The sequence below is a fragment of the Ursus arctos genome, unplaced genomic scaffold (assembly GCF_023065955.2).
Source record: "Ursus arctos isolate Adak ecotype North America unplaced genomic scaffold, UrsArc2.0 scaffold_19, whole genome shotgun sequence".
NCBI classification, from domain to species: domain Eukaryota; kingdom Metazoa; phylum Chordata; class Mammalia; order Carnivora; family Ursidae; genus Ursus; species Ursus arctos.
Window position 1 is genome coordinate 51,957,038 of NW_026622863.1, and position 57,546 is coordinate 52,014,583.

A 57,546-nucleotide genomic window follows, 5' to 3' on the forward strand; every position below is an offset into this window, starting at 1 on the left:
AGCAGTTTTCAGTTCATGGCCAAATAGAGCAGAAATTACAGGGAGTTCCTGTATACTGCTTGCCTGACCCCAGATGCACAGCCTCCCCCACTATGAACATCCTATATTAGGGTGGTTCATTTGTTATAATGAATAAACCTAAATTGACACATCGTTATCACCCAAAGTTCATAGTTTATTTTTATTTTTTAAAGATTTTATTTATCTGAGAGAGCACAAGCAGGGGGAGCAACAGAGGGAGAGGGAGAAGCAGGCTCTCCACTGAGCAGGGAGCCCAATGTGAGGCTCGATCCCAGGACCCTGGAATCATGACCTGAGCTGAAGACAGGTGCTTAACCAACTGAGCCACCCAGGCGCCCCCAAAGTTCAAAATTCATAGTTTAAATTAGAGTCACTTTTGGTGTTGGACCTTCAACATTTTGGAGTTCTGAGGTAGAAGGATCTATTGGGTAACCATAAAATATCCTGCTAACCCAGAAAACTTCTGCACACAAGTAGAAAACAGTTTTATTATTAGTAAGCATTGAAACAGATGCGATGTGCATCACAGGCAATCCAGTGAAGAGATTAAATCTCACCTTTTTGTACAATCAGGCAGATACAACCTATTACATACATGTTCTTAAGAGAAAAGTGAACTAGTCCATAAGTAAGAGGACTTGATACACCATTTGCCAAATAGTTCATCATAAATTCACTGGGGTGGCCATTTGCATTTGCTAAGTGCTTTTGTCTACGTACAGTAACATACACCTGCCGTAAGTGACTATAAAAATGGCAAAATACACAGAATTCCTGCTTTCAGGTGTGGGACAGCACATAGCATGGGGCTGTGATCCTTGAGGGGAGGACAGGGCAACAGATGAGGTGTGCTCCCATCTTCCTCCCAAGGCAATTTCTAAACCTGTTACAGGGAAGTGGAGCCCAGACAACAGGTGGGGTAACAGAGATGAGGACCCAGGGCTCCAGAGGGAGCTGGAATCCTGTGTTTGTGTTTTCTCAGGGGAGTCCTACCCAGATAGGGGTGTTCTGAAACCTCAAGGCTGGCCTCCCTCAAACCTCAGCCCCAAAGGTGTAACCCTCACGCTAGCATCAGAAGTCAGCACCAGCCACTGTATCCCAGCGTCCTCCTACAGAGGCAGTGTCCTCACCTCAGGCTTAGAAGCTGAGGTCCCATTTTCTCCTACTTGAGAGGTCGATGTCCCACCTGTGGCAACTGAGCAGTACTGGCTCCTCTCTTGCACATGTGTCCATGCAATTTTGCGGACCTGCCCTCAGGTCAGTATGCGACGTCATGGACTCTGCATTAGGAATCTCGGCTGAGGGACGCCTGGGTGGCTCAGTCGTTAAGCATCTGCCTTCGGGTCAGGGTGTAATCCCAGGGTTCTGGGATCAAGCCCCGAATCGGGCTCCCTGCTCAGCGGGAAGCCTGCTGCTCCCTCTCCTACTCCCCCTGCTTGTGTTCCCTCTCTCGCTGGCTGTCTCTGTCTGCCAAATAAATAAAATCTTAAAAGAAAAAAAAAACACTTTCTTTAAATTAAAAAAAAAAAATCTCGGCTGAACCTGGGCCCTGGGACATGGTTGCCAGCCTCCAGGCCTTCATAGTGTCATTACTTAGTCTGGTTTTCCTGCCCATGGGGAGCTATAGAGGGGCTTGACCAGCCCACTTGGAGGACTCTAGGCGCCCCTGAGGAGTTTTCTTTGGCCTTGGAGAAAAGGTCTTATAGGGACTGAGAGGTGATGAATAGCCATGCGCCCTGCTCCCTCCCAGCAGCTGGCCAGCTGTGCACAGAATGCAGTCTTTATTTATTTATTTATTTATTTATTTATTTAAAAAATATTTTATTTATTTGACAGAGAGAGAGTCAGCGAGAGAGGGAACACAAGGAGGGGGAGTGGGAAAGGAAGAAGCAGGCTCCCAGAGGAAGAGCCTGACATGGGGCTCAATTCCAGAACTCTGGGATCACTCCCTGAGCCGAAGGCAGACGCTTAACGACTGAGCCACCCAGGCGCCCCCAAAGCAGTCTTTAAAAGAAGGCAGCTTTAGGTCTATAAGACTTCAAGAGAAGGAAGTATCAGTAAGTATTGGCTGTAAAGTGAGAAAGTAGGTTTAGGTTGTCCCAGGTGTATTCAGTGAGAAAAACCAAAATGTGGATTGGTGTACAAAGTCTGACTTAATTTTTACTGAGACAACAATTTCTAAAGGAATGCATTTGAACACATGGTGTTCACTATGTGATGAACACATGTGCAGACACAATTCTGAAAAGATAATGCTGTACTGTCAATGTTTTTCTCCAGAAGGAAGAACTATCATAGACTTTCCACATTCTATTTTATATATATACTTTTAAAGATTTTGTTTATTTCATTTAGAGGGAGAGGGAGAGAGAATCTTGAGCAGACTCCTCGCTGAGCACGGAACCTGACAGGTGGCTTGATTTCACGACCCTGAGATCATGACCTGAGCCGAAACCAAGAGTCGGATACTTAACTGACTGAGCCACCGAGGCACCTTTCATATTCTATTTTACAATTGTATATAATATTTTGCATTAGGGAAAATAACCTGTACTGATCCCTTCTTTTTAAATATCAATTCAAAAATCCTGCACATTTAGAGGTGACTCCTGTTATTGTGAGAAACACTGTGACCTGGTCTATGGAAACCACAATAGTACAATGAAATGTTATATCACAATCACTTGGAAAATTGTTAAAACACAGATTCTAGGTCTTGATCCACAGAATCTCTGTTTCACTAGGCTGGTTTCTGAAATGAGAATGAGCATTTCTAACAAATCACCAGGTGACATGAATGGTAAAGGTCTAGGAATCAAACTTGAAAACCAGGATTTGATGAAAAATGAGGCTGCCTAGTTCCAGGCCTTGTAGTCTACCACAGTGAAAAATTGCAGACTCCCAGACGCAGAGCCAAAGTTTCTCACATATATCCCGAGTGTCTCTGCAGTGAGCAAGTTAGGCTAATGGCCAACCTGGCTGGAGTCTTCAACCGCTGTGAGGGCTCCACCTACCAAAGCTATCTAGCCACCTGCATATTTTGCCTAGAACTTATTCCAAGAACACCCACATAGTTATCCGTCATACCCTTTTTTTTTCAATGACCCTATTATCAAAGAGGCCTACCTTACTGCACTATGTAATACACATACCATACTTGCACATTCACCTTATGCTCCTCCATTGTGCCTACCACATTCCAAGATGCTATATGATTTAGGATTTCTTTTTTTTTTTTTTTTTTTAAGATTTTATTTATTTATGTGACAGAGAGACAGCCAGTGAGAGAGGGAACACAGCAGGGGGAGTGGGAGAGGAAGTAGCAGCCTCCCAGCGGAGGAGCCCGATGTGGGACTCGATCCTGGTACGCTGGCATCACGCCCTGAGCCGAAGGCAGACGCTTTAACGACTGCGCTACCCAGGCGCCCCTGATTTAGGATTTCTTGAGTTCTGTGACCTCCTTGTATATCATATAACCCCCAGGAGGGCAGGAGTCTTTTGTCCCTTTGTGTCCAAATGTCTCCTATACAATAGGTTCTTGAAGCCAAATACTCATTATTTGTTAGAACAGTGAGTAAACAAAACATCTTAGCTTCCCTTAATATTTTTACAATTCTGCCTATTCCTAACATCCCCGTTAGCTTTCCCTGAATGCTGGTATCACTTAATTTCAAGAATGAGGAAGAATCAAATTTGGGAGACAAAATCTTCAGAATGATTGTTTTAGTCACATGCTCAGCTGAACTGTAACTTAGACATCTCTGATACAATTTTTCTAAGATCTTCACATTTTTACCATCCACTGGTATTTCCACTAAGACATTTCTGACACAATCTCTGAATCATTATATAGCCATTATTAATAGCTTTTTGTGATTTGCATTTTACAGCTGTTTTTCTCAGATAATGTCAATTCCTCATGCAGAATACTGCCTGTAATCACAGGGGAAATGATAACCACTTTCAAGTAATGAGATGAGATCATAGGTATAAGTTACCCTCTGCATTTTGGAAATAAGCGCACCCTTTTCATACATGCTAACACTTGTAAACACTGAAGCCACTGTCCAGTGTCAAAATAGCACGTCTTTCACGGTTCTATTGTAGAGATTGATCTCAGATTTCCAAAAGGAAGTATCAGGCTATCCAAAAAGAGATATTAGATAAACGTGTTGCTAAGTTGAACACGGTAATTCACCATCCAGTCAAGGGAGATACTTTCTGTGGTAATTACAGAGATCACCTTTGTTTTCCTGCTTCAGGGTAGTCCAGCATCCCTCTACAATATTTCCTGGCATGACCCAATCTGTTTTTTTCTCTCGTCCGTGATCAAACACAGAGCGACTGATAAAACCAACTCTTAACGCTTCATAGTGTATGGATTTGAATTGCAACGTGACGTGTTAGCTTCTGCTACCAGTGAACACATTTTGAGCCTGCATGACTACGGATGACAAGTGTATTTGGATCTGTAGCCTTTGGGAGTATCTGAAATATGTTTAGCCTCTGGGAGCAAGCTGAACTTCACGGAGTCCGAAATAACACGTCCCCACAGGCTTGAGTGAACAGCTACGGGCAACACACAACACGCCCTCCAAAACTTGAGTTCTGCTTCTTTAAGGAGGGACAAAACCCCTTCTAATCTCTTGGACTCGTAGACACCACCTCCCAGCGCACCTCGCGGGTCTAAAAGTGTCTGCAGGTGGGCTGCGGAGCGCCCTTACCCTCGGCGTCTGTATGTGTGGGAACTACATTACCCTGTATGCTCCGCGCCTAACGGCCGCCTCGCTCAACCAATGAAGGCTCAGAACAGGGGCCTTCCGTATGTGACACCGAACGCGGGGCGGGACTTCCGGCGTCCTCCTCCGGGCGGTCATTTTGGCTTCTCCCCTGTGTTCATCCGGGCAGAAGTTCCGGAGAGCTGGGTGTGCGCGAGGTGACTTGCAGGAGAAGGACTCAGAGGAGTCGTTGACCCAGCCATACAGAGGCGGGTCTGAGGCTTGGCGACGCCGCCCGGGGTGCCCCGCACCAGGGCCGGTATAAGAACCGCCTGCCCGCTCCCGGCCCCGCTCCGCCCACAGGCCCGGATGGCGGCAGCCACGCTGAGGGACCCGGCTCAGGTAAATGCTGCGTTTTCCGCCCCTCGCCGCCACCCAGATCCTAAAGCTCCGGTTGAGGAGCGCCTCCTCACGTCCTCACATCCCAGGTCTTACTGTTTAGGATAACGAGGCACTAGTAGGTGGAGTCCCATTTCTGACAATGGCTCTGAATAAACAAGACGTCTCAGCTTCCCTGTTTAATTTTTACTGTTGTGATTAGGTGTGGGGGAGTGTTGCCCGCAGAGGAACCGACCTGTGCAAAGGCGTGGAGGTGCCACTGAGCTGGGAGTATTCGGGAAAGCTGGGGGCTCTTGTGCCTGCGGGGAACAGTGTTTGAGGCGGAGTCACACCTGGAATAGTAGGCTGAGGGTTCTGCCTGCATTCTCAGGACTCTGGAGGCTGTGGATAGTTTTAAACAAAGGAGCGACACGAATTACATTAGGGTTTTAAAAGCTTCACAGAGGTTGTTGATTGGAAAAACAGACTGAAGGAGGGTGATTGGAGACATTGAGGTATTAGGAGGTTGACTTTTCTTCGCGGTCACAGAGCTAGTAAGATGAAACACTGAGGCATAAAAGGTAGACATTCAGTTATAAATTCACCTGGCTTACCGGCCAGGCATGGATACACAGGAGTCTGAGCCCCTTGAAACCCGACATTGTTGTATTCATCTATAACCTGCCCGTTAAAACATGACTACGGACGCACTTGAACCTACGCAGTACACAGGTATGTGTAGGGTGTCCTAGTCCCTCACTAGCTCCTACTCCTGCACATATATTCTCCATTGTGGTGTCTGGGGACTCTACATGCCATTCCTCCAGACCTTGGGTGTAGGGACCCTGGAGAAACCCCACGCCTCCGCCCAGCGTCCATAGGAGGAATTAAATGGAGATATTTCCATTTTTGGCACCTGATGTAAACAGTTGTGGAAAGGTTATCTCAATACAGGGATGTAAACATGTTTGGAGGTAGAGGTAAGCTGGGAGCATTAAGGAAACCATAGATTCCCTTTCCTTCAGGTGGGAGCAGTAAGACGGGATTCAGGACTGGAATGGCTGCCTGAGAAGTTGTTTATCTTTACCGGAGGTGATGGTAATTTAGGATTAGAGGTGGGAGATGATCTTAGCCAGGTCTTAACAGACTTCATCTGGCTGTATGGTAGAGAACAGATTGTGAGGATGAGGGAAGAGGAAGGAAAACTAAGGTGTAGTCCACTGTAGTGGTCCAGTTGAGGGTTCATGGGACAGAGTGGTGGCTTAGAGGCTGGATTCTGGATCTATTTTTATTTAGAGTCAACTATATTTCCTAATGTTCAAGGGAAGTCACACGATTGGTCTGCTTGTATTGCTGTGTAACAAAATACCATAAACTCGGTGATTTATAAACCATAGAAATTTATTTCTCACGGTTCCAGAGGTGAGAAGTCCAAGATCAGGATGCCTACATGGTCAGGTTCTGTGTCTAGTGAGGGCCTCCTTCCTAATTTCCACCCAAAGGCCCCAGTTCCTAATACCATCAGTTTGTGGGGGGTAGAGTGTCAAAATATGAATTTTGGGGGGACACAAACATTTTTTCTAGAACAGTGAGGAAGTGAAGCACAGGATTCAGAGATGACCCTAAGGTTTTGATCTAAACAACAGGAAGGATGAAAATTCCAACTGATATGGGGAAGTTCGTCATAGAGTAATTTTAACTGGGGATATCAGGAACTTTCTTTTGGCTATTTTAAGATCTGAGTTGTTTCAGAGACCACTGAGTGAAGGCATCAAGTAGGCAGCTGGACACCCACATCTGGAATTCTGGGGAGGGGTTCAGGATGGAGACATCCAATATACTGTGGCTACTGTATATGTCCAGGCAGGTGAGTTATTTTTGGGAGGGGCAGTCTCTAGGTGATGATAAAACCATTTTCAGACTAGGAAAGGAAAGGTGGTGGCTGAGAACTGAGCCTCTTGCTTGGATATTTGGTTGATGGCATTGAGTTTCACATACTCAAGTTAGAGAAGTGGCATGAAGAGAGAAAATGTCAAGGACAGGGCAGACTCAGAGCTGATGAAGGGAACCAACAGAACAGTGGACATGAGGTGGATACAGAGGCATAGGACTTGGCACGTTAATGCTCAGTCTTTGGAGCTAGTGTTTATTCCACTCAGAGGACTTTATGGATTTCGTGGCAACTTTGGTGGGTCCTGGGATATTTCATTCAGTCTGGAGGATGACGTTAGGGGCAAATCTGTGAGAACCACTAGGACTCAGGTGGGTAACTAGTGGGGCTGGGCTTTGAAAGAGGGTTAAGTCAAAAGAGGAAAGTCCTGACTGCAAAAGACACAGCAGGTGCAGCACAGATATGGAATGAGGCCATGAGTATCTGAAATCTGCAGGTCATTCTGGGCTGTGGAGTTTGTAGCAAGAAACAGACTTAAGTGGGGGGGGGGGGGGACTACATAGCAGGCTTCAGAGCTGCCTCTGACAGTGAGGATCATCAGAGGATCAATTGGGTCTTGACTGGATTTACAAAAACCTCTCTGGATACCATGCAGTAGGTAACATGGGGAGGCCAGAGAGATGCCTGTGCCTTCCTGTGGGGCAGGAAGTGGCTGTGGCCTTTAAAAAGAAGCAAGGGAGGGGCGCCTGGGTGGCACAGCGGTTAAGCCTCTGCCTTAGGCTCAGGGCATGATCCCAGCGTTATGGGATCGAGCCCCACATCAGGCTCCTCCGCTGTGAGCCTGCTTCTTCCTCTCCCACTCCCCCTGCTTGTGTTCCCTCTCTCGCTGGCTGTCTTGATCTCTGTCGAATAAATAAATAAATAAATAAAATCTTAAAAAAAAAAAAAAAAAAGAAGCAAGGGAGAGCCTCTCCAGAAAACAGATATTTAAAGGCAATCATATATGCTGTCGTTAACACACACAAGCACAGGGAATATTCATTCCCAGAAGAGATTTGAGTGACCCTAGAACCTCTAAGCTGGGGAGATTAGGGAAGGTCTTCCCCTGCATAGGCGCAGTTCTTAATGACTGAAAGTGTTGGTTGTTTTTTCAAATGCCCAAATCTTGACAAAAGATTGCAGAGCATACAAAGAAATAAGGAAACAAGGCCCAATCAAAAGAACAAAACAAATTGTCTGGAAACTGGCCCTATAAAAATGTAGGCCTCTGAATTACTTGACAAAAATTTAAAACAACTGTGCTAAAGATGCTCAGTGACTTAAGAGAACACAGACAACAATATCAGAAAACAATTCATAGACAGTGTGAGAATATTAACAGAGATGGAAACTTTAAAAGAGAACCAACCAGAAATTCCAGAGCTGAACAATACAACAGTTAAACTTGAAAATTTACTAGAGGGGTTCAGTAGCAGACTTGATCAGGTAGAATAAAGAATCTATAAACTTGAAGACAGGTCATTTGAAATTGTCAAGTCAGAGGAGTCACTCTTAAGGGACTATGGGATACCAGCAGGCCAACCAATAATATGCATTATCCAACAGAGGACAAGTATCTAAAATACATAAAGAACATTTATAATTCAATAGTTATGAACAATTTTTAAAAAGAAACAGACAAAAAAATGTGAACAGATATTTCCAAAGGAAATTATGGCAAAAAATTACATAAGATGCCAGGAAGAGTCATTAGAAAAATGAAAAATTAAACTCTTAATGACTTAACCACTGTGCACTTTTTAAATTATTAAAATAGAAAACTCTGACCATAGCATAAAATAAAAAACTCTACATGTTGTCAAGCATGGAGAGCAGATGGAACTCTCATGCACTGATGGTAGGAATGGAAATTGTACAAGCACTTTGGAAAGCAATGTGGCAGGTTCTTTAAAATTAAATATGCAGCTTTTATCCAACCCAGCCATCCCATTCCTAGGTATTTATGCAACGGAAATAAAAGCATATGTTTATGCAAAGACTCGCGAACAAATGTTTAAAGCAGTTTTATTTTTAATGGTAAAAGGGGGGAAAACCCAAAGTCCATCAAAAATAGTTGAATGAATAAACAAATCATAGTACCTCCACATAATGAAATACCACTCAGGAATAAATAGGAATTGTCCTTGCTGTAAAAAGCAAACAAACAAACAAACAAAAAACCATAGACTGAGTGACTTGAAGAATAGAAATTTATTGTTCATGGTTCTAAGGCTGGCAAGAAAGTCCAGATCAGGGTGCTTACCGCTTTGGTTCCTGGTGAGGACTCTTCTTGGTTTGCAGGTGGCTTTCTTGTGTCTTCACATAGTGGAAAGATGTAGTTTCAGGTGCACAATGTAATGATTTGACTATTATATACATTACAAAAGGGGCACCTGGGTGGCTTAGTCGGTTAAGTGTCTGCCTCCGCTCAGGTCATGATGTCAAGGTCCTGGGGTTGAGCAGTGTGTCGGGCTCCCTGCTCTGCAGGGGGTCTGCTTCTCCCTCTGCCCTTCCCGCTGCTCATGCTTTCTCTCTTTCTCTCAAATAAATAAAATATTTATATATATATATATATATATATATATAAACACACACACATTACAAAATGCTTATCATAAGTGTACTTTTCTGTCTGTCACTAAACAAAGTTATTACAATATTATCAGTGATTCTCTGTGTTGTGCTTCTCAACCTTGTGACTTGTTTTAGAGCTGGAATTTTGTACCTCTTAATCTCCCTCACCTATTTTGCCCATCTCCCCTCACTCCTTCCATTTGGCAACCACCAGTTTGTTCTCTGTATTTATAAGTCTGCTTTTGTTATTGCTGTTGTTTGATTGTTTTGTTTTCTAGATTGCACACAAAGCTGAAATCATATGGTATTTGTCTTTTTCTGACTTATCTTACGTAGCCCTTAGGTCCATCCATGTTATTGTGAATGGCAAGATGTCTTGCCCCCCCCCCTTTTTTTTTAAATAATCTCCATGCCCAATGTGGGACTTGAACTCACGATCTGGAGAGTGAGTTGCATGCTCTACCAGCTGAGCCAGCCAGGCACCCCATGGTTTCATTTTTTTTTTAATGGCGAGTTAATATTCCTTTGCATGCATACACACACACACACACACACACACACACCCCACATCTTTATTCATTTATCTGTCAATGGACACTTAGGTTGTGTCCATATTTTACCTATTGCAAATAATGCTGCTGTAAACAGGGATGCGTCTATCTTTTTGAATTAGTGTTTTCATTTTCTTCAGGCAGATACCCAGAATTGAAATCACTGGAGCGTATATATTTCTATTTTTAGTTTTCTGAGGATCCTCCATACTGTTTTCCAGGGTGGCTGTGCCACTTTACATCCCCTCTCCCCAAACACACACAAAATGCACAAGAGTTGTTTTTGATACTAGCCATTTTGACTGGTGTGAGGTGATAACTCATTGTGGATTTGATTTGCATTTCCCTGATTAGTGATGTTGAGCATCTTTTTATATCTGTTGGCCATCGGTATGTTTCTTTGGAAAAATGTGCGTTCAGGTCTTCTGCCAGTTTTAATTGGATTGTTTGGGGTTTTTTGGTGTTGAGGTGTGTGAGTTCTTTATATATTTTGGATATTAACCCCTTATTGGATATATCGTTAGCAAATATCTTTTCTAATTCAGTAGGTTGTCTCTTCATTTTGTTGATGGTTTGCTTTGCTATGTACAAGTTTTTCAGTTTGATATAGTCCCAATTGTTCATTTTTGTTATTTCCCTTTTCTGAGGAGATAAATCTAGAAAAATGTTGCGAAGTCTGATGTCAAAGAAATTACTGCATATGTCTTCTTTTAGTTATATGGTTTCAGGACTTAAATCTAGGTCGTTAATCCATTTTGAGCTTATTTTTGTGTATGGTGTAAGAAAGTGGTCCAGTTTCATTCTTTTGTATATAGATGTCCAGTTTCCCCAACACCATTTATTGAAGAGACAGGCTTTCCCCATTGTATATTCTTGCCTCCTTTGTCATAGATTAATTGACCATATAAGCATGGGTTTATTTCTGGGCTTTGTTCTGTTCCATTGAGCTGTGTGTCTATTTTTGTGCCAGTACCATACTGTTTTGACTACTATGGCTTTGTAGTATAGTTTGAAATCTGGTTGTGATACTTCCAGTGTTCTTTCTCAAGCTTGCTTTGGCTATTTGTGGTCTTTTGTGGTTCCATGAAAGTTTTAGGATTCTTTGCTCTACTTCTGTGAAGAATACTATTGATATTTTGACAGGGGTTGTATTGAATCTGTAGATTGCTTTGGGTAGTATGGACAGCTTAACAATATTAATTCTTCCATTCCATGAACATGGTGTATGGTGTATCTTTCCATTTATTTGTATTGTCTTCAGATTCTTTCATCAGTGTCTTATAGTTTTCAGAATACGAATCTTTCACCTCCTTGCCTAAATTTATTACTAGGTACTTTATTCCTTTTGATACAGTCATAAATGGAATTGTTTTCCCAATTTCTCATTTATTTGTATGATTTTTTTTAACCTATTTCCTCTTTCTGCTGGGTTGTTATTGGTGTATAGAAACATGACAAATCTCTCTCCTTTTTAAGATTCATCTATTTTAGAGAGAGAGAGAGAGAGAGCATGAGCTGGAGGGGCAGAGGGAGGGGAAACAACAGATTTCTGTATAGTAATTTTGTATCCTGCAACTTTACTGAATTCGTTTATCGGGATCTGTAGGGTTTTCTATATAGTATCATGTCATCTACAAATAGTGTCAGTTTTACTTTTTTTATTCCAACTTGGATGCCTTTTAGTTCTTTTTCTTGTCTGAATGCTGTGGCTAGGATTTGCAGTACTATGTTGAATTAAGGTGGTGAGAGTGGGCATCCTTGTCTTGATCTTAGAGGAAAAGCTTTCAGCTTTTTACCCATGAGTACGATGTTAGCTGTGATTTTTTCGTATATGGCCTTTATTATGTTGAGGTATTTTTTCCCTCTGAACCCACTGTGTTGAGAGTTTGTATTACGATCAGATGTTAAATTTTGTCAGATGCTGTTTTTGCATCTACTGAGATGTTTGTATGATTTTTATCATTCGTTTTGTTAATATGTTGTTATGTTGATTGATTTGCAGGTACTGAACCATCCTTACATACCTGAAATAAATCCCACTTGATTGTGGTGAATGATCTTTTTTAATATATGTTGAATTTAGTTTGGTAATTTGTTGAAGACTTTTTATCTGTGTTCATTAGGGATATTGGTCTTTAATTTTCTTTTTTTGCCATGTCCTCATCTGGTTTTGGTCAGTCTTTTTTTTTTTTTTTTTTTTTAAGACCTTATTTATTTGAGAGAGAGAGAGAGCAAGAGCACAAGCGGGGAGGAGAGAGAGAAGCATGGTCCCTGCTGAGTAGGGAGCCCCATGTGGGGCTTGATCCCAGGACCCTGGGATCATGACCTGAGCCGAAGGCAGACGCTTAACCCACTGAGCCACCCAGGCGCCCCTTCATCTGGTTTTGGTATCAGGGTAATGCTAACTTTGAGGAATGAATTTGGACACATTCGTTTTCTATTTTTTTGTAGTAGTTTGAGAAGGATAGGTGCTAACACTTCTTTAAATATGTGGTAAGATTCACCTGTGAAGTCATGGGATCCTGGACTTTTGTTTGTTGGGAGTTGTGGGTTGTTTGGAGGAGGGGAGTGGAGGACAGAGGGACAGAGGGAGAGCAGGCTCCAGGCCCAGCTCAGAGCCCAGTGTGAGGCTCAATCTCATGACCTTAAGATCGTGACCTGACCCAAAATCAAGAGTTGGACACTTAACTGACTGAGCAACCCAGGCGCCCCTGTTGGGAGTTTTTTGATTACTGATTTAATTTTGTGACTAGTGAAAGGTCTGTACAAATTTTCTATTTCTTTGTGATCCAGTCTTAGAAGGTTGTATTTTTCTAAGAATTTATCTGTTTCTTCTAGGTTGTCCAATTAGTTGGCATATAATTAATCCTTTATATTTTTGTGGTGTCAGTTGTAATTTCTCTTTCATTTCTGATTTTACTTGAGTCCTCTTTTTGCCTTGGTGAGTCTGTCTAAAGTTATCTATTTTATCTTTTCGAAGAACCAGCTCTTAGTTTCCTTGATCTTTTTATTGTTTTTTAGTCTCTTTTTCATTAATTTTCACTCTCATCTTTATTATTTTTTTCATTCTACTAACTTTGGATCTTGTTTGTTCTTTTTCTAGCTACTTTAGGTATAAGGTTAGATTGAGATTTTTCTTGTTTCTTGAGGTAGGTGTGTATTGGTCTAAACTTCCTTCTGAGAACTGCTTTTGCTTCATCTCAAAGATTTTGAAGTCTTACATTTGTTCATTTGTCTCCAGCTGTTTTTCAGTTTCCTCTTTGATTTCTTTGACTTACTGTTTAGTAGCATGTTTTGCCTCCATGTGTTTGTGTTTTTCCATTTTTTCCCTTTTCTAGTTTCATACTGTTGTGATTGGAAAAGATACTTGATATGATTTCAGTCTTTAAATTTATTGAGGTTTGTTTTGTGGCCTAATATGTGATCTGTCTTGGGAGAATGTTCCATGTGCATTTGAAAGAATGCGTATTCTTGTTTGGGGATGGACTGTTCTGTATATGTCTTGTTAAGTCTGTGTGGTCTGTTGTATTGATTAAAGCCACTGTTTCTTACTGATTTTCTGTGTAGATGATCTATCCGTTGATGTAAGTGGAGTGTTGAAGCCCCCTCCTATTATTGTATTCTGTTAGTTTCTCCCTTTATGTCTGCTCAGGTTTGCTTTATATTCTTAGGTGTTCCTGTGTTGGTTGTATAGATATTTACAATTGTTAAATCCTCTTGTTGGATTGATTTCTTTATAATTATGCAGTGCTTTTCTTTGTCTTTATTACAATCCATGTTTTAAACTCCACTTTACTATAAGTATTCCTACCCTAGCTTGTTTTTCATTTCCATTTGCATGGACTATGTTTTCCCATTCCTTCACTTTCAGTCTGTATGTGTCTTTGGGTCTAGAAGTGAGTCTTTTGTAGGCAGCATATAGATGGGTCGTGTGTTTGTTTTTGTTTTATAATCCATTCAGTCACCCTGTATCTTTTGATTGGAGCACTTAGTCTTTTACATTTAAAGTAATTATTGGTAGGTATGTACTTATTGCATTTTGTTGTTTTTTTTTCTGTCCCCCCCCCCCTCTCTTTCTCTCTCTGGTAGTTTTTCTCTGTTCCTTTCTTTTGTGCTCTTGTGATTCAATGACTTTCTTTAGTACTACAGGTTTCTGGTTTGTGGTTACCATGAGGTTCATATATCACATCCCAAGTATTTAGTAGCCTATTTTAAGTTGATGGTCATTTAAATTCACACACATTCTAAAAGTACTACATTTATTACTTCCCCCATCATGTTTTATGTATAGGATGTCATATTTTATATCTTCTTTGTGTGTGTTGCTTAATTAATTTTTGTAGGTAAAATCGATTTTACTACTTTTGCTATTTAGCTTCTGTACTAGCTTTATAAGTCATTGATCCACTACCTTTATTATATATTTATATTTACTAGTGGAACTTTTTTCCTCTCATAACTTTCTTCTAGTTATGGTTTTGTCTTTTCTGCTGAAAGAAATCCCTTTAACATGACTTGTAAAGCCAGTTTAGTGGTGATGAACTTTAACTTGTGTTTGTCTGGGAAATGTATATTTCTCCTTCAATTCTGAATAATAATCTTGCTGGGCGAAGGATTCTTGGTTGTAGGATTTTTTCCTTTCAGTACTTTGAATATATCATGACACTCCCTTCTGGCCAGAAATATTTCTGCTGAAAATTCTGCTAATAGCCTTATGGAGTCTCCCTTGTGTGAAACTATTAGCTTTTCTTTTTCTGCTTTTAAGATCATCTCTTGATTTGGGTTTTTGTCTATTTTCATTATTTTGTGTCTTGGTGTGGACCTACTTGGGTTCGTCTTGTTTGGGGCTCTCTGTGCTTTCTGGGGTTGGATGTTAGCTTCCTGTTCCCAGGTTAAGAAAATTTTCAGCACTGTTCCTTCTCTCTTCTCCTTCCGAGACTCCTGTAATGTGAATGTTGTCCTAGAGGCCCCTTAACTTACCCCAGTTTAAAAAATTACTTCTTTCTTTTTGTTGTTTGACTTGGGTGCTTTCCACTGCCATATCTTCCAGATCACGGATCCATTCTGCTGCATCCTCTAATCTATTGATTCCCTCCAGTGTAGTTTTCATTTCAGTTATTGTGTTCATCTCTGGTTCTTTTTAAATATTTTGTATCTCTTTTTTTCTCTCTTATTTTTTTCTTTTAAGATTTTATTTATTCGTTTGTCAGAGACAGAGAGAGTACAGGCAGAGGGAGAAGCAGGCTCCCTGCTGAGCAAGGAGCCCAGTGTGGGACTCAATCCCAGGACCCTGGGATCATGACCTGAGATGAAGGCAGACACTTAACTGACTGAGCCACCCAGGCGCCCCTGTATTTTGTATTTCGTTATTGAAGTTCTCACTGAACTCATCCACTTTTCTGTCAAGACCAGTGAGCATCTTTAGGACCATTACTTTGAACTTTTTTTTTTTTTTAATTTTTATTTATTTATTTATTTATTTGACAGAGAGAGAGAGACAGCCAGCGAGAGAGGGAACACAAGCAGGGGGACTGGGAGAGGAAGAAGCAGGCTCATAGCAGAGGAGCCCGATGTGGGGCTCGATCCCATAACGCTGGGATCACGCCCTGAGCCGAAGGCAGACGCTTAGCCGCTGTGCCACCCAGGTGCCCCTACTTTGAACTTTTTTATCAGGTAGATTGTTTCATTTAGTTCTTTTTTTCTGAGGGTTTGTCTTGTTTCATTTGAAACATACTCCTCTCTCCACATTTTGTCTGACTCCTTGTTTGTTGGTATGTATTCGGTCAGCTGCAGGTCCTGGTCTTGAAAGTAGTGACCTTTTATGTAGAAGGCAGCCTGTGGGTCCCAGTAGTCCAGTCCCCCCAGTCACCAGAACCAGTCACTGTAGGGTGTGTCCCCTGTGCTTTTTGAGCTCTTTTGTAACTGGTCAGGGACTACGGTGGGCATGCTGGTGGGTGGGCCGGCCCTCAGCCCATCTGTCTGCAGTGACTGGCGGTGACTACTGCAAGCACACTAGTGGACCGGGCTGGTCCCTGCTGTGGCTGGCTGAGAGACCAAGCTGTAGCCGCTGCTGGTAGGCTGGTGGGTGGGGCTGTTCCCTCCTCCCAGGGGCAGGAGTCTTTTTGGAGAGGTGCCTGTCCCAGCTGGGGCTGCCCATGCACTGCTTTGGAGGGGTATCTTCCGGGGATGGGTAGCTTAGGTGGGGCGGGTTTGCAAGGGAGTGCTAGGGTGGGGGGAGGAGTGCTAGGAAGGGAGAGGGAGAGGGTCAGAACTGGCTCCCAGCCATCTGGGCTGAAGGAGAGCGAGAATGGTCTCTGCCAGCACTTGCTTTCCTTGAGAAGGCTTCCACAGATCCTTGCTCCTCTGGCACATGCTCTAAAATTTGTTAATAAGTCTTCACCTGTGACCTAGATGGTTTTCAAACTGCTGCCTTTTGTGCCAAGTTTCTGACGGAGTGTTATAGTATGCTGGCCCTTTAAGAACAGAATCTCAGTTTCCTATAGCCTTCTGGCTCTCCCATTACCATAGTTAAGCCCTGCTGATTTTCAGATCTCTGAGTTAAGCTCTGCTCATTTTCAAAGTCAGACTTTATTGGGCTCATCTGCCTGCAGGTCCCCAGGGCCAGGGGTGCAGTGTGGGGATTGGGCCCCTTTCTCCTTAGGGAGGACTTCTGTGCCTGTGATCTCCCTCCTACTTGTGGCTTGCTATGTTAGGTGTTTGGTTCTGCATCACATCTCTAACCCTTCCCACCCTACTCCATTTGGCTTTTTGTCTTCAGCTGTGGAATAAGTATTCTAGTCTTAAGGTCATTGTCAGAATGAATTGTGTTATTTGTAGTTGTTGCCCTGGTGCATCTGTGGGTGGTGAGCTAGCCTCTTCCTACTCTGCCATCTTCCCCTGCTTTGTCTCGTATTTCTTATAAAGGCACTAACTTCATCATGAGAGTCCCAGCCAGATGACCTTATCTAACATAATTACCTCCCCATACCCTACCTTCTAAATCCATTACATTGGGGTTAGGGGTTCAACATATGAATTTGGGGGGCACATATCGACTGCGTAATAGAAATGGAATATGGATATTTGCAACAACATGGATGAGTCTCTAAATATGCTGAGTGGAAGAATTTAGATGAACTGAACATACAGATCGTTCCATTTATTTAAGATTCTTGAAAATGCAAACTAATCCATTATCCTAGAAGCAGATCAGTGGTTTCCTGAGAATCGTGGCTGAGTGAGTGAGGGATGTAATAGGAAGGGTTATGAGAAAATTTTGGATGGCGATGAATATGTTTCCTATCTTGATTGTGGTGATGGTTTCAGTGGTATATATCTGTGTTAAAACTCACCACATTGTACACTTTAAATGTGTTCAGTTATTATAGTTTAATAAAACTATGAAGATACAGATAAAAAATATATTTACTTCCAGCAAGATAAAGTATCTGAGGAGAACGGTTGGAATGAAAGCAGCAAGGGGGAGAAATTGAAGCTACCAGCACAGAATGCTGAAGAAGAGGGGAAACGGTTTCTTTTTTCTCTTGCTCTGCCCAATGGTATCAATGTGCAGTTAAGGATAATGCAGAAACCCCCTAAAAAGATGGAGTTGTTGGAGTCACTGTCATACTATGAGGGCCTAAGGAGGATCCAGCAATAGATATTCCTAAGTCCATATGACCCAGTGTTGTTTCTAATGAGAGGGAAAGTGTCTGCTGGCCTTTGGGAGTTGCAGTAGTTTCTAAACCAATGGGAAAGGTAGAATAATGTCCCATTTACATGTCCTTGCCTCAATGATCGGGTTATACAGCAAAGGAGAGTTAAAGTAGTAGTAGGTAATCAACTGACCTAGAAGTGGAGAGATGATGTTGGATTGCCTGAGTCTGCCCAGTGTAATCATACGGGTTCTTGGATGGGGAAATGATTGGCAGAAAATGGAAAGTGTCCTAGTGATGCAGGGTGAGAACAACTCAGCTGGCCATTGCTGGCTTTGAGACGGAAAGGGGCCATGAGCCCAGGTCTGTGGGTGGCCTCTAAAGAATGAGGCAAAAGAATGAATTCTTTCCTAGAGCCTCCGGAAAGGAAGTCAGCTCTGCTGACACCAGGGAGACCCATTTTGGACTTCTGACTTCCAGAACTGTAGTAGGATAAATTTGTATTGTTTAAACAGTAATAAGAAACTATAAAGGCCAGTTTCACATGTTAGAATTATATCCAGTTGAAATAGTGCATTACCAGAATACTTACAGTTGCCAGATTTAGAAAATAAAAATACAGGGCACTCAGTTAAATGTGAATTTCAGATAAAATACACACACACACACATATATATAAATTACTGTCTGTCCCATGCAGTATACCTTATGAAATTATTCATTATTCATCTGAAACTCACATTAAACTGGGTATCCTATGCTCCATCAGGGAGCTCTAGGTATACTAGAAAGCACCATGAGCATGTTTTGCTACTTTTAGAACCCTGGTTATTCTCTATAATAAAGAAGGATAAAAAGAAACAGGAATTTATCAGTTAGCTGACTGCTGGTAGGATAAAGTAGGATAAGATCTGAACGTGCACACAATACTGGTATACAGGTAAGTGTCCAGTTAGCTTCAGGCTATTAAGAGAACCTTGTGAATGACTGGAAAACATTCTGGGGCCTTGATGCGGTTATGCAGATGTGCTGCTTTGAGTCAGAATAACCAAATCTTTTATGATACTCAGTTTCATCACTTTTAGGAATACCCACCAATACCCTCCCTGTCCCTTTCCCTTCCCACCCACAAATACACAAACACATGCATACATACAGCTGCTTGCATTAGCAAACACACTTGCTACATGCACGTGTGAACATACATGAGGAATCACATTAGCATTGTGTAGGGATAGCTTTCTGTGATCTAAAATTGGAAGTGGAGGTGGAGGAATTGGAATTCTCAGATATTTGCTGTTGGCAATGCAAAGTGGTACATCTGCTTTGAAGAACGATTTTTTGCAGTGTTTTTTTTTTTTTTATTAATTAGACATATGTTTACACATACAACTCAGAAACCTAAGTTTACAACAAAAAGTTGTAGGCAAATGTTATTGTGGCTATATTCATAATATCTGGAAATGGAAATGATTCAAATGTCCCTCAGTTGGGGAATCGATAAACAAACCATGGTACGTCCACACAATGGAATCCTACTTGGCATTATAGAGAATGAGCTACCGATACCCACAAAAACAAGGGTGAATCAGAAATGCATTGTTCTGTGGGGCGCCTGGTGGCTCAGTCGTTTAAGCATCTGACTTGATTTTTGGCTCAGTCCTGATCTCGGGGTTGTGGAATCGAACTCCACGTTGGGCTCTGTGCTCAATGCAGAGTCTGCTTGTCCCTCTCCCTCTGCTCCTCCCCAGCTCAAGTGCACTCTCTCTCAAATAAATAAATGAAATCTTAAAAAAAAAAAAACACAACCAAACCCAGAACAAATGCACTGTTTTCTGTGGAAGGGCTGTATGCTATTTGATTCCCCTTATCAGACACACTGGAGAAGTTATGTGCCTAAAACTCGAGGTTCAGACATCACATTGTAGGGTTTCATAAGGCTGAGATAGGGAGAACAACTTTCTACAAAGGGGTAGGAGGACTTAATGGAGAGATGGGACTGTTCTGTGTATTATTTTAGTGATGAATTTGTGATTATGCTGTCAAAACATGTAGAACTGATACATTCGAGTGCATTTTGAAGCATATGGTATTCTGGAAAGTTAAAACATAAACACCAAAAAGAGTGGCTATCGTTGTTTTAAGTAGGGCTGTCATGAAAGGACTTGGCGGCAAGCATTTCATGTGGCTGAGAACAAAGAAACTCAGGCAGAGAAATCTGAACTTTGCTTAGGCAGCGTCAGAGTAGTCCTGTTTGGTTTTAAGGAGAATACATTTGTGAAACAGAAGTAATTTCCCCAAATATATAATCTCTGATCTGACCTCTACAATGCTAAAAGCTTTTGGAAATCTTTCCTTTTTCTTTGTGCATAAACCACACCAGTTTTAGACAGGCACAGTGTCATCTCCATGGCGTGTTGTGATCTGTTTGCGGCTTGCAGCAGGCATCATAATTCCCACTTCTGTTTCTTTTTTTTTTTTTTAATTGTTTAAGACTTTATTTGACAGAGAGGCACCGAGAGAGGGAACACCAGCAGGGGGGAGTGGGAGAGGGAGAAGCAGGCCTCCCGCCGAGCAGGGAGCCCAACACAGGGGCTCGATCCCAGGACCCTGTGATCATGACCTGAGCCAAAGTCAGATACATAAGTGAGCGACCCAGGGGTCCCAGTTGGTTTAAGTCTTATTATGGACCTGCTCGTATCAAAATAGAACCGACTCCTTCCCTCTGATTTAGGGTCATTTACTAATGCCATATAAGGACCATGTGCCCCATGTCTTAACTTCTCTGGGGACTGGTTCTTTATCAGATCTCATGACAGTAACCTGTTACTGTGCTTTTTCAGTCTCTTTTTAAAGTAACAGTATAAACACTATTATCCTTTTAAAAATACTTTTCCCTCCTTAGTGATCCAGTATATTTCCTATTCTGCCATTTGTCTCTCTCACTTTTACAACTGAACTTTTAAGATAAATTCTCGAGGAGCATTTGTTTCCCCTCTCACTCAATTCCTCAACTCCTGTGTGGCTCTCCACTCATTTATGTTTGGATTATTAGCCAACTTCTAAATCCAGTGGTGACTTCTAAGATTTTGTTTAAAGTTCCTCTCAGAAGCTTCTCCTGAATCTTTCCCATCCCTTTACTGTAAGAATGCCCATTAGTCATTTCTGAATTCTCAAACTGCACACTCATTTATGATCTCATGCGGTGTCATGACTATTTATGGCACACACCATAAATACTACAAAACTTCCAAAATCTGTATCTCTATCACAGACCCCCGCATGTTCAGAAATTTCTTGTGTGCTTCTTTCCAGTCCTTCCCTGGCCCCGGCCTTCCCAATTTCAGTTGATGCCAGCTCCATCTTTCCACTTGCTGAGGCAGTCTAAAAACCTAAATGTCGTATTTCATGCATGCATTCCTAATTAACATACAGTGGTGTATTAGTACAATGTTATATTTCTGCTGATTCAACAATTCTATACATTATGCAGTGCTCACCGTTATAATAAGTGCAGCTACCACCTGTCACCGTACATTACTGCAGTACTGTTGACTGTTTCTTTTTTTTTAAAGATTTGTTTTAGGGAGGATGGGGCGGGGGGAAGAATCTCACGCAAACTCCCCGATGAGTGCAGAGCCCTGTGGGCTCGATCTCAGTACCTTAAGATCATGACTTGAGCCAAAATCAAGAGTCAGGCACTTAACTGAGTAAGCCACCCAGGCACCCCAACATTGACTGTTCCCCTGTGCTGTACCTTTCATCCCTCCATGACTTATTCATTCTATAACTGGAAGCCTGTACCTCCCCCTCCCCTTCACCCATTCCTCCAGAACCCCTATTTTCTTTAGGTTAAAAATGATATTTGGGGACAATAGCTGTATAAAGGTATGCTGATAAAGGAATGCACAGCTCTAAGTTGATGTATACATTAGGAAAACTGGGTTTTTTTGTTTTTGTTTAGTGAGAATCTTAAGCCCAATCTCTTGCACCCCCCCCCCCCCCCCCGCCGACATCAAGAGTTGGGGACACTCAGCTGACCCACCCAGTTGTTTTTCACAACATTGTTAGTGAAAGGTTTTCTATCATTCGGTGGTTAATATGAGTTATATTATTGAATTTAAAATTAACTTCTCTTGGGGCGCCTGGGTGACCCAGATGGTTAAGTGTCTACCTTCAGCTTAGGTCATGATCTTCAGGTCCTGGGATCGAGCCCCACATTGGGCTCCCTGTGCTGTAGGGAGTTTGCTTCTTCCTCTTGCTCTGCCCTTCCCCCCTGACTCGTGCCCTCTTTCGCTCAAATGAAATTAAAAATCTTCAACTTCTCCTAATTTGGTTAAGGCCTGAGCTTTGATACACAGTTACGTAGTTTTTATTTTTATCTTTTTAAAGTAAGTATAGATTCACAGGAAGTTGTATAAATAAAAAGTCCCATGTTCCCTTCACCCAGCCTCCCCAAATGATGACATCTTAGGTAGCTATAGATTTTATTCAGTTTTCACCATTTGTATCTTGCACATGTATATACTGTTATAAAATCTTCCCCCTACATAGAGATACACATCACCACCAGTGCAGTCAAGATACAGAACTGGTTTGTGACTGCAAAAACTTCCTCATGCTGTTGGTATTCACACCAACTTACACCCCACCCCCTCCCTGTCCTCTGAAAAGCACTAATCCATTCTCCATCTCTGTAGTTTTATGAATTTTTTTTCCTACTAAACCTACCATGCTTGAGGTCTATCCATTGTATGGATGTTGAAGAATTTATTCAGTTATTCATCTGTTGAAGTTTATTTCTAGTATTGTGCTATATAATGAGTAAAGGTGCTGTGACCATTCATTTGTGAATATAATGTGGGGTTTTTTTTTTTTTGGAATTTTGTTTCAAAATATCTCATCAGAAATATACAAAAGGAATCTTTCGTCCTCTTTACCCCACTTTCCCCCCTCCCCTGTCAATTAGATACCATTCTTGCGAGTTTTAAAAAATCTAGTATATAATCACACAGACTGATTTTCCATATAATTTTCCTTCCTTCCAGTGTTGGGGAAAAAGCAAATTACAGATGGCATTCTGATACTCATTACATTAGATTATGACCTGAAGGCTCAGTAGTAGGGAAAATGTATTGATCAATATCCACTGCATCCTAATGCTCCATGAGGATTTATTCAGTTCCCAATTGACAGATACTAGTTTGATTCTGTGATGCTACTCTTTGTTATTAGAAGGCAAGTTACGTGAAATAGCTTTGTAATTATGAAAGACTTGCATGCAGCAATGATTATTATTAAATTGAAACAGTTTGTTATGTGAAGAAATTTTCTGGTATAAGGATAGTGACCCAGTGTATGGACACCAGTATTCTTTCTTTGCCAAATCATGCTGTCTAAAATTGGTAAGGTAGTTTCAAGTAACTTAAATCTCAGTATTGTGTTTCTCACTCAGACTAGAGCTGGGATCCTTGGAAATTCCTCACCCTTTTCTTTAGACATTCCTATGAGAGTGCCAGTTTTGTTGAGGAGGAACATAAGTATTGGGGGAAACGTATACATTTTCCCTGGGCTCTTGCAGACAGATTGAGAAGCTTAGGAGGCAGGCACAGAAAATTGACAGCAGCTGTGCTGTTCTGTGTTATTCATGTAATGCCCTTGAGCCTCATGGTCTGGGTTTGACTTCCCATTATCTTTGTTCTTTACAGATACAAGCAGAGGGTTCAATGCCTTCTCAGCAGTAACTCTCTTCCTGTGAAGCCAGAGCCATAGGCACCATCCTGATCCTGGTGAGTACGTTTGACTCTTCTTACTCCTTCACTAATACTTTGTCCTTTTGGTTAACCCTGATTGTGAATCCAAGCTCTCGGCTTATGACCACATCCCTTCATTAGCAGTGACAAAGATGCTCTGGTTCCAAATAGAGTTGGGCTCGAAGTTCCCACCAGAACATGGAAGAGTGTATTGAGTAACACTGTAAAAAAATACATATAGTCTCAAACTATGCCAGTTCCTGGGACTTTTGCATTCAGAGTTGAATAACACTTGTAGGAAGGCTGATAATACCCAAAATATTTGTGAAAAATGTTGCATGTGAAGGGACAATGCATGTGGACTGTGGTGAATATGAATGTCTACATTGTCTAAATAGCATTTTTAATCTAACACTATGCTATGATAGAGAAAAGATGACATGACATTTCTTGGGTAGGGACCTCTTTCCCTTCACACACTCAGGACGAGAGAGTAAAAATGGGAGGAAGCTCAAGGTTGGTCTACAAAGTTTCTGGTTTTGTCAGATAATGGATGCTCCAGGAAGGCTCCTTTCTGCCTAATGTGGCTTCGGCCAGGGTGGCGTATTTTGGTCCCATCACCAGCAACACTATAGGCATAGATGTGGTTCCTGGCTCCCAGTTATCCACTATCATTTCAACACTCTTCCAGCATCTTCACTGAGAGTAGACCCCAAGCAACCCCTTTCTCTGGTCATCCATTCAGTCACATTCTCTCTACTTTTAATTCTCTGGCAGCTTCCCCCACATCTGCTATTAGTTGTTCCACAGAAGTCTTAAATCCCCACAAAGTCATCCATGAGGGTTGAAATCACAAACTCCCATACTTTGACTCTGCCACCAGAATGGAATTCCAGAGGGTTTTTACTTCTCGGGCTGTACATCTGTATTTTTCATGAACAGGAAGACTGGAACGTCAGGCTCTTGGGTGACCCGGTACCATTTCCGTGAGCACTCGGTCTCAAAATGTTCAGTAAACCATATTATGAACAGATGTGCTGTCAATCCAGGCTTTGTTGTTCCATTTATACCTCAGGCACAGTGGACTTAGTGTCATTAAGGGTCCTAGGATTTTCAGAATGATAAATGAGCTTGACGTCCTCTTCTATTAGAAGATTGTTGGGTCTACCTTGAGAATTTGTGGTCCAGTATAGCCACCTTCATGAATGTTCTTACTAATCTTCCAGATTCAGCACTAGGTGCTTCACCTTGTACTTACCTGTAAGTTCAGAAACCAACCTCTGCTAACTTCCAGCTCGTCTTCTGCCCATTCCTCACCTCTCTCAGCCTTCCTGGAATTGGAGACCGTTAGGACCTTTGCTCTCATTTAGGTTTTGGCTAAGGGATCTTTGGGGCCACTTTGATCTTTGTGCAGAACATTAAAACTTTGTCTGTAACCGTAGTGAGGGCGGTTTTGCTTTCTTATCATTTGTGTGTTCACGGGAGTAGCACTTTAATTTCCTTCACAGACTTTTTGTGGTTTTTTGCGTTCACAACTTGGCTACACTTGGCCAGCTGTTGGGCTGTCCCGGCTTTCAACATACCTTTCTCGCTAAGTGTAATCATTTCATTACCTGGAACTATCAAACCTGTTAATTGTTCCACCAGAGTTAGGAGCTTTAGAGTATTTTCTAATTTCAGAGCCAAAAAAATTCTGGATGCATTTATTTCCCCGCCCACACCCGCCATATCATTCATACACATGCAGATTAGCAAATCACTATGACCAAGAGAGTAGGTAGCTCAAACTGTCATTAATGGATCTAGAGTTTCATCTATTTAAACACCCTAAATATAGAACATATACAGTAAGTCAGACTACCTCCACATTATTCTCAGTCCTGACATGGAATTTGGTTTGAAGCTTTACATTTTATAACTCCTGATCTCTTAACAACCCTGGCATTTGTGAAGTCTGGAGAGAGCTCTGCCTTGAGAATGTGGGTTTGAAAGCTTTAGGATCACTTTAATTTTTCTCGGATGTGTTGTCTGTTCTGGCTGTGAGGCTATTGCAGTCACCCTCCTACTCCTGTAAGGGACTATAAAACTGGCCCGACGAAATACCAGAATCTCAAGGGCTTTCCGATGTTGGACAAGAGCACGGAATTTGGATTTGTGATATTTGGGGACATCTGAAATAACCTTTAGCCTCTCGCAGTGTGCTGTCGTAAAGTCTGAAACCGCGTCAGTCAACACTCATGCGATCTGATGTGTGGCACCCTTTTTGCAGAGGTCTGCACCGCTCAGTGACGCCAGCGTGGAGCCAATGAAGGTCCAGGAGACGGGCGTTTCCGTGTGTGCCATCACATCAGGGTGGGGCTTCCAGGGTCCTCGTGGCAGTCGTTTCGGCAGCTCTCGGGTCTGTTTCCTGTTCCGAGGTTCCAGAGTGCAGGGTCAGGCCGAGGCGACGACCAGGGAGGCACGAGAAGTGTCCCCGCAGCACTGGGCTGCTCCTGTTCTTCCTACCGTGTCCGATGGCGGCAGCTGTGCCCAGGGACCCAGCTCAGGTAAATGCTTATCCCCTGGGCCCTCCAGTGCCTGCTTGCACCCCCTGCGGCCCAGGCCCCTGTCTCAGCACTGGCATGCTGGCTGTAGGCTGAGGAACGGTCAGAGCAGATGGGAGCTCATTGAGCCACACATGTCCTAATGAAGCACTTTTGGAACCTACCTGTAACGGGGGAGGGTTGTCTAGGACCCTGGAATGAACTCAAACTAGAGGTCTCAAACTAGAGGTTCTGTGGGTGGAGGCCTTTGATGGTCATGGGGCACAGTACTGAGTAGTCAGGGAAATGCAGGTGTTCTTTCCTTCTCCTGGTCTGGATCTTACCGTACCCAGTGCTCTGTAGCTAGAGAAAAAAGAGTGGGAAGGTTAGAGTTGGCCACGAAAGGTAGAGAACAGGAGGAAACACTCAATGCGGCCAGCAGACCTAACAGGATGAGGCAACAATGGGGGCTGCTGTGTATTTGTGCCCACCTTACGTGGAGCCTGGTAGATGAGCTTAATGTAAGGGCAGAGGTGATCAGCTACTAATTACTAGGCCTGGTGTTACTAATTTTCCAGTATTTGGATACAGGGATATTAAATATTGAAGGGTTTTTCATGTAGGCTCTAATCCAATATGATGGGTGTCCTGCAACACAGAAGACTAAAGGCAGGCCTGGGAAATGGGGTCTGATTTGCCCAGCACTCACGATGCCATACAGATGTATTATGGACTGAGGGAACAGTGCTTGAGGCTATGTTTGGTTGTACGTGGTGGATACACTGGAGGATTTCAGGGACAGTGCCTGGTAGGCGTGGTCCTGAACTCAAGGTTCTATCTACCTACCTGCCTGTTGGACCTAGTGATACTGGCACCAGGGCTTGGGAGGTGGAGGAGTAGGGGACAGATTGGGGGGGGATTTCATTGGAGGAGGGCTGTTTGTGGTTTCATCTCTCCCCCTCATGGCAGGGTAGTGTGACCTTTGAAGACGTGGTTGTATACTTTTCCTGGGAGGAGTGGGGTCTCCTTGATGAGACTCAGCGATGCCTCTACCATGATGTGATGCTGGAGAACTTTGCACTTGTGATCTCACTGGGTAAGACTGCCACCCACCACGCCACCACCCCACTCTTGACTCTGCTCTTTTCCTCACGCTTGGATTGGGGCTCAACCACTGCCCTCTTAACTGGCAAACCCGCATCCAGTTGATGGATCAGCATTGGCCACTCTTGTCCAGACCCAGGAACCCTTCCCTCCTCCTAGCTTCTTTTCTGGGGCCGGTAGTTGCCTGGAGTACCAGGGGCTGTTCTTACAAGATATGTTCCTGTGGGGGCTGCTTCTAGTATTTATACTTTTGCTTACGGGTAGAATTGCTAGTCCTAGTTCATTCACGTGGGGTTTTCAAAGGAGTCCAGGGCCCTTCACAGGATGGCCCATCAGGGTGTTGATGCCCACACCTGCTTTTCATTTTTCAACCCTACCGGTTTCCACCTTTCATACCTCAAACCTTTCCCCAACATTAGGTCATGCATCTGTAGTCTGTGAATAGCATCTGCTCACTTGCAAGCAGCCGTTCCTGGGCCTTGAACTTCCATACAGCACTCCTAGCCCTGCTACAGGGGAGTGAATTAGGGGACCCTGCTTTTCCTGTGCTGCACGCACCCCCCCCCGCCGCCCCCGAGTTGACAACAGATCCAGTAGACTTATGCTTTAGTATGCCCCTCTGATGAGGACATGCACTTCACACCAGCATTTCTGTGCTTTCAGGTTGTTGGTACGGAATGGAAGATGAGGAGGCCGTTTCTGTGCAGCAGATGTCCCTGGGAAGGACTCCAAGCCCAGAACCATCCCTGTGGAAAGTTCAGCCCTGTGAGAAATGCGTCTTGCTTGGGAGAGACATTTTGTACCTGGCAGAGGACCAAGGATCACATCCTGGGCACAAATCCTACACCTGTGAGACATGTGGGAAACAATGGTGGTTCGGTGCCAATTTTCACCAGCACCAGAAGCACGACGATGAGAAGCCATTCAGATGGGACATGGAGTTTGTGACAAGCTACAAATTGCATGTGTCACGGAAGCCTTTCCCCTGTGGGGAAATTGGGAAGGACTTCCTGGCTATATTGAGTCTGCTCCAGCATCAGGCCACTCTCAAGGGGGCCAAACCACACAGGAGCTTTGAACAGGGGGAGTCCTTTCAGGGTAGAAAAAGTCCTCACAAGTGCAGCAACTATGAGAAATCATTCAGCTATGAATATAAACTTTTCCAGGATCAGCAACTTGACCCCAGAGAAGGTTATCACGACTGGGATAACTGTGAGAAACCTTTCAACCAAAGCTCCGTCCTCAGTAATTGCCCGAGAGCTTACCCAGGAACAAGGTCTTACGAGTGCAACGAGTGTGGGAAATCCTTTGGCCAAAGCTACAACCTCATTCAACACCACCGAATTCACACTGGCGCGAGGCCTTACAAATGTGGCGAATGTGGCAAAGCCTTCAGCTTCAAATTCAGACTCGTGCAGCACCTGCAGATTCACACTAGAGTGAGGCCTTACGCATGTGGCGAGTGCGGGAAAGCCTTTAGCTACAGCTCTACCCTCATTAAACACCAGAGAGTTCACACGAGAGAGAAGCCTTACAAGTGTGGGGAGTGTGGGAATTCCTTCAGCCAAAGCTCCAACCTCATTCAACACCAGAAAATCCACAGTGGAGCAAGGCCTTATAAATGTAACGAATGTGCAAAATCCTTCAGCTACAAATGCAAACTTGTGCAGCACCTGCGCATTCACACCGGAGAAAGGCCTTACAAGTGCGGCGACTGTGGGAAATCTTTCAGCCACAGGTCCACCCTCAATCAACACCAGAGAATTCACACCGGAGCCAGACCGTATAAGTGCAATGAGTGTGAGAAATCCTTTAGCCAAAAGTCCAACCTCATCCAGCACCGCAGAGTCCACACAGGAGAAAAGCCTTACGAGTGCGGGGAGTGTGGGAAATCCTTCAGCCAAAGCTCCCACATCATTCAACACCGAAAACTTCATACCAGATAACCTCAGGACTGCAACAATTGTGGGAAAAGGTTTCTTTCTAGGTCTATAGTACCAACAGCACAGCCCAGCAGAGGCAAAGGAAGCTTCATCTACAGGTCTAACCTGCTCGAGCACTTCCTGACTAGACTCACTGGGATGGAACCAGCTCTTCGGTATGGAACATCACACCTCTGAACGTCCCGACACTGGGGGGAGAGTCCCCAAGACTGGGAGCTTCGTGGGAAGGCTTGCAGCATCCCTGCATCTCACTTGCTGTGCGTTGATCCATTAAGAATGACTGGGGGTGGGCATTACACCGCCGTTCCCTTCATTAGGATTCTGACAATGGAAGGGAGACCGCCAAGCACAGCATGTTTTACTGGTCCACCTGGAAGGGCTCCAGGAGAGTGCACTTTCTGCAGGGCGGTCAGTCACATATGAACATGCACTATTGTGGGGGAAGCCGTCCTCTGACTCGCAGAGGAATCATGTGCCTTCAAGTGTAGCTTCACTTTTCTGGTGTCAGAAGCAGGACTGAATTGGGCAGAACACAACCGTGTTCATCCTCCCGTTGAGGGAACTTGAGGGCTGTTGTCAATCTTCCTTTTTCAAGGACATACATATAGCTGCTTAAGACAAAACGGCAATAGGATAACAGAATCCTGTTGCTGGGACGCTCAGCTCACTGTAGCTTTCAGACCAGTTGCTGACCCAGAATGATGTTGAAATTCTCCTTAATATGCAGGGCTTCCCCGCCCCCTGCATGGGGAGGGGTGGTGGACTCGTGTACAAAGAAAGTGTGGGGAGGGACCCAGACTTCCACTTGATCTTTTAATAAAGCTTTAATGGAGGTTTAACAAATACGCTGGAAAACTGCTGCACACTAAGATGGTACACAAAAACCACAGACGGTAATAAATCTATACGTAGAACTCCTTTTCCTTGTGCCCTTTTTAAGCCTCCCTCACCTACAGTAAGTTAGAACCTGGCATCTTGTCTTCTGGTAAGCATCTGCCTTTCTGCTCAACGTCCTCATACACACCACCATGGCTTCCAAGCGAGCCCCTGGACTCGCTCATGTAAACAGGCCTTGCTCTACATTCCAACATGGGCCTGCCATAGAGCCACCCCTGGGCCGCGTCTGTAAATCCCAGGGACCCAAGCACCCAGGACACCCTCTAGGGGACCAGCAAGCACCACGGCAGGGCACACATGGGGCCTCCACCCGCCAAAAGCCCGCCAAAAGCCCACCAAAAGCCCTAGACGAGCTCGCCCTTACTCCTGCAGCACTTCGTCTCAAACACCCTTCCACGTGCTTTCCGACTTCCGCACAACTCGTTTTCCCCCATCACCATTAAAGCCTCACCCCGTACACCACCAGATGCTTGGGGCTGCATAGCAGCAGCCCCGGATCTGGACCTCCCGACACCACACTCACTGCCCCCCCAACCCACGGGCAGCCAGTCATTGGCAGGCCCCTCCTGTTCATGCATCGGTACAGAAGGGAAATGGCATCCTGCTGAACTCACTGCAGGTTACCCCATCTGACTGGAGGCCAGCAACAGTGCTCACCCGCCAAGAGTGCAAGGAGAGACGGAGAGCGAGTTTGGCTGGAGGCCACCATTCACATCCACCTTTATCCACCATACACAGGGTGGGAGGGGAGAGGGACACATGGAAGGGGCCAAGGGGCAGCTGGACAGTGGGGCACTGCCAGGGAACGACACTACCACCCACACCTGGAGACAGCCTGCTGGCCGCCTGTCCATACATCCAGCCCCATGCATCCGGGAGGGCCGAACCGGGGGCGTCACTAACGCGGGCCCAGAGACCACCACGTACAACTTCGCTTCTGAGCAAGTCACCTCTTCCAAAGGAGAAGGGGTGCCACATGAGCCACTCCAAAGGAAGCCCAGGTACACACACCCCGCAGAGGGAACACTCTGGGGCCGGGTGTAGGTTCAAAGTCTCGTAGGTCAATGTCCTGCAACTCCCTGCCCCCCACCGCTACATCCTTCAGGTTCACCTGCAGAAACCTTTGTACACCGACTGTCCCTCTCAAGTCCGACCGTGTTAGCGCTCCGCCGTGACCGCGGGCCACACGAGGGCCTCGCTAATACGCACAGGCGGGCATACAAAGCGGCAGACTCCCGACCTGTACTCACCGGCATTTTGGCTTTTGTGGCGAGCAGTGGCACTTTGCCACTGGAGTGCGTGAAGCCTGCCAGAGAGCACCACACACCTGTTGCCCAGGGCAGTGGGTGGGCTGCCGACCACTTGTCCCGCTAAGAAATTTCCGAACAGCTGGCTCCAGGGCCACACAAAGCTCATTTCAGCTTCCAGTATCCGCATTAACCGGCCAAACCGCTCCCGCCCACCCGGCGGTCCTCGCAGCAACAAGAGCACAACTGACCAATCCCTGTCCGGGTCCAGATTGGGTGCAGCAGCCTTGTGACGTCAAGACCCTGGGCTCCACTCCCGATGGGGATTCTTGCCTCCTGCCCAAGGCTTCACAGCCATGCACGCCCCAACACCCAAGACTTCGTTTTCCCAGCAAATGCCCCAATGGGTCATGGGAGGCTACCAGCACCTTTGTCACAGCATCCTGGAGCATACAGCTGTAACAGGACCCTTCTTCCCCACCCCACCTTCCATTCTCGCTCCAGCGCGCCCTCAAGCACGATTAAGACCACCATCCTCCGTCAACCAGGGCCTCACGGTCCAGAACACCACGGTCCCACAGCCCACGGGTATGCGGCTGCGGGATCCAGGGCCGGCCTGGGACCAGTTTCTCTGCAACTGCACCTCGGGACCATCAAAGGACACAGGCTGGGGGACGCCTCGAGGCAAGGGCGGTGGGGACAGCAGCGGCCTCCTACCGGACCGATTAAAACCCGCTCCTCTTCGGCTCCTCCTCGATAGCACCCGCGACCAGAGCATCGCCAGAGTTGCTGGCTCCACACTCACCCGCCAGGGGGCCCTCGGGTGAAGGATCTAAAGCGCGCTCCTTCCGAGGACGGGGACCTCGTCTCACCCTGCTCTGCGGCCGGGAGTGAGGTAGTTGAGCCCCCAATGTGTTCCTCGGATCCGAATTCCCCGTCACTCGTGACCACCGCTCGAGTCACAAGAACTACCACTAAAACACACAATAGGGACAGGCATTCAAGTACCCGATCGCCGCCTCGCGGTCGTGTGGCCGCTCTGAGGTCCCGTCACCAAAGCCGGAGGCGCACGCCCAAGGGCCTTAAGGGGCTGACCGTGCCGGTGCTTGGTTTAGACGGTGTGCGCCCCCTCGTGGGAGTCTGCCTACCGGGGCACGTTTCGGCGCTGAAAGCTGCTATGCCCGAGACCGAAGCAAACAACCAAAGGAACCACGTTGATTGCTCACTTGTACCGAGCCAGCGTGCCGGGGCGCGGGCGCCCCTCCCACAAAGCTGCCCCGAAGCCAGGCACAGAGCGCCGGGCAATCCCGTTGAGGCCAGCGTCTTGCAAGGACTAAAATCAGCACAAGGCCCTGCCCCTATAAGTAGCGTGCCTGGGGGGGGTCAGAATGAGTAGACGCGACCCGACCCGCATTCCGGCATCAGAAGGCGCAGTGGGGGGGCGCGTCCTTGCCCGCACACATGGCCGCCATCGCTAACGGACGCGGAGGAACCCACAGTGGGCGTGGTAAAAGCGATGGCTTGGAGCGCGGCCCCAAGTCAGCCTGCACTTCTCGAGCCTCAGCCCCCGCCCAGCCCTGGAGCGCTGAACCGTAAACCACAAGCACACGCCGCCCGCAGCGCGGCGCCCCCACCCAGGACGCCACCAGCCGGTGAGGAGGGCCCAGGGTGACATCCTCCATTACTGGGGGGGCCGCACAGTGGGTCGTCTGTTCAGACGTGAGAGAGCGGGCGCTGACGGGGAGGAAAGGCACACGATCTACCCAGCGCAGAGGAATGCGCGCTCCCACCGAGGTGAAAGAAAACGTCTTAAGAGCAGACACAGGAACGATCCTGTGATGTCTGGGCTACACACCAGCCTCGACATCCCCGAATTTCTTGCGCCGTGGCCCCAGCTTTGAGGCCACCCGTTGCTCCGCTCAGCTTGTGCCACGGCCCCGGGTTGGGGGCCAGGAGCGGCCAGGAGCCCCTCAGCAGGGCAGGGGGTGAAGACGTACACCGTGGCACCGGAAAGGAGAGCCGCACTCTGGCCCAGAGCCCCTCGCTGCTCCACCCCGGGGGCAGCAACACGTTTCGCGACGGGGAAAGCTGTGCCCAGCCCCACCGAGGGGCCAGTGGGCTCCACACGGAAAAGAGGCCGTTCCCACTCGCAATGGCGCAGCCCCAGTGGCTACTTAGCCCGAGAGTGGAGCGGTGGCACGGGCGCCGTTATAATGTCCTGACCAAAGGCCCATCTTCTCCTTTATCATGGCCCTCCACACAGATTGAGACACACGGGGCACCGCTAGGATCAGGGGACTAGCGGGGAATCCGCGATACTTGGGGAGTTCAGTTTGCCGCTCAAGGCTTCTAATTCCCAAAGAAAATCCTCTACGTAAGTCCTGAAAGTGCGTAACAAGCCCCTTGAAGCACCACCACGCTCTACAGGAAGCTCGAGACGCCACCGTCTGTTCTCTTTTGAGCCCGTCAGGCCTCGGCCACCCGCCTAGGCGACATGCGACGCCCACGCGGACAGCGCGCATCCCCCACCCACCACCCTTCCAGGGCCCTGGTGGCGGGTTCAGAGGGCACTGCGAAAGGAGGTCCCTGGGGTCCACGTCGAGTGGTCTGATAACCGACACCGCAAGGGGAGCAGAGCGGCAGAATAGCCTCCGCACCTCAGAGAGCCACGTACTAGGTAACCAAGATACGAAGGCAAACGCGTTGCGTCATAGACCCCGGTCGGCCATAACCGTGCGGCAGAGCGGGGCAAGCCAGGGTTCCGTACCCGTGCCCGCGCACACACCCGGCATGGGAGAAGAGCAGTCTCTCCCCCCTCACCACTAATATTCGTCTCCCGGCTGCCTAGAGCGGGATCCGTTGAGGAAGAGCGCGCTCACCACCGCGGCCGGCTCGTGAAGCCCGCAGGGGAGCCCCACCTCAGAGCCTGCTTCCCCCCGCCTCCTTTTGTGGGCGGAATACCATCAGCAAAGAGCGGAGATTTTCATCTGACATAACGCTTTGCCACGTCGGCTGGCACTGCATGCCTAGGACTCGGTGCCTGCAGCAAGAAACGAGGCCGCCAAAGAACGCCCGATGCCCTCGGGCGCTGGAAGCTGGAGACAACCCGCAATTAGAGATCCAGGTGCATAATGCGCGGTACGAAACCGACAACTCGACATGAATTACCGTTCTCAAGGTCCGACCTTTCTGAGCTTCTCTGTATACCCTTCCAAAGCTACAGACCCCGAAAGCCGCGCCATTTACCACACAGCAAAAACCGCCAATTTCGAGCAAGAAAAAAAAATCGCTTCTGAAGGAAGCTATGGATCCTAGGGGCCTCCTGGACGCTTGGTCTGAGACCCCCGAAGCACAACCCCATCACCAGAACTCCAGATCTGGTCGACCCGCGGGTAATGCCCCCAGAACAAGGGGGAACACTGCGCACAAATTACAGAACTAGTCGCGCGCACACAGGCTTCTGCAAGAACTTCTGTTCGGGGCTTAGAAAAGCCCCCACTTACAAGCACTTCCGGCCAGCACACGCCTCAGGCGGAACTTCGAACAGCCCCATCACCGCTTCCACCTGTGGACCGGAACGGACACAAACCAAGCCCGACCAAAGTCCCTGAGGAGTAGGGGAAACCACCGAGGCCCGCCTCCTCAGCCACTCGTTTGGGCTGTAGCCAGCCCATTCACAGGTGTTGAAGACTCGAAAGAGCCTCCGCGGAGGCGTCTCCGACCAGCGGACCCCACAAGGAATCACCGCCGGATCATCTTCTGTACTTGCCCATACTTTCCCACAAGGTCCGCGCAGAGAGTTCCACTTCTGGAGAACTCAACCACCAAGCGCGATCGGAGCCCACGGCGGAACGCGAAACCCCGAGGCCCGCCCTATCCGTGCCTCTCCTTTAGAGACGCTAAAAAACCTTCGCGTAGAAGTATCTCCGTCCAGCGCAACCCCACAAGGAACCGCAATCAGATTTTCCACACGTTGTCCGGACCTTTCCTTCTAGGACAAAACGCACAAACACGGGGCGCCGTCAGAGCCCACTCGGGAACGCGAACCGCCCCGCCCGCGCGCGAGCTGGAGCCGGTCCATCAACGGCTCTCCGTAAGAGACTCGAAAGCGCTTCCGTGGAGGCGTCTCCGACCAGCGGGCCCCATAAAGAATCGCAACTAAGTCCTTAAACGCCTTAATCTGGGCCTTCTCGCATGTTTGGGGCCCGTCCCCACTCCGGAGCCGCCGGGATATAGGCGCAGGGTCCTCTCACCTGTTGCCCCGCGGCGCCCCAATCAAGGCGCGCGGGCGGGGAAACAAAACGGGCGCTGAGCGAGTTCTCTTGGCGACCTCACCAGCTCGCCATTTACCGTCGATAACACCAACACACCACAAACCTGCGCATCCAATCTCCAGCTAATGCATGGGCGGCAACGCGCCGACGAGACCGGGACGATTCCGCCAGTGCCGCCGGCCTCCCGGAACTCTGCTTCCCGTACCGCTGCCAAATCCCAGCCCTTGTCGATTTCGCCGGCGCTCCGGAGGGGGAAAAAGTACGAGCGGCCACCAGATGGCGCCCGACTACCGGCGCGAACGTCAGCGAGACGGATCTGCATCGCCAGGGGTGAGAGCGCACTCCCTGCCGCCGGGACGTCCAAGGTCCTCCCGCCCGAACGCATCTCTCCGCCCGGGAGCGTCGGCCTCGAAGTCCCCGGGCCCGCAGGGCGGGAGCCCGGTAGCAGAAGGGGAACCTGGGAAATGATTCCAGGTGGCTGCCAGGAAAGGAACAGACAACACATGGAAAGTTCCAGGGAGAGGCCTGCAGGCCTGGACCGCTGGCGTGGGCTTCCCTGAGCAGCTCGAACACTTCCGGGGCTTCCGAGAGGGCTTAAAAAAAAAAAAAATTCACGCGTGGGCACTGTAATAAAACCATGCAAGTGCTCGCAGCACTGACCAGGGATGGATGAATCATTTTAATTATATTTTGGGTCAAGGAGGTCTTTCTAAAGCATGACAACAACGCCCAGAAGCCATAAACAAGTTGACTGATAGATTCGACCACGTAAAAGGTTAAACAAGATCTTTCTCCACATATACAAAAAAGTACAAAAACAACAAACACACGTGAAGAACGTTGATGCAAATACATACGTAGTTACAAGAATGTCAGTTTCAGTGTTACTTATAACAAATTGAGGAGGCACGTTAACGGCCGGTTTACTAAAGTACTTGCCCACCTATGCGATGCAACACCGTTACAGCACTTACAAAAAATAAAAATAAAACTGGCAGAAAGACACGTCGATCAATGCAAAAGAAGAACCCCAAACAAATAGGCTGTCAAAAGAGGTCTGGTTGACCCTCGAGTTGAACCTCAGCAATTGGAGGTTCCTCACACTCTCCCCTGTCCTTGGAATGTGTGCTGTGCCTACCGTCCCCAGTGGAAGCTATTCCACAGACACAGCCTTCAGAGAATACAGCATTGTTGAGACCATCTGGATGGTATATGTGACTGAACCCAGTTAAGATCTCTATAAATATTCGAGGCTCGGTGGGCAGGTAAGGAGATCTACTCCCCTGGTGGCATCCAAGACAAGCCTCCTATATTAGTTTCGTTGCTTATTAAAACTGCCACCTACCAATCTGGGGTGGACTTACTCCTTGGTTGGTCTCTTCCTGCCCTCTGCGTACAGGGGCCGGTTTCAGATTACACCCAGGAAGCTCCTGAGGAGTTTACAAACTGACATTTGCCCAAGCCCAATCGATTTTTGGCAAATAGGCAAAAGCAGGGGCACCTGGGTGGCTCAGTCGGTTAAGCATCTGCCTTTGGCAGGTCAAGATCCTGGAGTCCTGGGATCGAGCCCTGCACCAGGCTTCCTGCTCAGCAGGGAGTCTGCTTCTCCCTCTCTCTCTACCCCTCCCCTTGCTCCTTCTCTCTCTCTCCCTCATTCTCTCTCAAATACATAAAATCTTTTAAAAAGAGCCAACCCTTTTTAAAGCATTAGATTAATATGCATCTTTCCTTTATACTACCTTAGAACAATAATTTTCTCTTACATTATGAAATGTCCTTTGTAAAAGTTTCAAAAGATTTTTAGTTCTTTCATTTTTAAACATTAAAATTTCATTAATCTTACATCTTTAAGTCAAGTCTACTGGACTCGCTCCAGCCATGTTTTTGCATCTCTTGGCTCAATCAGAAGATAGATTGATACCTGGAGAGTGTGTGCACAGGAAAAGAATAAATGACTTAGCGAACTTTTCTTTTTTCACCTGCGATTTGGGAAGACTTTGACAATGCCACAGATCTTCACGTAACCAGGTGCGATGTCCATTTTTCAGGAATGTCTCTCCTCCACAAGGAAGTTACAAACTCATGGGACACAGACATTTCAGCCAACCGAGAATACTGTGGACTGAAGGACAAGAAAGGAAAGTTGGGCTAAAAATAGGACAAAAAGGAACAGGGTTTAGGAGGATTTACCAGTGAGGAAAGTTTAAGCTTATCAATTACCTAATGCCAGAGTCCCTACATGGCCCTGCAACACGGTTTATTTACAGGACAAAAAAGAAATAAAATTCTGATTCATCAATGACCACCTTTCTAGACTTGGTATGGAGAGGCTTCAAAGCAGTTTACACTCAAACTTGCCTCCCTGAAAGACGTTCAGATGAGGGTATGTTCTTTGACAGATCAATTGCCAAAATGTCAGTAACCTAAGATGGAAAATGAAATGCAACACATAAACTTACTCTGTCGCTACTAAACCCTTGTAAAATCACACAGCCAAAATTAGTTCAAATCAATTTACAACACAGTATTTTGAGGAAGATGTCTAAGAGCTACGGAAACAGATGAAGACCAACCAAGTGAGAACACTCAAAGGCTGTTTATTCAGCCCTTGCTGCAACAAGGTTGTCAGAATCCATCACTTGCATTTTGGCAGATTCTCAAAGGCAGGCAGAGGAGTGGTCAAGCCTGATATTTAAAAAGGTAAGACTTCAGGTGTGCCCTGATTGGGAAGCTGTAGGTGGGCTACCTGGAAGATGCATCCTACTTGATTGGCGAGGGGTACATGTTTGGCCTTCTCTGGTTGGTATTATGCCGCAAACAAGGACAAAAATGAAGGAGTCTGTCCATTATTGATCATGTCCTGGCTCTTTGGTGCCATCGTGACTGGGGTCATCCTTTGGCATCCTGAATTGTTGCTAGATATCATGGTATGATTTCCTACAGGTTTCACTTTTAGATAGGTAGCATCTTGGGCTGGTTATATAGATAACAGGCTGGTTTCCCGCGCTGGTTACGAGAGACTGTGGGTCTGAGTTCTATCGTTGTATGTGGTCTGGCCATTGTCTGTTTCTATATTCTCTCAGTCCCACCCTGGTCTTCTCTCACTTCCGAGAAGTTGACCAATTTGGGGGAAAACACGAGATTCAAATCTTCACTGCTTAAATACTGTTCATCTCCGCAGCGGTTCTGCAAGACTGGCTTGACCTTTTTATTGCTGTGTCATCACGGTGATCATCTGATAACAGTGCAGTTGCACAGAAGCATTTAAGACTCTGGACAAACAGACCAGCATCATGACCACTGCAACAAAAGCAAGCACAATTAATAGTCCCTTGTCTGTTTCATAGATCCAAGTACAAGAAGTATCAGCAACGGCACAGATTCCACCATGACCAGCCAGCAAGAAATCTAGAACGATGAGACTGTCCATCACTACTGATGTCAATGAGACAAGTGTTTACTACATCTGGGGCAGACGTGGTGTCATTTAAAACTTCTGCCAAGGCTAGTGATAGGTTTATTAGTCTCTTCTATTTGTATGATTCCCACTGATGGGAACACTGCTCACATCATTCACATAAACAATGAGTCAGTAACTCCCTCAGTGTGCTGAATAATACAACAGGCCTCATTTTGGAAAGCACACCTGAGACGGATTTCCAACGTTGGTGATTTATAGAACTAGGGTCCCACATGTATGGACACGTCCTAAGATACCATTCTTAAAGTACATGAGGTGTGAGTCTGAATCCTGTGGGTCCTGGCCACAAAGGTAGTCGTTATCTGTCAAGGGCACATAGACATCTGGGAACAAAGGAATCATTTGTGATATAAGCTCAGAGGGCTTAGTGACTGGGTTACATTTTTGGATCTCTGTTGGTCTCTTCCAGGTAAGTAAGTATTGGGCACATTGCCCTATGAAGATTATTGAAATCGAACCTAGGATCTCCTGAGGTCTGATCAATAGATTGAAATAATCGGTTCTTTTTCTGGGGGACAGGGACACTAGCAATGTCATGCACTGATTGTGTAAGGTCAGTGTCCATGTATGTGCAAGTGGAAGTGCCATCTGCTGTTAATTCCCTATGGTCTCATTTGCTGCAGGATTTTATGGCGGGCTGGTGATGAATGGCATATCCAACGGTAAGTAAGACTGAGGGTAGTGGCTGCTGTTAGGGATAATCTAATAAAGGTGTTAGATCGAGTGTGTTCTGACATAACCTAATCTTACAGTAGGAAGGAAGAAACGAGTAAAAGGGCCATTAGTGGCAATGACAAGGGGTCTGTAGAAAATGAGAAGTAGAACAATTACAGGCGAGCAGATTTAAAAAAACAAAACAGGGGCGCCTGGGTGGCACAGCGGTTAAGCGTCTGCCTTTGGCTCAGGGCGTGATCCCGGCGTTATGGGATCGAGCCCCACATCAGGCTCCTCCGCTATGAGCCTGCTTCATCGTCTCCCACTCCCCCTGCTTGTGTTCCCTCTCTCGCTGGCTGTCTCTATCTCTGTCAAATAAATAAATAAAATCTTAAAAAACAAAACAAAAAAAAAAAAACAGCGATTTGTTAGATGTCTTGCTCTGAGGCATTGAGGGGAAGCGGTCAGCCGTTTGTCCGGAAGGTCTTGGGTCACCTGTCTGCTTTCGATCAGCTTAGAATCCTCAGTTTGAGGTCTTGGATTGGAGGAGCCTTCCAATCGTGTGTAATTCTGGGTTTCTTCGTTAGTTGTGAAACATGAACCAGAATGACCTCCTGGAGTTTCACTGCTCTATTTGTTTCTTACAGCACCTGATAGGTTCCTTCCAATAAGATCCAAGAGCAGTTATTCTCTGAGGTCTATTCCAATAGATGGAATCTACTAGTTGAAGATCATGAAAAAGCTCTTTGAAGCACATTTTCAGAAGGTGGCCTTAATCAGGTGGTGATAAGACTGGATATAGTCAGTCAGTCCCTGGTAATATTTTGCCACATCTGCAAATAGCAGGGCAGGACTAGTATCGGAAGTGAAATCCCTAGAGACATGCATGATTCTTCCGGTTGGTAACTCATAGGGGGATAGCTGAGTGAGTGGGCTACATGGCCATAAGGGCTAGAGAGAGTACTTTTGGCCAAGGGAGCGCAAAGGTTTCTAAAAGTTTTGCTGATGTGAACAATGCCAGCGGTCTGTTCAACTTTTCTAGAAGATTGTCAGTGATTAAAAAATAGAGTTTATATGAAGTGTGACATGATCACTTAATGTAGACGTAAACATTGGGATGACCCAGGGTTGGAAACAAAATCAATCAGCTTTTCAGTGACCATAAGAGCCGCAGCTTTTTGGCAAAGAAATGCTTTAACCCACTCTGCAAATGGACATACAATAACTACAACATATTCAAGTCTCATGGAGGGTAGAAGATGGATAAAATCCATTTGAATGTGTTAAGGGGCCCTTGAGGCATGGCCACCACCTATCCAGGGCCCCATGGTGATGTTTGCGTGGTCCAAGCCACACAGTCCCTATTTGTTCCCCACTGGCTTGGGACTGTCCAGTAAGGATCAGACCTTCAAGAAGAGCCAGGTGGGAACCTTACCCACCCCCTCACTTCAACCTCAGCCCCCGCTAGGCCCCTCAGGTATAAAGATCCCAATAATCGCCCTCAGTGGTCTTTTGCCTCCCTCTCCAAAGGCACTGCTGACCCCACTCGCCACCCCTTAGGACAATCATTCACTTTTAAAAGACTCTCCATATGAGCCCCTTTCCTAGGCCCATAAGCTGGGCCCTCAAATAGCCCCAGAGGAAGGTCTGCTCATGACCTCCATTTTACACGGCTGGAAACTGAACCTAGGGGGAGGATGGGCAGAAAGTTCCTATTTGTGACATCCAATGACAGGTGGGGATGGAGGAATCAGTGCCAAGCCCAACCCTCCTTCTGGTCCCAGCTACTCTAAGGATCATCATCTCCTCCTCCCTCTCTCCCTAAGGTGCCCTGTAGATCCTCTCCTTCCCAGATGCTGATGGCCCCCGTAAGACTTTGCAAAGGCCACCATAATACATTACTTTTGACTGGGTTGCTTAAACAACAGAATTGTATTTGGTCAAAACTTTGGAGGCTAGATATGAGATCAGGGAGTCAGCAACACTGATTTCTCCTGAGCCCTCTCTCCTTGGCTTGTAGGTGGACATTTTCTTCCTCTGTCTTCACATGCTCTTCCCTCTGTCTGTCTGTGTACTAATTTCCTCTTAATAACACTGGTCACACTGGATTAGTGTCCACAGTATCCCCTTTATTGTACCTTTTTAAAAACCCTATTTCCAAATTCAGTGACATTCTGAGGTACTGGAAGTGAGGACTTCAACATATCAATTTGGGAACATACAATTCAGCCCGTAACTAACACATCTTTTCATAGGGAGCTGACAGGGAGGAATTCTCATGAGGATGACCTTATTTAACAGTCCCCAAATCACGGCCCTGTAACTCGGGCCTTGCACTCTAAGGTATTAACACAAGAGAAGCGAAACATATCCATATAAGGAATCAGAAATGCAAGAATCAGATAAATGTCTGTAACAACTGTTTGATAAAGCCCCAAACTGGAAACAACTCAAATATCTGAAACAGATGAGTAAATAAACAAACAGTGGTTTATCCACAGAACGTTACTTTTTTTGACAACATTAAGAGGATGAACTAATTACATAGACCCATTGACAAATCTCAAAATAAATATACCAGATGAGGACAGCCAGGGGGAAAAAAAACCCAAACATTTTATTTTCAGTCGTGTAAAATTACAGAAAATACATATGCATCTATTGTAGAAAAAAGTAAATCGATGTTTGCCTGGAGGGCAGAGAGAAAGAGAATAAGTAAAGGGCATGACTGAATATGGGGTGATGCATATGCACATTGTAATGATTTGTGATGATGGTTTCATGGGTTTTTATGAATGTCAAAACTCATTAAGTGGTACAGTTTAAATATGGACGATTTATTACTTAATAACCATACCGAAAAGGTACTAACAGTTTAATTTTAAAAATTCTGTTTTCAAAAAATAAAGTTTGGCAAACCTATGCTGACCCCACCATATCCGTTGTAGTGCCCTGGGATCAGCAACTTGCCTCAGTGGCAGCAAATACAGGTGAGCAATAAAAGCCATTTCCGGGGCGCCTGGGTGGCACAGTCGTTAAGCGTCTGCCTTCGGCTCAGGGCGTGATCCCGGCGTTCTGGGATCGAGCCCCACATCAGGCTCCTCAGCTGGGAGCCTGCTTCTTCCTCTCCCACTCCCCCTACTTGTGTTCCCTCTCTCACTGGCTGTCTCTGTCAAATAAATAAATAAAATCTTAAAAAAAAAAAAAAAGCCATTTCCGCCTGAGTCGTTGGGAATGCAGGCTGGGTAAAGCCTGCATTACTGGACTGAGATCTTACTTCTTTCTATCTTTGTTTTCCTTCCTGTGCGGCAATGGCTTTACGTCGAACAATGCAGAGAAGTGACAGGAATCCGTAAAACTGTTAGATTCCTTTTCTTTTAGAGAGAGCGCATGTGAGAGAATATGAACGTTGGGGGGGGGGGCGGTGCACAAGGGAAAAGGAGGAAGGATCCCAAGCAGGCTCCGCACTGAGGCTAGATCTGTATTCAGGGCTTGATCTCACAACCCTGAGATCTTGATCTGAGTCAAAACCAAGAGTCAGACGCTTAACCAACTGAACCACCCAGGCGCCCCCGTTAGATTATTTTCTGACAAGGCCCTCAGCTACACAAGATTCACAGTTCAGAAGGATCTGAGAATTTCTGTACTTTCTCATCCTTCACAGCCGTACTGACTGGAACAATGGCAGGTGCCCCTTTAAAAGAGGCACATTCCAACCAATTTGTTGCAGTCTCTTGCCCTCGCTCTGTTTTGGTTTTTTTTTTTTTAAGATTTTATTTATTTATTTGTCAGAGAGAGAGCACACAAGCAAGGGTTGCAACAGGCAGATGGAGAAGCAGGCTCCCCGCTGAGCAGGGAGCCTGATGCGGGACTCGATCCCAGGATCATGGGACCATGACCTGAGCCGAAGGCAGACGCTTAACTGAGCCTCCCAGGTGTCCCCTCCCTCTCCATTAATCCTCTAATTGTGTACAATTATGATTCCCCCTATAATCTTTCAGCCAGAAAGACACTTTCAGACACTACCACAGAAAATTCTGGATATCAGGGTACACCACTCCTCTGTAGGAACTGGGAACAGATTTCCTACACCAGTGCTGAGCACGATGCAATATCCCCTGCAAACAAGAGAACGATTTCATGTTGTTCCCAGAAGTACCGGAGGTTGTCACAACTGGCCCCTCGTCAGGGTGAGTGCTGACACCACGAAATATCCTGGCATCCAGGCTACAATTTAACCACAAAACCCTACATAATTTCCTTAGAGGCCTTGGGCAACAATGCAAACAGGGACCGAACTAGAGGGAGGACTACCATCCTTCCATCCCCCTGAAGCACACAAACATTGGGGTGCCCACGGCAGCTGTTTCTCCTGCCATTCTGAAAGCACCCCATAAAGTGAATCTAACCCTTAAGATAAAGGTGGCTTACACAATCAGGCCTTTGTTACAGCACAAACCAGAGTAATAGAGGAAGGCTGTTCCTTCGTTGGTGGCTTGGAGGCTGGAAATTCCATCACGAGAGTCACCAGATCAATAATATCCCTAAAATGGTCACTTTTCACATCACCAGCAGAACTCAGATGGAGTCCTCTAGAACACAATGGGGTCATCCATGCCCTAACTAATCAGAGAGAAAAGGATGAGTACTCTGGCTTCTCACATTTACCCAGTGACTGGGAAAACACCAAGGTTTACTTCGCTGAGCACGCCAGAGTGGATAAATGGTACACATGCCGGCACCTGCAGGTGGGAGAGGTGAATGGCTGCTGCTACAGAATCAACAGTAATAAAAATTCACACGGGCCCGAGCTGACACACGCAACACAGCCCCACATACCTGGAATTTATTTTGATGTTTGGATGTATGAGGCTCAATTCAGGCAGACGGCACCCTCAACACAGATCTCGAGTGTTGTTATACTGAACAAGGAAATACATTTGCTACATATCTAAGTTGTTTTTCCCATGTGAATTTTGTCGTAGTCAACGAGGTAAGGCCTTCGGCTAATGCCTTTCTCATTCAAGATATTTATAATGCCCAATCCAGTATGAACTCTCTGGTGTCGAGTGAGGCCAGAGCTTTTACTAAAGGATTTCCCACACTGGTTACACTTATACGGCCTTTCTCCAGTGTGAACTCTCCGATGGTCACTGAAGTTGGAGCTTCGCCTAAAGGACTTCCCACACTCACTGCACTCATATGGCCTTTCTCCTGTGTGAACTCTCTGGTGTTTAAGGAGCGCCGAGCTTTGGCTAAAAGATTTTCCACATTTGCTGCACCGATAAGGCCTTTCTCCAGTGTGAACTCTCAGATGTAGAACGAGGCTACAATTCTGGCTAAAAGATTTCCTACATTCACTGCACTCATAAGGCTTTGATCCTGTGTGGACTTTCTGGTGTTTTAAAAGACTGGAATTATAGGTAAAGGACTTCCCACATTCACTGCACTCATAGGGCCGTTCTCCAGTGTGAACGGTATGGTGTTGCAGGAGCGCAGAGCTTTGATTAAAGGACTTCCCACATTCACTGCACTCATAAGGCTTTTCTCCAGTGTGAATTCTCCGATGTTGAATGAGGTTGGATCTCTGACTGAAGCATTTGCCACATTCTCCACACTCAAATGGCCTTTCTCCAGTGTGAACTTTCCGATGGTTATTGAGGCTGTAGCTTTGGCTGAAAGATTTCCCACATTCACTGCACTCATAAGGCCGTTCTCCAGTGTGCACTCTCCGATGTTGGAAGAGGTTGGAGCTTTGGCTAAAGGATTTGCCACATTCCCCACACTCATAAGGCCTTTCTCCTGTGTGAACTCTCTGGTGTTTAATAAGGCTAGAGTTATGGCTAAAAGATTTCCCACATTCACTGCATATGTAACATCTTCCTCCAGGGCGGACTCTCTGGTGATGAACGAATGTGTGCTTGTGGCTGAAAGCTTCTGTGCTGTCTCCGCAGCGGCGTTGAGTTTTTCCCTTGTGGAAGGCTGCCCCACATTCAGTTCCATTGTTTGACTTCTCTCCTGCGTGTGTGGCCTGTTGCTGGAGGAATCCTGAGCTAGCCAGGAAGTCCTTCCCAATCTCCCCACAGATAAAGGGCTTCCCTGACACTTGCAATCTGCAGCTCTTGACCACTGAAGCTCTGCCTCTGTTGTTTCCAAAGGGCTTATCGCTCAGGTGCTGCTTCTGCTGCTGCTGCAGGTTTTTGCTGAAATAGAATCTTTTCCCATGCGTCCCACCAGTGTGCAGTTTCTCATCAAACTGTGTTTCCTGGTGCTCAGCCGAGTGAAAACTGTCTTTCAAGACCGGACCACACACCTCATAGGGGTTGGCCTTCTGGGGAAAAAGAGCTGTCTCAGGAGTTCTGACATGTGACACTCCTTCTACAGAAACGCTCTGCTCAGAAGGTGCCTCCTCATCCTCTGCTCCATGCCAACAACCTGAAAGCAGGAAATGCTGGTGAAGTGCACGGTGACTTTCTTGGCAGGCAGCTGCTACCCAAGTGTGTATGACAAACCCAGAAACGAGTCCATGAGATTGTTTATAGGATAAGAGGTTTGAGTTCAGGCTGAGGATGAGGCCGCTTAGCCGTACTAGGCCACTAATGATCACAAAATGGGGGTTCAGGGACACTCACGAGGTGAAACAAACACACTGAGAAGAGACAAGGTCTACATATAACTTTCAAAAGGACTTAGTCCGCCATGCAGAACGGTGTGTTCAGACCCAGGAAAATTCAACAGTGAAAGAGATGCTGGTGTTCAAGGACTGTTTAAGAATCTATGTGCACCTCACGACACAACACATAGGAGCCCATAAGGAGAGTGCCCCACACGGAGCAGTGACGAAAATGGTCAAGATGTGGAATCCAGAGAGGTGTAGATTAGCCCTGGGCAGGAAGTAAGAGTACAAGTGATGAATAGCAGTTGACCAGTCACCTGAGTGTGAAGACTGGGGAAATAAAGGCAGGTATGAAGTGTTGGGGCCACTGTCATTACCAACGAAAGACCAGTCATGTGGAATAAGTTTCCGGTATGATGTGTACACAGCCCTGAGGTCATGCCTCCCCCAGGTGTTACTGTTCAGAGCCAGGCTGTGAACCACAACAGACTCTCCACCATAACCCCGGGATGAGCAACTATGTGGCACCTGGATGATGCAAGTAATAAGGGAAAGACAGGGGAGATAAACGGCCAGCACTGGCCAAGAACAGCTCAGCACATGCAGTGCACACAAGAGAAAATTTTATATTTCTTTTATATTCTATTCTAATATAATCTTCTAATAAATTCCAATATATTCTAATATAATATTCTATATCATATTGTTCTATTATAAAGAAAATTTCCAAGCAAGAACAGACCATGGTCTACATAACAGTGATGGTCAGTGATGGCAACTTCTGGCACAAGAAGGAATGAGGAAATGTCAGCTAGAGGAAGAAAGTGGAACTTGGGATACTCGGGTGCTTTGTAACTGGAAGTCACTTGGCAGGGAGAGGGCAAGCACAGGGGGATCCACTGGGCTGAATGGAATAGTCCTGACCCTGGTTGCTTCCCTGAGAGGCTTAGGACTGGCAGGAGTTGGGGCTGCTCAAGAAGTGGGCAGTGCACATACCTCAGCCCAGCCAACCACACTGCCTCTTCAAGGAAATAGGGAAGGAAGCAGAGACCACGATCCTGACGGGAGGACAGACCCGCCCTTGGGGAGAAAGGTAAAGGGAGAGACTAGCCCAGGGCACAGAGGTGGGTGTGAGGACCTTACCCAGGGAGGTTATAAGCGCCAAGTTCTCCAGCATCACATCCTGGTACAGGTGTCTCTGAGTGTCATCAAGAAGATCCCATTCCTCCCAGGAGAAGGACACGGCAATGTCCTCAAAGGTCACAGTGCCCTGGCAAGACGGAGACAGATGAACCCATAAACAGCCTCTCCCTCAAAGATGACAATCCATCCCCTCCACATCTACCCCCTCACCATCCTCTTCCTAAGCATCCAACACAGAAGAGAAACCAGGCCCTAGCACCACTGGTGCCACTGTCTCCTCACAGGCCCATTGATCGTGGGCACCAGCCATAGTAAGACAAGGCAGGTGGATAAAAAGCTATCAAACGAGGGTCTGGACAGAGGCATTCACCCATTTCTGCTAAGCAATTCCCTTAGTATGGACAAACCATGCAATTCTCAATCCCGGGGCCCTAGGGCATCCGGCATACTCCCTCTACAAGAACACATCATTCTTTAGATGGCACATCCCCCACATCGCAGACACTGCCACACGCCCATGGCTGCCACCAGCTTACTGCCCTGCATACCTTAGGCATCTCTCTGGCCTTACAATTATATATGACTGTATTTCAATCACCTCTTCACCCCACTGGTGAGGATGGGCTTGTGTGCTAGGGTTACGGGGATGGCCAGATGACAGATGAGATCGACAGCATTTTTCTAACCATACGTATTTACAACCTGGGAGAGGAGGACACCACACACCACACAGGGCCACATGGGGGTGGCACTCTGGGAAAGACTGAACAGCTGGTGGTTGTAAGATCCAGGCTTTGTAATATCAATACAAAGAGGTACCTGTTTCCTCTGGGAAGATACCACTGACTTATCTGAGTAACTCCATGGGCAGGTAGGGAGCTGAAACCAACTACAGAGGGATAAGCACCTGATCCCCTTGATCAAAAACATTCTTTAGTTAGGAGATCTTATTTCTGGGAGCAGAAGTAGCACTCTGGCCATCTGAGGTCCTCATGGTTTCCAGACATCAGTGCCGCACATAATACTGGGTCTTAATTTTAGACCTTGCACCACAACCTGACGACAGCATTCACAGGACGCTTTGCAAATTCAAACAGGATTAAATACTGCCACTGACTTCCCAGGAAGCCCACTAGCCATCACAGCCCCAAATCCTCCTATGAAGCCTTCACTGCTTGGGTCTATTCCTTGCCTCAGATGTGTGGATCTCAGCTACCCATGGCCCTATTCCATGAGTTGCTGCACTTGCTGTCCCCAAGGCAATCACAACCTCCTCGGTCCACCGAACCCTCATTCAAAGCCCACCTCCATTAGTGGTCCACCCCAGGACTTAGTGACTCTCACAAATGACCACATTTGCCCTTGACCTTATCTTCCTGGCTGAATGAAACAGCCCAGGCCCCAACAAAGTCCTCACAAAATCCTGGTGAGTGAAGAGTGGTGAATAAAAACCCGCTCTGGTCTGCGTGACATCTTGCCTCGGTTATCCCTTGGCTCTGTGTCCACCTCGTTCCTGTCCACCCTCGCCTTGGAAGCCTTGGCCGCCTGCCAGACTATCTTGTCCTGGACACACACTCCTTTCAGGGCCATGTACCTGCCTCATTTGTGTTTGTGAAGCCTCAACCACTCACCCAGGTACCCAGGCAAGAGACCCAGTCCACAGTCTCCATCTTCCCTACCTGGCTCCCTAATAGCTTTACAATCATTACCTGACAATTACCCCTCCTAATCGTGAATATCCTGAATCCTCCATCCTGAACCTTCCCCAGATTCCCAGACCTATATGAACAACTGCCCACATCATGCATCCATTCAGTGGTCTCTGAAATATCCCAGACTCTCAATACACCTAAATCAAAACTCCTAACACCCCCCCTCCCCACACTGAATATTACTACTACATTCTTCATCTTAGATAATGGACCTTCCACTCCTACAGCTGCTAAGACCTAAAACACTGGGATCATCTCTGAGTCCTGTATTTCACTCCTTCTCCCTCATCAGAGAATCTAGTTGTCCATTTAAAACATCCAACCAGGACCTAACCACTTTCCCTAAGCCACGACTCTGGTCCATTAACTCTCACCAGGGCTTTGGCAGTAGCTACAGCCTGATCTTCCTTCTCCTTCAGTCTCACAGTCGGTTCTACACTCTGCAGCCAGACGGAGTCTGGTAAGACCTTGTTCAGATCACTTTCTGCCTCTGATTCGCACCTTCCCATCACCTCCAGAAAACACACCCAACTTCTCAGTCATTCCAGTCTTGATTCCTGTCCCCCTGCTCTTTGCTCCCACCTAAAAGGACACATGTGGTTTTCTGAACACTCAGTTCAGTTACGCCTCTAAGCATCTGCATATCCTGGAACCAGTTCCTAATACATTGGTTGCCAAAAAGGGGAACATTTCTATATAGAGCCTGATATAGACTTAGAACCCTTTGCTTAGGAATTCCCCAGGGCTCCCAGACCCAGGCCTGGGGGAATGACACTTAAGAGCCCCAGGACACCATAATCCACAGAATATGTGGGTGGTGGCCTGGGCCATCGAGGGGCTGAGACACCCTCCACTGACCTGTGTAGGTTCCACAGCACCTCTGCCGCAATGGGAAACCGTGCAGAGGAGCAATGGAGAATTAGGTCCATGGCAGGGTTCGTTGGGCTCGTGTTACCCGTCCCCTTCCCTGGCCCTGGAGTCAGGTGACCGCAGCTGGCTCTCTAACCGCTGTGCCTCAATGCTGTGTTCCCTCTTGCCAACTGTGCCACCTGAACTAAGAGCCAACCTCCCAGGGACTCCATGTCCTCTCCATTGCCCTCCGGTCAGCTCTTCCTTTGAACCGCCTTCGGGAAACGTTAAAATCCCAAACGGAGATCGGGTCCCTCCTTTGGCCAAAACTCTCCTTGGAGTCTAGAGTCCTCACCTGAAGGTACCGGACCTCGGTCCGCCATTCCAGGCGTGACTCTGCCTCACGCTCTCTGTCACCTGAGGGCAGAATCCTCCCGTCTCCGGCCCCCTCCAGCCTCTGCCCCAGCCGGCCCCTCAAGCCCCGAGCCCGTCCCGCAGCCAGCACGCCGGCGCTCACACACGGGCCCCCGCCCGCCGGCGCCTCCCTATCCCGGACACCCGGGCCTGGGCCGCAGGGACGCGAGCAGGCGCCCCGCGCTCGAGCCTTTCGGGTCTGGGTGGGGGGACGACGGGGAGGGCGCGGAGATGAGCGTTTACCTGAGCCTGGTCCCTGGGCGCGGTCGCCGCCATCGGACTCTTTGGGCGGAGCGGACTCCCGGGCCGGTGGTCCCCGTCCCGGCCCCCGGCGCGGGGCAGCCCAGGCGGCGTCGCCAGCCGCGGACCCAAGTGTGTGCGGCGGGAACAGCACCTCCCCTCGCGCCTTCTCGGTTAGTCACCCCAATCCTGAGCCTGAGCTCTGGAACATTAGCGGATGAACGGGCCTGAAAGGCAAAAAGACCGCCAGGGGGATGAGGCCGGAAGTCCCGCCCCGACGTTAGGGGCACACGCAGAAGCGACTCTTTTCTCCATCTTCATTGGTCAGAGATGCAGTCCATCGACGCGCACTCTTCTGGGTAATGTAGTTCACAGACGTACAGGACGAGGATAAGACATTCCCAACGACCTCTGGGAGGAAAGGCCACGCCCCCTTGAGGGCTCTGGAAATTGGGGTTTTCCGTCCCAGGCCAGAGGGACTTCGCTTCTTCTTACAGAATCCGAACCCGGATTTCTGGGAAGTGATGTTTGCAACTGATCACCCAGGTGTTTGGAGACATTATTTCAGACTCCTGGATGCTCAGCGTGGTCTCAAAGCTAAAAACATTTCATATGCTCCAAAAGGCTGCAGATCCAAATGCACATATCATTCTATAGAGTCATTTAGATACAAAATGTGTCCTTGGAAGCAGAACCTAGTAAACGTTATGATCCTACAAGTCCAATACACCCAGAAGCATTAGAGACAGTTTTGTCAGTGTGTGTATGTTTGGTCAGGGACAAGGTAAAAAATACTTCATACAGGGCCATGACAGAGAAGATACAGGATGAATGTGAGGCCACCCTGAAGCAAGAGTTTTTTTTTTAAATGCACCCATAGAAAACATCTCTCTAATCTGACCATTAATTTTTGTGTCCAATTCATTGAATGATACTTTTATCCATTTAATATCTTAATTCATATCCTCGCACAAACCCAGTTCCTTTTAGGAATCTAACATCCGTCAAAAAAAGAACAATGTAATAAATGTTGTTTTGGAAGGGGACAATGGCTTCAGTGTTCAAAGATGGAGCATGTATGCAAAGGCTGCTCTCCTTTTCCAAGGAATTGGGGTACCTAAAACCATGATATCTCATTGTTTGGAAGTGATTATCATATCTCTTGCAGGGACTGTTCTGCATGGGGAATTAGTATTACCTCAGAACTATAATTGCAAAATGCAAATTACAGAAAGTTATTACTGATCACTACGTAGTGCTTCAAAGGTGGTGGCAGACAGAGCTTCGATGAAACACCAGTGGACGGGGAAAAAAGTTAAGACCTCAGAGAAGATTTAGCAATGATGTCTGAGAACAGGAATATTTATGTTGAACACATGACCAGAATGGTCACTCTGATGGTTTTCTCCAAAATGAACGGTCTTCATTCCTGATAACATTGTGCAGTATCAGGGGCGCCTGGGTGGCACAGCGGTTGAGCGTCTGCCTTCGGCTCAGGGCGTGATCCCGGCGTTATGGGATCGAGCCCCACATCAGGCTCCTCCGCTATGAGCCTGCTTCTTCCTCTCCCACTTCCACTGCTTGTGTTCCCTCTCTCGCTGGCTGTCTCTATCTCTGTCAAATAAATAAATAAATAAAAATCTTAAAAAAAAAACCAAAACATTGTGCAGTATCAGTGGAGGAAAGAAACAATGTAGACAGAGCAGACAGAATTATAAAAATATAGAGAGAAGCTGAGGCTTACTGTACAGTATTATCCTTCTAGAATTGTGTCTGCACTCATGTATGTCATGCTGTCTGGGTCCTGAATTCAGATAAAAGTTGTTGGTTGTAGTAAAAGTAAAGACATGCTTTGTATACAGATCTGCACTGTGCTTTTCTCACTTCACTATATATCTTTGACAACCTAAAGCCACTTCCTCATTTTATATCCATAACTCCTTATATTCACACGTATTAGACCCAAACCTGACTCTTTTTAAAGACTGCTGTGCATTGCCTTGTCCTCCTGTTCCATGGCTGGCCAGCTGGCCCAGCTCTACGAATCTCTCCTATGTGCCCCCAAGATCCTTTGTCCAAGCCCACAGAAAACTCTGGAGATTTCTAGGTTAGTCCCTTGTCCACCTGGCCACTCTCAGGGGTCTCCTGTACTGAGAACTGGGCCAGGTATTAAAGGTATTAAGGCGAGGAGGCTGATGACACTGACACAAGCCTTAGGTTCCAGACCCCTATGATTGGGGTGCTCGCTGGTCTTGGTGTCCTCCTTAGAGTCCCGAAGGCAGAAGCAAGGGCCACATTATACTGGTTGTATCCTGTCCATAAGAGAGTGTAGCTGAACCAAAGGACAGTTCATCTGCCAGATGCACAGCAAGCCAATAAAAGACTGACACCCAGCTTCCAAAGTGAAGAAAAATTGGCTACTTATTGGTGTGGCACCACCCAGGAAAACAGGGAGCTAAAGCTCAAAGCCCTGAACTTCCTGGTGGGAGCAGGGGTCTCCAGAGAAGGTGGATGCTATTGACTGGGAGCCCATGTTAACAGATGTTACTTACTTCTGGTGCCCTTTCATCTGGTCCCACGGAGGTCTGTTCTATCTCACAAGACTTAAAATCTGAAAAATATATTAACTTATGTTCCAAATTTCATTAGGTACATCTGGTGATGATGTGTTTAGGATAGTGCTGGTCAGCTGCTTGTATGTGCCTAAATTAACCACTTATACACGCATAAGCTAACAGGGTTGCATTCCCTCATGTTCCTTTGAATGATAAGCAAGTATTCCTATCTCTTGGGGCTGTGTCTCCATGTTCCATGGCCAGTCCAGCTGTGCATGGGGACAATATAACCTACAGTGTTCCTCCTTTCATCTGAACTAACAAGATGGGTGCTGGCTTCAACGGGTCCCCACGATTGCCTGGCCCACGTGCAGGGGCAATGCCAGGTGCCACAGGTTGGGAGTTAGCCTCTAGAGTGAGAAGTGGGGATTCAGCCTCTGGAAGAGGAACATGGAATTCGGCGGATGGTGTCACCTGTCTGGACCTGACCTCTGCTGGGAAAGAGTGATGGCCTCTGCTTCTGAGGTGAAGGGGACCTAAAGAGCACAGACTGAGGCTAAAGATCAGCCCTGTCCAGGGAGATCTCCTCCCCCAAGGACTAAGCAGTGGGATTTCCTGTTGCCATCATATCCCTTGGCTATGATCTCTATTGCCTCCACCCTCTACTCTCCGGCTCCACACCCATGTGCAGGTTTGGGAAATGCCCTGAAAGGAGGGTAGAAGGATGCGACCTCACCTTCCTTGCTTTCTCTCTGCCAGCCCTCTCTTTTAATTACATTTAGCTATTACCCAGAACAATAATCAAGGGATTGCATATATTGCTTTCTTTCTTATTCGTATTCTCTTCCATTTTTTAAATGCATCTACAAAACCAAGTCTCCAGGAGTTGGCTCCTTTTGTAAATTCCATTGGTAGCTTTTAACTTTAGTAACTGAGTGCAACACAGCTGCCGCGCCATACCATGGATAACCAGGTGGCCATCCAGGAATCGGTTTCCTGGCCCCTGCCCTTACATCTTTTATTTTCCCAAGCCACATGTTTCCACGAGCCAGGGCTAGTCTCACAAATCCCACTCCTCTAGCACCAAGAAACCACCTTCGGTGCCTGTACAGAGTTTCCCATGGCCTTTGAGAACAGACCTTGATAGGACCGTGGAGAGATCAGTAGGTAGGCCCCGCTCCCCCAGTGCAGCCAGCCATGGAGCATGCAGTGAAATGCAAGCAGTCTTTTATATATATATATTAAATATATATATTTTTATTTATATTATATATATATATAAATATATAATATTTATATATGCAAGCAGTCTTGTATATATTAAATACATATATTTATATATTTTATTTATATTATATATTTATACATAAATATAAAATATATAAATAAATATATATATATTTAAAGATTTTATTTATTTATTTATTCGAGACAGAGAGAGAGAGACTGCACAAGCAGGCAGAGGGGCAGAGAGAGAGGGAGAAACAGACTCACTGCTGAGCAGGGAGCCCAACGTGGGACTCGATCCCAGGACCCCGGGATCATGACCCGAGTCGAAGGCAGATGCTGAATCATCTGAGCCACCCAGGCGCCCCACAAGCAGTCTTTCAAGAGGCAGCTTCAGGTCTACTAAGTGTGGCCTTTAGGAGGTAGCAGGTGTCAAAGGCTGAAATAGCTTTAGGTTGTCCAAAATACATTGTTAAGTGAGACAGCAAAGTACTGATCTGTATATAAAATATGACTATTTTTACTACAGAAAACAGCTTGTACAAGAACATGTTTTAACATATAGACACACAGTGGAGTCCATGTGCACAAACCATTCTAAAAGGATGCTATACTGAAAACTTTATTTTTCTCCAGGAGATTTAATTATCTGAGATTTTGACATACTACTGTATAACTGTATATGGTGTAGGACTCCTTCAATAAAAGATAGAAAACATTTTATACTTTCGTTTCTCTAGGAAACCAAATATGCACTATTGAGTTTTTTTTTGTTTTTCTCTTTGTTTCTGTTTTTGCCAACTTCAGTTTAAAAACCCTACAGATTTAGATAGACTAAACAGTCTGTTAATCACAAGAAATGCAGGTATATGTTTCTGCATAACACAGCAGAATGCTGGAAATTTTTTGAATATTTATCAGAATCATGTGGAAGCTTGTTAAAACACAGACACTTGGGCCTGATCCACAAAGTGATTCAGTAGATCTGGGTTCAGGATTCAGAATGTGCTTTTCAAGAGTCCCTAGGTGACACTGTGCGTGAAGGTCCAGGAATTACACTCGGAAAATCAGAATTTTAGGAAGGGTGACATTGACTGGTTCCAGGCCCCAGTCCACCGGTGGAGCTCTGCAGGCTCTGAGAGACAGAGCCAGGACTTCTCACCCACATGCCCTGAGTGTATCTGTAGTGAGCCAAGTAAAGGAACAGCCAACTGGCCTTGAGTCCCAGGCCATTCACTGCTGAGAACCGTGAGCCTGCACTGACTAACCTAGACAACTGCTTTATTCTGCCCAGAACTTATTGCAAACATATCCACGAGGCTCATCCCTTACAATTTCAAGTGTTCTCTACTCTTATCAAGGAGGCCTCCCTTATTGTGCTGAGTAATATTACATTCCATATTTTACCCCCCAGGAGACTCACCTGTCTTCCCCTTCCATTTTGTCTGCCACGTTCCAGAATACTACGTATTTCTTTAGCTACTCTTTTCTGTTCCTGGACTTTCTTCCTTGAATACAACACAAGTCCCAGAAGGCAAGTGTCTTTGTCTCTCTTAGGACCCAATGTCCCCCAGGCACCTACAATAAGTGCCTAAAACCAAATTTTTGTTCCTTGATCAACAGGAATACACATGACATCTCAATTTCCCTGTACATTTTACAATTCTGGGTACTCTAAATGTCCCCCTTTAACTCTTTTTCCATGCAGGTATCACTCAGACTTTACAAGAATGGAGCTTTGCATTTTGGAAACAAAATTTCAGAATAACAATTCTGGTCACGTGCCCAGCTTAATCTGATCTGTTCTCAGACATCACTGCTAAAACTCCTCCGAGGACTTATGTTTTCTCACCTTCTACAGGTGTCTCACCAAAGCTATTTCTGCCACCACCTTTGAAGCAATACATAAACATTGATAATAGCTTTGTACTTCGAATTTTACAACTGTTTTCCTGAGATTATATATACTCTTCAAGCAAAACAGTCCCCGCATCACAAAACAAATGATAATCAGTTTGCAGCAATGATATAATGAATTTAAGATACTCCCAGTATCTCTGGGTAGAAAGAACCCTTTGCATACATACTTCAACTTGCAACACTGCAGCCACTCTACCATACCAAAGTAGTATTTTTCACATTGATATCTTTTTAAGATTGATGTTATATTCCTAAAAGGACCTGAATGTAATCTGGATATCAAGTAAGACATATTAAATGGATAAAAGTGTTTCTCAGTGAATAGGACAGAATAGTTGACTCTACAGGCAGGAGAGATGTTTTCTTCAGAATATACAGATCTGTTAGAGAAAAATTATTGGGGCACCCGGAGGGCTCACTTGGTTGGGTGTCTGTCTTTGGCTTAGGTCATGATCTCAGGGTCCGGGGATCCAGCCCCGCCTCAGGCTCCCAGCTCAGCAGGGAGTCAGCTCACACACTACTTCTCTCTCTCAAATAAATAAATAAAATCTAAAAAAAAAAAAAGAAAAACTATTAAAATACTTGTTGAAACAGTAATGAAGACTTTATTCAGGAGCATTCCCACAAGTGCAGGGACAATGGGAACTTGCAGTAGGGGGGAAGACACACTGGACTCAACTTCAAATTTTTTTAGAAGTTGGGTTTTATACTAAGGAACACGATTGTTGAGGGGGGGGGGCGGTTAGTGGATAGAAAATCACTAAGAGATTAGGGAAATTCCTCGTAAATGGACCTAAAAGATCCTTGCAGAAGTCAGGTCAGTATGATCAGAGAACACCTGTGTGATGGTGAGGGATGAGGAAATTTGATCAGTTATCAGTGGTGATGAGATAGTCAAGAGAAAATCTTGCCACACCTACTTGGCAGGATTCTGCAACTGGCCAAAGACTGGACCAGGTTAAAAAAAAAAAAATCCTACAGTGTTCTAAATAAAGATTAGTCAAGGAGAAACTGTCATATCTACCCTTGTACTTGAGATTCCAGGTGGACCAACACTCTTCCTCTTATCTTTCTTGACATGGCACAACCTGAAGTATTTTCTCTATTTAATGCTATGGAGTGGACGCAATAGAATTGAAATAAGATAATGTTTATTAGCTTTCACTAA

The 57,546-nt window shown here is 46.2% G+C and overlaps 2 protein-coding genes across 2 annotated transcripts; one reads left to right on the plus strand and one right to left on the minus strand.

Moving 5' to 3' along the window:
- Positions 1-26,028: 26,028 nt before the first annotated feature.
- Positions 26,029-30,068, plus strand: LOC113247983 (zinc finger protein 501-like). Its single transcript, XM_026489367.4, has 3 exons — positions 26,029-26,126; positions 27,072-27,198; positions 27,870-30,068. Exons 1-3 carry the CDS (start codon positions 26,094-26,096, stop codon positions 29,150-29,152), a joined length of 1,443 nt encoding a protein of 480 aa, XP_026345152.3. The 5' UTR covers positions 26,029-26,093; the 3' UTR covers positions 29,153-30,068.
- Positions 30,069-40,062: 9,994 nt separating this feature from the next.
- LOC113247981 (zinc finger protein OZF-like) lies at positions 40,063-50,929 on the minus strand. The gene is made up of 3 exons (XM_026489365.4): positions 50,680-50,929; positions 47,462-47,588; positions 40,063-46,137 (listed from the first exon to the last, which is right to left on the minus strand). Exons 1-3 carry the CDS (start codon positions 50,710-50,712, stop codon positions 44,654-44,656), a joined length of 1,644 nt encoding a protein of 547 aa, XP_026345150.3. The 5' UTR covers positions 50,713-50,929; the 3' UTR covers positions 40,063-44,653.
- Positions 50,930-57,546: the final 6,617 nt, after the last annotated feature.

Coding starts and splice junctions, on each gene's coding strand:
- LOC113247981 (XM_026489365.4), bottom strand. CDS start 50,712: ATGGCGGCGACCGCGCCCAGGGACCAGGCTCAG. Junction 47,589..50,679: donor CGCCCAGGGACCAGGCTCAG/GTAAACGCTCAT, acceptor CCGTCTTGCCAG/GGCACTGTGACCTTTGAGGA. Junction 46,138..47,461: donor GGCGCTTATAACCTCCCTGG/GTAAGGTCCTCA, acceptor TCCTGCTTTCAG/GTTGTTGGCATGGAGCAGAG.
- LOC113247983 (XM_026489367.4), top strand. CDS start 26,094: ATGGCGGCAGCTGTGCCCAGGGACCCAGCTCAG. Junction 26,127..27,071: donor TGCCCAGGGACCCAGCTCAG/GTAAATGCTTAT, acceptor CCCTCATGGCAG/GGTAGTGTGACCTTTGAAGA. Junction 27,199..27,869: donor TGCACTTGTGATCTCACTGG/GTAAGACTGCCA, acceptor CTGTGCTTTCAG/GTTGTTGGTACGGAATGGAA.